Source organism: Aythya fuligula, chromosome 8 (assembly GCF_009819795.1).
Source record: "Aythya fuligula isolate bAytFul2 chromosome 8, bAytFul2.pri, whole genome shotgun sequence".
In the NCBI taxonomy this organism is placed as follows: domain Eukaryota; kingdom Metazoa; phylum Chordata; class Aves; order Anseriformes; family Anatidae; genus Aythya; species Aythya fuligula.
The window spans coordinates 30,443,842-30,515,323 of record NC_045566.1 but is presented as its reverse complement, the minus strand read 5'-3'; the positions used below and the strand labels follow the sequence as shown (position 1 = coordinate 30,515,323).

The following is a 71,482-nucleotide window of genomic DNA, read 5'->3' as shown; positions in this document are numbered from 1 at the left end:
GTCATTTGGAGGGTAGTGTTCAGTTGCAACGTGTATCGGTGTAAAAGTACCATGCTCTTATCTGGATACCGGCATAAAAAAAAAAAAAAAAGACATGCTATTGCATATCTTGGAGGATATGGCAGGGGCTACAACAGAAACAGTGGAATAGGTTTTCTCTGAGGTGGGGGGAGAAGAATTAAGAGCTTTGTGTGCCCTTTCTGCTGCGAAATAAGAGCCAGCAATTCATCTTCATGTTGGCAAATCGCAGTTCTAAAACAATGCAGGGATGTTCTTCTTCCATGTAGTGTTTCTGTTTGGGTTTGTTTAAACATGAGAAATCCAAAATATTTATAATCCTCTTGGGCAGTGCCATTATAGTTATACATATATATAGTTATGACAATTTGTGCCAGTCTTCTCTAGGTAGCCTTCTCTAGATTTCCTTTACCATTTACCTGTAAATCTTTTAAAGAATTATTTAAAATAAAAAACTACTCGTTAAGATACCTGAAGGACAGTTGCATCTTCTGTAGAAAACTTAATTTTGAAATTTTAAGGAAGTTTGCCACAGCTATCAAACTTGATTACTGTCAGTTTTAATAAAAACAGTTGAGACATTTTATCACTGTGTATACTTGGAGGCTTTAATCAAGGTTTATCTGCTAGATTGTTGATTTTTCTATGTCTGTTCTGTCTTTGTCTAACTAGAGCAAAGGTCTGTTGGCCTATTTTGGAAACTTCCGTCTGCTTGCAGAGTTCTCCACTCCTTTTGTCAATCAGCGGTAAGCAGTTGTGGATTTTTTTACACTGTTCTTAAAATTTTGTTCAGTATGGTGATTCCTCTCACTTAGATTTTTGTCATTGAACATCTGCTAAAAGGGAACTTGCACAACTAAGGACTACTACCTGGAAGACTGGTTTGCTATGAAAACTTTTAGCTGCTATAGCTGCAAACAGCATAACTGGTGTATTTGCTCTTGAGCTCCCTTTTGGAGTAGACCATCCTTCATATCAAATGCTAAATTTTTGTGAAACTACAGAATGACAAAAATTCATAAATTGTTTATTAGCATGGGTGTTTAGTCAGTTATTATAGTAGAAGCCAGTGATTTCAGTAGGGATTTCTTCAATATTGTGGATCGGGAAAAGAAGAGACATAGCTTCTTTTAAGCTTATTTTAGTGATACAATGAAGAGGAGAGTAAGAAAATGGGGGTAGTGGGAAGGTGGCCTTGTAATCTGAAGGTGGTATTATCCTATAGATTTCTATATTGACAGTCGCGTCCCAGTCAGTGTTCTCTCAACTGTCTTATTAAGATAGATTTAATCTTGGAAATGTTGAAGTGGTACCTATACAGCTGCTAACCTTTCAGATTAATTAAAAGCAATATGTTATAAAATGCCTGTGGTGAGACTGTGTCCTTGAAAACCCACATTTCCTGCTTTCTGAGAAAAATGGAAATCTCTGTAGAAGATGATAAAGTCCATTGCGCTAAGGGATGTCATCTCATTAGTGCATGATTTTTTTTTTTCCTTGAATTTGAAGAGAACCAGATCCATAAGACAGCAAGCTGTGGATAATGATTTACATTATGTTTTTTGTTTGCATTCTTAGTGTTACCAAAAAAAGACCCAATATCAACATATCAAATGATATTCTGATCCCAGAACTGAAGTATTCTCCTTGTATTTCCTGTCTGTGTTGTTAGGGTTATCTAATTGGAGGTTGTTTCCATGCCAAACATTCAGATCTCTTTATGTTAGTGTCAGCATTTATGTAATTAATTGTCAACAGTGATGGGTAAAATGTTCATGATCAATGTAATTTACTGACTTCTATCTTTTTGAATGTGCTGGGAGGAGGAAATCACTAAGCAGATGTCCAGTTACCCTTTTCTCCTACAGTTACCTATATTGGCACATCACTGTAGATTTTAAAAACCTTTAAAAATATCACTAGTTGCCTATTGGTGCAATTTATAGTAACAAGTAATACGTTTTTATTTATCATTTTAAAAATAAATTTGAATTACAGTGTAATAACATGGTAGTTGTTGAAATGCAGACTGCTTGTGAACTGGTTTGAATCAGGATTTTGTACGTGTTATTGCTGTAATGTTCTCAGTATCATGCAGCTCTCAACTAGGTGATTTTTTCAGCCAAGCAGAAGAATTTCATAGAGTCATTCATGTTGGAAGAGGCCTCTAAGGTCATCTAGTCTAACCTTTAACCTAGTACTGACAAGTCCACCACTAAACCATGCTTCTAAATTTTGCACTTACACGTTTCTTGAAGACGAGGGATGGCAACTCAACCACTTCCCTGGGCAGCCTGTCCTAATGCCACACAACCATTTCAGTAAAAAAATTTCTCCTAATATCCAATCTAAGCCTCCCCTGGCACAACTTCAGGCCATTTCCCCTCATCTTATCATTAGGTGCGTGGGAGAAGAGCCTGATCCCCACATTGCTACAGGTGCAATTTGCAAACAATAACTTAGAAATACAAGCTAGAAGCAATTAAAAATACACGATTAATTAAATAAATAAAAATCAATCTTACTGAAATGGCTTTAAGTCTGCCTGGCATCTGTGTGTACGCTTCTTTTGCAGGTGGTTTTTTGAAGTACTGGGATATCCCAAATCTTCAAAGGCCAACATCATCAATGGTGTGCTGATGACAGTTGTGTTCTTCGTGGTGAGGATTGGCGTCATACCGATGTATTACAGCCGGGTAATTTCTTCGTTTGGAACTGAGGGTTTCCAGAGATTAGGGTTTGCAGCCCAGAGCGCCTGGATTATCTCAAGTGTTGTCTTGGATATTATGAACTTGATGTGGATGGTCAAAATTACAAAAGGATGCTACAAAGTTATTTGTCTTGTTGGACAGGAGGAAGCTAAAACTCACAAAAATGGAAAATCTGACTAGAGATCATATGCATAAAATGAAATTCCTGCTATGAAAATAATCTGGGTTCACTGAACCAGTGCACATTTCTGCCATGAAAAGCTCCTGTTAAGGAAACAAGGTATTACCTCTGTACTGATCTTATCTTTCCCTAGCCACACTGCCTGTGCACCCAAGGCCACGCTTTAAGGATCTTATCCAGTGAGGAATATAAGCAGAAGTTCACAGAAATGAATGCTACGTGTGTGTTCTGAGCACTTAACAAACTACTGACATGAGGAAGGAGCAAACTGGTTACTTGGTTGTTGTCCACCAGTGTGTTTGAAGTGTTCCACTCAGGTTTCTCAGATCAATGTTTTATAAAACTAGTGAATATTGACGTCTCTCTTTTTTTTTTTTTTAAAAAAAAAAAAAAAAAAAAAAAACACTGATATGGTGCAATTTTCCTGGCACGTTTCTATGTTTTCTTCTAGGAATAACAATCAAGATTTCATTCTTGAAAACTTTTTAATTTTTGCAAGGAAAACAAAATCTAGCTTTGATTCTGTGAAGTCTTTTACTGCTTTTTGTTCTGCCTTGTATGAATGCAAACCATTTTGGGAAATTTATGAAATAACTTTATCTAAAATGCTGTATTATAAGACTATACAAGATACCTTAACAATGGTTAAAATTCTCTGATTTTTATGGAAAGGATTCACTTTTGCTGTTCTAGACTACATCTACTAAATCAGTCAAGGAAATTATTTCGTAAGTTAATATAGAAAACGTTGTTTGGAAACAGCATACTTCTTACTGGGGTGCTTTTTCCTTTGCTGCTGCTGCCTTTGAGAAACACTGCAACTCTGCTGAGAGTATTTTTAACCATTGATTTTTGGGATGTGAAGTTTAATTGTGAAAAGGTAAAATTCTTCTGTGTATGTGCCATGTAATGTACAGTATGACTTATACCACAGAAGTGACCCATCTGATGTGATTGCTGATTTTTTTGGTCATACTTTCCTTGCTAATCACATCTGAGCTGTTAACTAAAAAATATTCTTGAATTAACTGTGCCAAACTTCTTTAAAGCTGTAACATATTTCTGTGCAATGGTAGTTCACATTTGTAGGCACGTTTTTCAGAACTATGTATTTGTCATAGGTACTCACGCTGTTCTCCTGCAAACCTAAAGGCTTGGAGGACATTGGAGAAAAATCTTACCATCTAGGAATGCTCCAGAATCTAAATTATAATATTAGAGGATTTAAAAAAAAAATGATTTAGAACTGTATTTATGTATAGTTTTGGTTTTGTTTTGCTTATTTGAATCATATCTGAATTGTGACTGATTAACTTAGGTTTTTACTTTTTTTTTTAATTATGATTACTGCTTTGGAACATCACTTTATTTGTTATATCATCTGGTAAGGTGTGCCAGAAGTATGCATTTTCACTCGGTACTTTAGTGCGCATACCAACTATTGTAGCAGACCGTGTAAGCAATTTATGTTTAAACAAAGATGGAAGGTATTTACCCTGCATAGGATATTTTGTTTTCCTTTGCTCCTGTTCCCTTTAACAAAGCTGTGTGAAATAGTTACCGCTCACCTCTGCTGACCAAGGTGTCAGTGTCCCAATGCTATGATGCTTTTTGGGTGAGAAGCAGAGTTGTGGTACCCGCCCCCCCCCAGGAATCTGTGGGATGTCGTGCCTTATAACCAAGGCAGCTGCGCCGAGTTTAGTTCCCAGTAACAATGATGTCAGGGAGTATTGTTTGGGGTAGCATAATACTTGCTTTTTTCTGCCTGTTTCCCCCCCACGCACTGGGCGTTTACCCATACTGTTTCCAATACTGTTGTCTTGAGGAAGATGTCAAGGATCGCCAATAACTCTATTTTGGGGGTTCTGTTTTTAATAATAATTCACAAACCCGTCAACAAAAATCTGCTTATGCCTTGGGAAAACTATCAATTAATTTATGAAGCTGCCTTTTTTTTTATTTTTATTTTTAAATGAATGAATGCAACCTTATCTGGGTACCAATAAATTCGTAGTCTTTGTGAACTGATTCTGTGACCCATTTCGCTGAAAGAAGTGGACTCCCTTTACGTTCATTTGCAGAACCTGGTATCTTTTAAAATAGTGGTTTTGGTGTACCTAATGCAAAGCCTAGGATATGTGCAAGCGTTCTGTTTGTATTACCTTTATGATTTAAAGGCATAAATGGAATACCTTTTTCATGTGCTGTTAGGGTCACTAGATCAGGGCATTGGTTTTAATAGTTTGTTCCTTTCTAAAATAAATTTCAAATTAATAAAGTTCAAACATCTTGGAGAATATGTTCAAAGGTAGAAGCATCTGTATTTTATTCTGGAGGTAGGATGAAAAACATTGATAATGAAGATGAGCTGAAGCAGCTCTTAAGATGATAGCTCATGAAAACTTCAAATTTGTCTTTTCTTTGCATTCATCTTTAATATTTCAGTATCTTATTTTTTTGTTTTTGGTGTAGAACATTCATTAAAATGTTCGGTTTTCTTCAATTCTAGTTAGATTTGTGTATCATAGGAAAAAGTCAAGCTATAAGAAGATTGTGCTAAAACTAGATTGGGAAACAAACAAACAACAAAAAGCAACAGCCCTGCATAATGCACATTAGGCAACAATACAGAATGGAAGGGCAGTGGGATAATTATTTTAGAACATGCAATGTTTTGAAATGCTGCACAAAATTAGTGTAATTAAAACAATATTCTGCAGTGCATTTGGTTTTGATTTTCTATTTTGATATTTTAATGAATTACGGTTACGTTCTGATGCATCTACTGTGTGTCAGAAGGCACCTTTCTAATGGCAAACAATATTAAATACTATTGTTTTTATTGTGGGGACTGTAGTAAACAGTTTGCAGAGTTGTGCTGTAATGAATACATTAGCATAGGGCACTGCTGCCTGCTGTTAAAAGCTTATAATACAGCAAATTAGATAGCCTTGGCACCCATTTTTCAATTGCACTTTCTTAGTTAAAAACTGTTAAAATATTGACAACGCTTAATGTTGCAAACTTGTCTCTTTTCTTTTTTATGCAAAAAAGTAAGTGCATGATTAGTAGCATTGTAATAAACACTATCTTTAGAATGTAATATTACTTTATTAGTGGCTTAAAACTTCTATTTTAACATTTACGTTGCAAAGCAGACCCTTAGTATGTCACCAGGGTTCTTTGCCATGGACATATTGAATGGAAGGAATTAATCTTGTAAAATATTCAAAAATCCTTTTTTTTTTTTTTTTTTAATCTTCTTCAATACCAGGTGACATTAAATGGGCGCAGTGACCATGGGAGAGTCTGTTTGTACCAGTAAGGCTACGTGCAGGAATACGTTCCCCCTTTTTATGGCTTTACTTTTCATCAGAAGATGAATAAATACCATTTTCAGAACTAGTACAGGGGAATGGTGGGTCAGGTTTTGCTTCTATAATTGATTTGTGGAAGCAGAACTTGCAGAGAGGAAATGTACTACAAGTACTCATCTTCGTGGTGAGTGTTCTAGTGGATTTCAATGAAGTTGAGAGCCTTACACTACAGGGATGCTTAATGGGTATCTGTATGCATACTTCAGTGATGCAAATTCCATCTCTGAAGCCTACTCTACCTCTATAAATACATGCTATTTTGGGTGAGCTCAATGCTTTCATAACCTAATTGCTTAAAAAATAGAATCTATTGAATAATGAAAAATATTCTATGAGCAGGAAAAATGAGAGGAGCTGACTTTTATATAAATTCTTAACAATTCCAAATTTTGTATTAAAATTTATTGAAAATCAAATTAATTAGTGTCTGGAAGACAATTACTTCCATCTTTACATTAAAAATTATGGCAGAGGATTAGTCATACTGTAAAATTAATGTGAACCTATAAGTAAAGCTCACACAAGTGAGCAAATATGCTCAAGCAAGTTCAGAGAGGAGAGGCAGAGGAGACTGAGAATGCACAGTGCAGGAGTCCAGATGTCTTCCTGCTGCTGTTGCTGGGACAATGGTAGGACGATAAGTAGCAGAAAGGGTTAGGTGTTTTTATATCTCTGTACGCAGAGCAAAATGAAACTTTAAAATTTATTTTTGAGCTGTATAAAATAGCTTATAAATTATTGATTGCTGTATGAAGAGGACTTCATGGACTCGTGTGTGTATATGTACATACAAGCTTTCTGTGAAAGAGCATTTAATAGAGAAGTTTGTTAAATTGTTTTGTAATGCTTCTGCTGAGCCATTCAGAGGAAAATAAAGGGCTGCTTGAATATTACTCCAGCTTAGGATCTGTTGCAGTGTTCGCTGCTGGGGAAAGCCATCAACAAAGCATGTAGAGAGTGACTAGAATTGTCAGATGATGAATGCAAATGTAGAAGACTTCAAAAAGTGTGTGCAGCCCTCTTTCTTATTTTTAATAGCCTCCTGTACAATTTCACTAACCGGTTACAAGGAACTTCACAAGGCAGAGTTTCTGTAAGGTGTCTCTATATACGGAATGTATCTGACATCTGGAGAAAAAACAGTTCTTCATTGCTGAGATCTGGCACCAGTCAAATGGAAATAACGATCAATATTTAGGAACCTTAACATTCATCCAAACCCAGGTGAAATCTCTGTTGGACAGGTGAAGGTTCTGCGATTTTCTGAAAGCAACTTGATGAAAGGTCTTTTTATGGGAGAGAAAAAGAAAGACGGAAAGACGTGCTGCTTGGGATGTTTAGAGCTCTGGGATTAAGCATCAAATCATACCTTTAGATGGTTAACACTTGATAAGTTTTCTTATCCATTACAAATCTCTACTAGCTACCTCCTTTGGCATTCTTACTCTATTTATAATAACCAAGCACTTTATAGCTCAGTAAAGAATGGAAGGTAGCTACAAAGAATGACTTGTATTGTTTTGGTATAAGAAATATTTTGTCAAAACTAGTTCTGAGATCAGTTTCATCGTGTAGTGTCCTGCACCGAGAGGGCATCTGATGATAACAATGTACATAAATTTTTAATCTAGTTGTAAGGTAAAGGAAATGTCTTTAAGGGAGTGATTTATGAAGAGTTCAGCATGCCTTGGCATCAACCATATAATGATTCAGTGTGCTATTTATAACTCCTTAGTCATTGAAAATATAAAAGCAAATAAAATATTCTGTAGTGTATCTTTATTTTTAATCTATGTGTGGGATGTCAAAAATTGTCTTGTGGACGGGACATGCTTTTATGAGCCTATAAATATTTAAGTATATGAGAATCTGCACCCAAGTGGAACATGTTGCATGTAAATTGTCTTCTAAGTTCTTAAATTTGGGTATTTAAAATTTTTTTGCTGGGTTGAAAGCAACACATTAATATTACGCTCTAATACAGAGCATAACATTTTGAATGCAATGTGAAATGTGTTGGTTTAGTTTATTGTAACGCTATTCCGAATTCACAGGAGAAATCCATCATATGGTAGGGGGAAGGAGGACAAGGGCTAATCATGAGCTCTGGTATATATTTTATACACATAATATGCATACATCCAAATATTCTGGGTTGGTTTCTAGCATGCTTGTACCAAACAGTGTTTTCTTTAATATCAATGGATACCTATATATGGAGAATAATTTAACATGTAAGCACAGTTAAACTGATACAAAAACAAATTACAATCTGTTGAGAACGAATGAGTTATGATTTAATCATGAGTAATAGAGTCTGTAATTCAAAAAACGTATATATAATCTTGTGTCTAAAAAGAAATTTGATAAACATGGTATAGCTAAGTTATACACAGCAAGGATGAAGAGTGAAAATTCTGCTGGACTCATTTCTGGAAGGTCATGACAATCTGGTTTGCAGTAAAGACTAATACTGTCACAAAATATTAGGATCACATTATTAAATTAAAATAGTAATGTGGCCTGATTGTAGTAGCAATCCTTATCACTGCACAAAAACTTAAAAAATGCAATATAATAATTCTGAAGGTTGATTATAAATGTAATCAGTTGTAGTAAAGTGAATGATGAAATATTAAGGGTTTAAATTTACTTCTTACTATAAAAGTTCTGAATTTTTGTTTGCATTTCAGTGATATTGTAGAGCACTTCTTTATTTTGTTTGAACAATTTAGGAGCTCGCATGAGGTTAAATTGGCTGTTTTTTTTTTTTTTTCCTTTGATATATGCAATAATGTCAATGAGCAATAAATTGCATGTTGTATGCAAGGTATTGGTACTTCATAATAAATGAAAGAAACAGTTTCTTATTTTGTGATTTTTTTCTTTCTTAATATGGTAGTAGCTTATGTACCTATAATAATAAACGCATTATAAAAGGACAATTTACGTTGGGTTCAGAAGCAGCTGGCTCATCAGAGTATCATGAAACTGTGTGCTGCATCTTCATTTCTCTAGAAGAATGTGGGGAGTGAGTATGAGCTCTGAGCCAGGCTGGCTGGACTTCTGAAGGGTGAAATTCTGTGTAGGACCTCACTGGGGCCAGGAACGTAACTTGAAATTATGTTGTGTATTGAGGAAAAAGTTATGTTTATATCAGGTAGTATAGTTGTATTGTACTGTACTGTAGTACCACGTTTCAGGATGTAAACCACTTTTCTGCAGGCTGTTGGAATAAAGAGCTACCGTCATGTGCGTATTATAGATGCGATGCATTGCACAGTCCTTTCCTGAATACTAATACAGGCACTTAAGCTCCTTAGTATGGCAGTTCTAGATTCTGTACGTGTGCCTACGAACCATTAATTGCATAGTAAAGCTTGGAGCTTTCTCTTAGCATGTTCGGAGGAAGTTGCTGATTTATATCTTAGCCATTGACTTCCAAACACAAGAATTGCTTGTGTTTCTCTAAGCTTTCAGGTGTATTATGCAGCGGTTAAGTTACTAGAAGAAGATACAAAGCAGTGCAGTGATTTTTAATTATTTTTTTTTTCCCCTCTCGTATTCTAAGGGGGATTTTGTGCCATTTGTAAATTATATTTTTCAGAGTACTAATCTTGCACTGTTACTGTAGAAAATTACTCATTAACCAGTCGATCTGTCTGGAAGTGACTCAGGCTGGGAATATCTGGAAACCTTATTTGGGGTCAGATGCTATATAGGTCAGATTTCCAACTGCTTGAGAACAGACAATGGGGGCTTGGTGGGAGGCCTGAGTTTGGCACCGGATGGCTTTTACCACTGAATGGTAGAAAGGAAGGACTAAACGTGGCTGGGAACAAGGAATGCCTTTTTCTGAGCCATTCTTAACTTGAAAAATTCAACAAATCTAGCTTGAAGTCTGAGAAACCTCTCCTAAGATACAGAAAGTGTATTGTGTATCCACTTCTGTGTAATGTTTTGGGGCATAGTTGCTCTTCATTTTCTCCCTCATGTTTTCTTTTCTTTTCTTTCTTTTTTTTTTTTTTTTTTTTCAGTCTTTTGTGTTCTTGCTGAAAGCTTTCTTTTGTTTTCAGTACTTGTATTGGTGTGATACTTCTGAATTAGTTTATTATTATTTTATTTTCTTAAATCTTCACTGTGGATATCTAATTTTGTAGATGGTGGACTTCTGTTGTATTTTCTGGTTTTGCTCTGCTTTTCTGAAGTTGAGTCTGCAGTGTAATATACTTAAAGAGAGTGTGTGCCTCATGGAGGTTGTGATCCTGGTTGAGTGATGCTGGAAACTGGGGAGACAGCGACCTACTGCTGTCAACGGCACACTGTACTTCGAGAGAAGTGGAAGTCTGTAGAGAAACGTGCTCTATGGCAGAGTCCTTCTGCCCCTAACCTGCAATGTTTGGGATCAAAGATGTCACTTAGCCTACAAGAGGCTCTTATTCAGCTGCCTCGTGAAGTGCAGCACGGGAAGACCGAAATCTAGTTCAGTGCTGTTTGCACAGCTGTTACGGAGAGGCTTCAGCAAAGCCAAAACTCATAGAGAATAATGTTTTTGAAGCCATGTAGCAACTCCGTGCCAGACACGGTGCCAGGCTCTCGCTATGCTGTGGTAGTGAATTCCGGGGTGCAGAAAGGCAGCCTGGAAACAGCTTCCTCTGACAGAGTAGACCACAAAAGCGCAAGAAGGAGTGAAAGGGCGGGTATCTGACAGAGCTTTACACCCGCGCGGTGTGGCCACGACCCGTTTCTGTGCTAATTGCGGCTCTTGGAACACCGGGCGCGGCCGTAGCAACGGCTCGCGAAGCCCTCAGGCGCGGGGTGCCCTCGGCTCCGCCTGTCGGGGCTCCGGCGGCGCTGCGGGTGCGAGGCGCCTCCCGCCCCGTGCCGCTGCCCGCCGCCGGCCGCCGGGGTGTGCGTGGGGCCGGGGAGCGGCGCGGGCAGGGAGCGGCCCCGCTCAGGCGGCCCGGCCCGGCCCGCGGGGCCTCGCGGCGGGCGGGCGGCGGCGGCGGCCCTCAGCTGGGCGCAGGCGCGGAGCGGGCCCGCGGCAGGCCCCGGTGTCGGGGCCGTGAGGGGAGCGCTGCGGCGGGGCCGGGCCGGGCTGGGCTGAGGCAAGGCGGCGGCGGCGGCGGCGCTCGGGGCCGTGAGGCGGCGGCGGGAGCGGAGCGGAGCGGAGGGGGGCAGCGGGGGCTGGGGCTGGGGCTGGGCCGGGCCGGGCCTGACCTTGCTCGCGGGCACGGCGGGGCGCGGGGCTTTGTGGCCGCGCTGTGTTCGCTGTACGGGTGTTTGGTTCTTGTCTGCCTCAGGAGCTCGCCGCAGGGGCCATGGGTCTGTCCGCCTCCTCCCCGGCTGCTGCAGGCCAGCCGCCCGCTGAGCCGGCCAAGCTGCACCAGGCGGCGTCGCCACCTGCGGAGTGCCCCATGCACCAGGAGACAAAGAGCGGTAATTGCGCTTGGAGCTGAAACAAAACTAACTTCTCACACTGAGCGCTGACAAATGTTTCTCTCAATATTTCTTCTACGACAAAAACTTGAGTTGTTCCCTTCCGTTGCAAGTAGTTTGCAAGTAGCCATTCATAAAAAGAAGCCAGGTGACCATAGAAAGAAGTCAGAGAACCTGTGGGTTGCGCCTGTTTGCCGTGCTGCAGACCCCCAGGACAATGTGCAGGTCACTGGATGGTTGCTGGGAGCAGGTGGTTGTCGCTGGAGAACATGCATCTGGGAAAGGGCAGCAGGAGGGTGAGATAAGATAAATGTCAGTATAAGGAGAAATCAGCGCTTTGTTGACAAAATGAACACACTAATTAATGTTGCTGTGGAAATTCTGGCCACAGACAGCTCAGTGTAGGGTCCAGGATGGAGCAGGATATAAGCATTCAAGGGCTGTGTAAGGAGCTTGGATCTTAACATGGTGTTGGGTTCTAAAATAGAAAAAGTTGGAAACTGTAATAAAGTTCAAAAAGAAAAAGTGAAATACCAGCTTAATATTTACATTAGCATTCAATGAACTGTTTCCCGTGTCCTGTCACATCTTGGAGGCTTCATTTTGTAGCAAAACACAAACTGTTTTTTTCCTGTCTTTCAGGTTGTCCAATGCACATGAAGACTCCTGAGCATAGGACTGAGAGCACAGATAATGTTCCTGCACATCAAGAAAGAGCGTATGAATACGTAGCATGCCCGGTGAAGTCTGGTGCATCTCAAGGGAATGATGACATAGATCCTAGCAATATGGTAACTTTCACTTAGTTCACATGTTTTCTTCAGTCTTGTTTCTCCTGAAATATTATCCCCAAAATGCAAAAAGTGTTGCTGTGAAGATGGAAACTGGTAATTAATGTTATTTTTTCATTTTTAATTTGCTTTTTCTGACTGTATATCCAAATATTTGTATAAAAACATGTTAGATTTTATTTGACATTCTCTTCTTCAAAGTTACGTTGGTTTGATAAAAGGTGTTTTTCCAGTTTGTAGGTATTTCGTGTCGCATATTTCTATCTGTTAGTTGGATGCATGGTTTTTATGTTACATTAGTGGTTTCCAGGTTCTGTGTAACAGCGGTATGCATAAGTTCTGATGTAGGTCTCTCCGAGATTTCCTCTGATTTACAAAAAAGCACTGCTGATTTGAAAGGTGAAGTTTAGACAAATGGTGTCCTTTAGTCTTCAGTTGACAAAATTGTGGAAAGAGTTTTACAAAAAAAAAAAGAGAGGTAACTTTAGTGGACTTACAAAGGCTGAACTTCTTGATCTTTGTAGCAGCTGATTAATTATGCTTAAATTTTTTTCAAACACTAAAATAAACACCCTTTTTCTAGTTCATTGTTCATGTTCATATGATTTTCCTTGTTTTCTAGATGCCTCCTCCTAATCAGCTGCCATCCCCAGGTCAGCCATTTCCATTGTCAACTGTTAGAGAAGAATCTTCCATTCCTAGAGCACATTCTGACAAGAAATGGGTCTATCCTTCAGAGCAAATGTTTTGGAATGCCATGCTAAGAAAAGGGTAAATACACAGAATTACCAAATGAAATCTGCGTGAGCCTGTAATGTGAGATTTATGAAACAGTATCATTAGTTGTTATTCATCAGTAATATTTAAGAGTTTGTGGCAGCATACTCCAAGCAGCAAACAATTAACTTGAGTTTCTAAAAATAACCATTTTTATAAACAGCTTTAAAATAAAGGGTGAGCGGGTCTCAAAGGCCACAATCTCTTTGGTGATCTGCAAGATGGTAGAGAATGTCAGGCAACTGCCACTAGCTCAGAAATTGTTCTTAAAAGTCATGCATAGGTTTGGAAAAACTTTGTATGACCGCCTGCTTTCAAATGCATTTGGTTTCAGGCTAATCCTATAAACTGTCATTTCTATGAATCCAAGAACTTTTATTTTTACTATGTAAAATTGCTAAAAAAATTGAAAATAAAAATTGACTACTAGATATTTTCTGTCTATACAAAACTTAAGTGTAGGCAAGATCTAACTGGTCATTGCATTGTTTGTACATTCTGATAACTTTCTGATCCAGAAGAGCTGTTGACTTTGACTTTTTGTTAATCTATTGACTACAATTCGTGTATCTCTGTGATGATAACGTTGACAACTATGCATTTACACAGAAAATGAACTGGTTCTCAAGATGCTTCAGCGATGAGCCAGCAGTTAGCGTTCTAGCTCTGTCTTTGCATAAACCCTTAAATCTCTTGGTTTAAAAGCCCATCAGATAAAATGAGGAAAGTGGAGGAATTACTCAGTTGTAAATTGTTTTCAAATTCTTATTTTTAGGTGGAGGTGGAAAGATGATGACATAACAAGTGAAGACATGACTAACATCATTAAGATTCACAATCAAAATAACGAGCAAGCTTGGAAAGAGATTTTGAAGTGGGAAGCTCTTCATGCAGTGTACGTACATATGAAATTAAAAGCGAGTCCTTTGGTTTAGCTTTTGCTTTTGTACTCCTTGGAATTAGGATGCCTTTCTAGTTTTTGTGAATATATTCTGGTGCTGATAAATCTTAAAAATCATGATCTTGTAGGATCCCCCATTTTTATTGCCGGGTAGGAAGGTTATTCAGAAGAGCTTGACTAGAACTAAATAATTATGGTGACAAAACTGATCAGCCTTTCGGTGGTGTGTATGTAATGTGGATTTGGAGAAGTAAAGCTTCTTACTGCATATGGTTATTTGGGGACTACTTAATTTCCCTCTTTGTTATGAAAAAGGTGAGGGATGTAAATGTTTTATACTGGTGATTCTTAAACTGCATCAGTTTCTAGGTCAGTATAGTCCCTGTTCCTAGAAGATGCAGACTAGTTAAACATGATGTATATATAAATTGTTTTCTGAAATTCTATGACCTTCGTTGCAGAGTGGTTTGGATTATGTTTTTTTCTTTTGTTCTTTAATCGTTTTCTATTCTCTAATCCATTAAATTTGTGGATTAGATTTGTGGATAACTACTCTGTTGATGAGTTAGAACAGTGATGTGGAGCATGTCAAAAGTACTTTATCACTAAATGCTGTCAAAAACTGGGGACTTTTCAAACCATAAAAAATAACTGGCTTAGATCACTGTAACCAATTTTTTACTGTTGCTATTTCTCCTATCCCATTTTTCTTTTACTAAAATAAATTATTGTCATGGTTTAAACACTTAAAATAAGACCTTGTTTTTTAAAGGTAAAAACCATTTTCTCTGTTCTAATTGGGTTTGTAGGGAATGTCCATGTGGACCATCACTGATGCGGTTCGGAGGCAAAGCAAAGGAGTACTCACCAAGAGCCAGAATACGTTCGTGGATGGGGTATGTGGGCATGAAAGTAGGACTTCTGGTGAGGTGGGAGAGTAGGGAGACATGTCTGAAAACATAGTGTAGAAGTAATTTAAAGATATTATGTGAATGAAATTGCAAGTTATAATTACCAGAAGATTAATGTAGTAGTGAGGGATCTTATACCAGGATCTGGATAAATAAATTCTCTTTAAATACAACTTCCACTCCCTCTCCCAGTTTCATACCATCTACACATTAAACTGTCTGCACTGTCTATTATCTGTCTTCCAGATATGAACTTCCCTTCGACAGACATGATTGGATTGTTGACCGATGTGGAAAAGAAGTGCGATATGTTATTGATTACTATGATGGCGGAGCAGTAGATAAAAACTACCAGTTCACTATCCTGGATGTTCGGCCTGCATTTGATTCTCTCTCAGCTGTATGGGACAGAATGAAGGTAGCTTGGTGGCGGTGGACGTCATAACTACTACGCTGCTCCTGCTGTGTGTAATCAGAAAGGAAACCACTGTCTTCTGAGAATGCGGATAAGTGGACAGTAGGACTTGAAATAGAAGTTGACTCCAACTGTGATTTTCATCATCACCACTGTTCTTTGGGGGGGATGTTATGGGTGACGGGGGTATGGGGAAATGCCTTGTAAAGCACACCAGTACTCTATGATATATTTTCAATTAAATAATAAAGTTACAGTAGTAAAAAGATGTATCTTAATTTTCTTAAGAGTTGGGATTTTTTTTTTGTCACAGATACTGTGTAAGCTTTCTTTAATTTCATGCCTCCAGTGCTGTGCCAAACACATGAGGTTTCTGGTTCTTCTGACTGGAGTTTTGAGTATTACTTGAAAAATAGTGAAAACTGGAAATTTCATGAATGGTTTCACGTAGTTACACTACTTATGTACTCAGATGATAAAGCATAAAAGATTTGGTGTTACAAACTGCATAGTTTAACTATAGAAGACTACATAATGGTTTTTACATGAGCGCTTTGCCTGTTCAAACACGTTTTCTTAGAAAATTTCAGTCAGATCTAGTCTGTTAAAAGAAATACAGTATGAGTATTTTTAAAGGTGTGTTGAAAACGTGGAGAATATACTCATGCTTTAATTTGCAATTTATCTTGAACAGGTGATTTAGAGGCAGGAAAGTAGTGTATCAGTTGGTTTTTCAACAATCTGAAAGGGGATAAGGTTGATCTTTACTGGATATTTATTTGAGTATTTAAAGGGTTTGTTTTATGATGTAAGAAAATTTTAGTGTGCTTAAGTATTTTTGTCTTTATTATGTCAAGACAAGCTATATTTAAAGAATGTTTCATGTATTGCATCTGGATTTTGTATCTTAGTTTCATCAACTATAGAGTAGTGGTTTTTATATAAATAATGCAGAGTCGCACAACCGTGTATGACTGTGTAGTCATGTTTCTGCATGGTGATTATAGTGAGGCATATTACAGATGTATAGATAATTTGGCTAAAAGGATATCTGAAGTGCGAGAAAATAAGAATGATTTGAGTGTTTTCTAAGACTTATGCATGTTAATGCTGTGAAGCTTAAATATGATTGATGTTTGTGCTTAATAAGGGAAACTAACTTTTTTTTTTTTTTTAAGTCTTCCAGTGTAATAGCTTTATTCCTCCCTTTCATCATACGCTACTGTTGAGAATGAGACCTCCCTGCAAAACACTTGGGAATAGAAGGAATAACCAAGTATTATGTTGTAGCTTCTCAAGTCAGAGTTTCTTCATGAAACTTCAAAACTTTTAATTGGGAGGAACCAGCTGTACAATAATTTTCTGAAAGTAGCTATTTTTAACTGAAAATAGAAGCCTTTTTATTTTATTTTATTTTATTTTATTTTATTTTATTTTATTTTATTTTATTTTATTTTATTTTATTTTTAGTATTTCAGTAAAGTAGCTCTTCCCATTTAGGAAAACTATTCAGGGAAGCCACCATACTTTGTAGTACCAACAAAGACAAATGGCTCCTACTTCAGAGGCCACAGTCCTTCAAGGTAGAAATAAATCTTAACCAGAAGTCAAAAATGCTAAAAAAACTTAACCCTCATTCTTACCCATTTCCACTTTTCCACATTCCTTTTCCCTCTTTTTCAGTGAACCATATATATATAAATCAAAAATAGCTTGGAGAAAAAAAGTAACCTTTAATCTGAGGAAGCAATATATATACTAGATACGAGGAGTGCGTGAGCTTGTATGAAGCATTGTATCTGATAAAAGAGATGTTCCTCTCAGTTCTAACAGCAAAGACTGAGGGCCACAGCTTTTTGATTTTTTTTTTGATTATTTGTTGTTTCTATGTATGCATTTGGTAACGATATATGTGGAATTCTGATTCTGTATTTCTCACAAATAAATATGGAAAAGGTACAACAATGGAGGGAGTGCTTTAGAAGCTTCAAACTAACTAGCCTGTACTGTTGATTTCGGAAGCTTGACATTAAGTGTGTTACGAAGACTTTAATTGCTAAATCTGATAAAACATGTCTTATGCCACTTCATGAGTTTATCTTTGGTTATGTTCCCAGTTTCCTAGATTCAAAATTGTTCTGTTTTAATTCATTCTACTGTTCTGGAAGTCATTCAACTATTAATAAAATGCAGTTCTTTGTCATTCAAACAAAAAGGAGAATCAAATAAATATACTTTTCTTAACGTTGGTATTTGGTATATATTTCTAGCTTTAAGAATTATTAATATAAGCTCTTGTATGTATTACATAAGAATTCTTATAGTCTGTTACATCTTTGAATATGTACTGCTCATACACTTAGAAGACAGAAAAAAAGAAAAAAGGACTAATTCAAGTAATACCCAACCAAACCAGCAGATTTCAGAATAAGAGCATATGACAATTATTTTCATCCTGAGTCTAGCTAACTTCAGAAGAGAGGAATTCAATTTTTTTTTTTTTTTTTTAGTAATCATTGGAATATAAATTAAATACTTTCTACGAGACTTTTCTAAGACTTAATGAAATAAACATGCAATTTTTCCTTTTTAGGTTTGGGTTACCTTCTGCATGATGTTGGCAATTCACTATTTCTAAGATAGGTGTCAGTGTGATTAGAATTCAAATATAAAACTTAGAAAACAGTGATTTAAATTGTAAGTTTTACCCTTTGGGGGATGGTTTCACTGTAAAACTATTATCTAGGGTTGCTAAAAGGTAATTGTGTGTGTGCAAGTAAAAATACATATCTATATCCCTCCTATGTAAGTATAGAAAGGTATGTAGCATTGATAAGAAAAAAATATATGAAAAATGATGAAAAAAAGTGAAGTGTCCTGATCAGGCCCTCACATGGCATATTTGAGCACTGTCAAGCTCCCAATCACAGTTAGGCTGAAAGAAGTTCAGAACCTGACTACTTTTAAACAAACTTAGTAGGCAACTTCAGCATGCATTTTTACTCTCAGTGAAAGAAAACGCATTCCATTTATTACACTGTCTTTGTTCAAGGTAAATTGCAGGCAAAGATCTATATGCAGTGAGTCAAGTAAGCATTGATTCTTTTGGCATTGTTAGTAAGAATCTATGGTCACACTAGATACGTCATTTTGTAAAAAGCATCCTTTCCTATTTGTGTTAGATGATGAATCACTTTTATGTGCATCTTCAAGAAAAAATGGCTTGTCAAGCTCCTAGAGAAAGAATCTGAAATTCTTTCATGAATGTGACAGATGCTTCTATTTAGTCTTAATACTTGTATGTCAAACTGTGCAGAAACTTGTGGGTAGAGTACTAGTCCTGACTCCAAATCTAGTTGTGTGGCCTTGAACACATACATGTATGAAAGGATATGACATTTACCCTCCTGAACAGTCCCACTCATGCTGTTGAGGGCTACTCACAAGACATGACTGCATCTTTGCAGCATGCATGCATGTTTATGACTGGACTCTGAATTAATTCAATTTTCAAAGGATAATATCTAAGTATTGGAAGCATTGGTACTGTTTTTAGGCCTCATTGAAAAAAATAAAATAATACACTGTTTCCTCTGTTGACATTGCAGCTTGGACCATAATCTGTCTTAGAAAATAGAAACCATCACATTTCTTTTCAGTGTAGTTAGTAAAAAGAAAGTCAAGGACTAAGTCATGATTTTTGTTTTCTAATATTTTGCCAATTCTGTGGTAACTACAACAAATTTTAGCAGTTTTTCTAACATGCTGCTGCTCTTGCCTTCAGCTTCTGAAGACCACAACCCCATAAACCTTCTGTCTATAGAGATAGCTAAAGCTTTAATTGATCATTAGTAGACTTTCAAAATGAGTTTCTATCTGCCAGAAGACTAAGTGTCTTAGGGAATTGACTTGAAGCGGTGTGATTAATAGAGGATAAATGCAAGGGCCTTCAAAAACACTGCTAGACCACAAATCCTTGAAAAATTTCCTTCTAAAATATTAAATGGAAAAGCAATATATATATATTTGTCTCTCAAATTGGAGAAGCCTTTTTAAAGATATCAATGAGAATTTATTAACTCTAATTTTCAAAAAGTAAAGAGCAAAATGTCATGAAAATGCTGAATTTTACTTCAGAAGAAATGATTCATTTTTTGGCAGTTTTATTTGCAAAGTAAATTTTAAGTTAAATGAATTTATTTCAACAACGACAATAAAACACAAAACAAAACAAAACAAAACTGCTTTGGGCCAAAAAACAAACAAAAACTTTTCTACTCATCATAATTGAGAATACTGAGGAACAACATCACTTCATGTTTTATCACAACTAGAGGGGTTGCTTCTCCTTCTGCCTTCTTTCAGCTTTCACCTTTTAGGTCATTTTGAGTGATTTTTGCAAGTTTTTATGTTGCTTTCTATTGGCAATTTTTGTACAAGCCACTTTTGGGAAAACTGACACCACTGAGATAACACTTACTGATGTTACTAGAGAAATAATGGCTTGGTTTCTTAGGTATCTGAAATATTAGTGCTATTTAACTTAGTTAAGAACATGGTAAAGGTAGCATTGTCTGCATTAGAACTGTTAACATCGGTGTAGCAGAGGACAGTAGCTGCAGCTGTCCTACAGCAACACTGAAAGATGGATGTGATTTGTATTGCACTTAGAGATGAATTAATACATACAGAAATTGTGAAGGAGAAATTCAATGTTCCCTTAAAAAGTTTGAGAATTAAATTTTGCGGCTAAATGATTTTCCCTAATCAAAATGTTCACATCACCTAATATCTCTGAGATAGGTATTAAGTGGTGTTTAAATTGAAATAGTATTTTCATTACACTCTGTAATAAACATTTTCATTTAGGTATCATTGTTGTAGTGCTTTTTGTTACGATGCTTACTTTCAAACTGTTAAATAGAATCTTCCAAACTGCTAATTTCTGAGCATAAATTGTAAATGATATATTAGTAGGCTGGGTGAATTAAGGTAATTTGTGATTTCTCTTTTTATCCAAAGGTTCTTACCTTTGGATAAAAGGTTTGGATTATAGCATATGTTAAGCATATATTATTTGACTCTGTCCTGATAACCACCACAAACCGTTATCATAGAGTAATCGAAAGATGATGTTAGTCACTTGAGTATTATTCTTGAATTCTTGAAATTTCATTTGATAGGGCTATAGAATGCTGTCATATAGAAGAGGAAACTCTCCAAATTAGTTATGTTTCTAATTTAGAAAAATGCCTATGTATCTGTGTACCTGTGGAGGCAGGTTAGCCCTGAGCTTATTCATTAGATGTTCTCACCTGTGTAAGCATATTCAGGTAAAATCTTTGCAAGTTCCTGGACCCAGCACCAAATCCTGGAGGTACATCAGTTTCCAAAGTATCCGTGTCTTGGAAGCAGCAGCATCTATTCTAGGTGAAACTACTGGCTGTTCTGTAAAGAATCAGCACAAAACTTAGGGGTAAGCAGGCAAATTTGACCTTAATGGATGGATTTTTAATGAGCTTTGCAGAAACGCTGTCCCCCAGCTCTCCCTTTCCCAGCAGTATCATCAGCTTAGCCATCACACTCATGCCGTGGTTATGGGCTCCTCAATACTGTTTGCTCTCTGACCCTTGAATAGGCAACTGAAGTGATTTTAGACTCTTTTTAGTGGTCCTTTAATGCCTTCTATAGTACATACTTTTAGGACCGCATATAGTTGTGGTAGCTGGGACAGGAGGTTGGCTGGCATGGAAATGATGGCAAAAGTATATATAGATGGATGGTCCAAATCAATATTTTTTTTCAAATGTCTGTCTACTCTGTTATTCACCACTCAGTTTAGGGGAGAACAGGTCTAAATGCACACTTTTATATCTAATCACTTCTGGCTGTCGATGCAACATGTGATTGATTGGGGGGTCATAATTATTGTAATCGGAAAGGAAAAGATACCACTTCTGCAAATAACACTGGGGAGAATAATCTTATTGATCTATGAAAGGTTGCATTCTGTTTGCTTTGTCAGACAAAGTGGAAAATACTGGTATCAGCGGTATTTATGTCAGGATGCTGGAGGTATTTTAATATAGGTTAACTCTAAAAAGTGAGATTTTTTTGAACTTTATTTGCCATGTGTTGATGGGAAAGCAGCCATTTAGAAACATGAATATAGCTGATGTTTTTCTATCAAACACTACAATATTTCAATGTTTGAAGAAAAAAAAAAAAAAGTGAGAAAATAGATCTTGACTTCCAATTTAATAATAATGGAATATGAAGGCCAGATTGTAACTGTAGAAGTTCATTTCAAATTTAAATATTTAGCATTTTCACTAGTCTGCGAATACAAGAAAATTTATTACATTAAGATGGAATTTAGATCTTTGACATGAAGCTGATATTTTCATAGTGTGAAAAATATCAAGCTGACATTATACTGTCTCATTTGATGACTTCCAAATGTCAGAGTGCAGTAACTTATTCATAGGGACCTCTATGTCTTGTGATAGTGTCAATTTAAAAGACATTTACACTGACTTTTTTTTTATTTAAACATGTAAAATGGAATATGCAAAGTGAATGAGGAGAAGGGGGAAAGACCAGGGGCAAGAAAGTTCTCAATAATAGAATAAGGCACTTTTAAGGCTAATTTCCACGAAGCCTTCTGACAGCTGCATGGACTGCTGCCTCACAGGACTTCTGACAGCTCCGGTCTTATTCCTGTTCGCATTATTTCACTTGTTCCCAGCTCAGCACTCCGGTATTTCTTGGTATTTCAACAGAACATATGGCATTAAAAATAGAATGATATACTTTCCTGAAAAATAAGCCCCTCCTCATCCCTTGATTTTAAAAGTGATTTGTAATAAATAAACTTCAGTGATGTATGCCCACTGCTGTCTAATCTTTCAGCCTCCTGTTGCTTTTCCAGTTGGGGAGTCTTACAATATGGAAAACGTTGAATAATACCTCTTTGAGGTGATTAGACCTGTGCATTATAAAATTGCCTGTAGAAGACCTCAGTCAAGAGACCACTGGAAGGACCATAAAGCCACCATAGTTGACTCCAAGAAGCACAAATTTAACATTCTTAGTATACAGACAGAGCTGATGTGCTCATATTTGTACATGCATGTCAGTATCCATCAGTTTGGTTTGCGCAGCTACGTGTGGCTGCAGCACGGTTCTGAGGATGTTAATTGTATCACAACTGTGTGCTGCGTTGAAGAAATGTGGCTGTGGAGGCCAGCTCCATGCTGCTGCATGGCCTCAGCAGAAGGGTCGGGCCGCTGCTCTGCCGCACGGCTTGCGACTTGACCATCGCCTCTGTTACAAGCACGGTGCGTTCACGCAGCACGGCTCCATTTAACGCATCCAGCACGGGCCAGGAATCGTCGTGCCCATTTCTACACCTAGGCACCGTGCTTTTAACAAAACACCGCTGAGAATCGCGCTGGGGCGTTTCGTGCTCCGCGCAGGTCCCGTTTCACACCGCGCTGGGCTGCGCTTGCCGCCAGCTGCAGCCCGTCCTCGCTACCCCCGAGGCAGCCCCGGGCGGCCATTTTGTGGCGCCGCTGCCCGCCGGGCGCCCCTTCCTCCTTCCCCTCGGCCCCCGCCTCGCCCCGGAGCCGAGGGCACCGGCCCGGCCCCGCTCCCCCCGCCCCGCGGGGCAACCGCAGGCCAGGCCGGGCCGCGGCGCTGCCCCCTGCCGGCGGCGGGGCCGCCTCCCTGCGGGCGGGCGCGGCCATGTCGGGGCAGGCGCTGGAGGAGCTCTCGGCGCTCGCCGCCATCTACTGCGAGCCGGACGCCTGCGAGGTGCTGGCGGTCTCAGGTGACGGCGGCGGCGCCGGCTGCGGTCCCGCTCGGGGCGCTTCCCCCGGCCCGGCCCCGGGAGGAGGCGCTGCGGGGCCGCTGCCCACCCCCTGCCCACCCCCGGCGTGCCTGCAGGGGCGATGCCCGCCGCGCAGCGCCCCGGCGCTCTGGGTGCGGGCTGTGCAGGGGCGCTGCGGGTGTGCCCTGGGTGGGAAGGAGAGAGCGGCGCCCTGCTTGCTGCCGCCCGCTCCTGGCTGCGGGGCGGGGCGGGGCGCTGGGAGCGCAGCGGCTGCAGGGTCCGTGGCTCCGCGTTGTCTGCGCCAGCCTTGGCTTGGCGGCCATTGCGCAGAGCACGGATTGTAGAGGTGAATTGTGGCAGTCGGTGCTGCTGCAGTGCCGAGGTGCCCCGTCAGCAAGGGGCAGGACAGCTCAGTCGGTCCGATGTGCTCCCACAGCTACTGCCGGGGTCAGGCAGGCTGTGCCAGGCAGGATGTGCGGGCAGTGCGTGTCTGTGCAGACCCAGAGCGCGGGTAGGTTTTGCTCAGTTCCTACCAGAGATGTGACACCTCTCCCGTACACTTTTGGTGATTCTGTATAATATGCAGCTTCCCTGGTGTCACGGGTGCTGCTGTAGCATGCTGCCCAGCTCCACAACCCGGCAGGGGCTCCCTGCCAGGTGCACTGCAAAGAGGTTACCAGGGGAAGGCTGGTAAAACCTGATTGAATGTCCTGCCTTGACATCTTGTCTGCCTATGTACTCAGCCCCAAAGTACTGAGATTGACAAAGACACACTTTTTGTTTCTTCTTCTGTGAGAATGGCTGAGCACTGGCAGGGGTTGTGGCATTTCCCTCTTGGAGCTCTGCCTGTGGCCCCTGGCCCTGCCTGAGCAGGCACTCGGGCAAGGTGACCTCCAGAGGGCCCTGCCACCTCGGCCCGTCTGTAAAAACTGCTTTGGGGTGAGATTGCACGTGGCTCTCTTTAAGTGACTCACCTGAAATGGTTACTAAGAAATTCATTGAATAAACCCCAAACTTTCCTTTTAAAATAGTTGTAGAAATAGATTCTCAGAAAACAACAGGTAGCTATTTGAAAAGAGAACATGTAGACAGCCTCAGAGGGCTGAAGACATCAGTGTCTGCATGGAGAACAATTAACTGGGGTAATCTAAAAGTAGAATTGTTTTGTGTCTAGATCTGCGACACACCTCTTGCTCTAGCGTAGGCAGGTAGTTCTGATATTTTTTCAAGTGGTATTTAAAATATGATTGATGAAATGTTTCAATTGAGTTTTATTTTCTTAAAAGTCATAAAGTTCAGCAATGTTTTTTTCAGGCATCATTTGAAAATACAGTATCCAGGCTTAACAGATGTTCATTAAAAAAAAAAAAGTAATCATATCTCAGCATTGCATATGCATGTCTGTTTCTCTGAGGCTGTTACAAAAATATATGCACATCTTTCTCTGTGCTTCATATATAGCAAAATGTTTTTTTGTTAAGTTACCAGGACATAAAAGGCTTAGAAGCCTTCCTGGGACATGATGTGATGTGCTATGAGTGCACATGGGAACAGGTTGTATTTATATCGGCCATATTCTCATGATGTTTTAGAATCATGTATATCTGGCTTATTGCCATTGTTTTCTGCTGGAATTGAGAGTATCATTTACAGTATTGATTGTTGGTAATTTTCTTACTTTGGGAATTTACTTCTCTTTTAATTTGCTACAAAATCCCTAAGTTAGTATAAAATAAAGTTTTGCTATATTCACTAGCTTGTTTGCTTTGTCTCTTCAAACTGTGTAAATTGTCATTGACAAACAGTGCACAGAGGTAACTTCCAGTAAGACTGTTATGTTCTGCTAACCCTAATATATAAAGAATAATTTGCATGTAGATCCACAGGATCAAAAAGGAGGCCACTGGGGATTTATGGTTTTGAGGAATGTAAGAAAATGCTTTTGCAGATCTCTGGGTATGCTAAAAACTTCAGCTTCCCAGAATTTAATGGTGAACTATTCAGAATGTAAAATATGTTTTTATCCAAACCAATGTGTTGATGAATTTAAGTAAACTAATTACAGAGTATCTTTCTTACCTTACGTATCTATTTAGAAAGATTAGTGTTACAGATAGAAATTCATAATTTATTTGTTAATCCGTTCTCTTCTGGTTTGCTCACCCAGTTTGCTATAAAAATATATTTATATATTCTAAGCTTGTACTTTAATAGGTGCCATTTTCTGAATTTAAAAATAGACCGCATGTGTTGCATAAAATGCCTTTGGGCAGGAGAGGAGGGGGATATCTGTCTGGTTGACATGGAACATAAGAAAAAATCTGAAGTATGCTAGAGCTAAATATACTGATAAGTGTGCCGCTATGGGGGAAAATAGGTTAAAATGTATTGAGTTTAGTCTTATTAGCACATTAAATGCCAACAGAATGGTCATACCCAACCCTTTATTTTAGGAATAATCACCATTTTGTTGTGAAGGCAACTCAGACCTTGTAGCATGTGCAAACAAAGGAAATATTTCTTTAGAGCCTAGCTACGAAGGACGGCGAGCACTCGCTCTTTGTTCTGCCAGCAGTCTGCAGTGCTGGCGCAGAACATGGATGCTGCGATGCTGAAATAAACTTTACACATTGTAGCCCCACGAACTTTTTGAACCAGTTCTCCTTTTTAAAAGTAAGTCTGCAGCAGATGTAAATGAGAGTGGCTGGGATTTTCACGACGGCTCAGAGTGATACACCTTGGGATGTGAGGCTGTATGGCTGCCTTCAGATTAGTTCATCATCACCGGGAAAGGTGTGAGATTGTTGCAGGCTTACAAATGCGATCAGGGCGGCAGGAGGCCCTTGCCGAAGGGGCAGGTTGGCCTGTCTGGCTATCCCTCAGTTAATTTGAGCTGGTGAGACCTGTTGTGACAAGTCAGTGAAAAAATCCTAGCAGGATTGTCAGAAAGGTAACTTGGTTTTCTGTCGCTGTAATTAAGCTGGCACTAGCGTATTGTTCTTCAGCTCGTCTATGGGCTGTGCATTTCAAAATTTATTGGCAACCCAGCTTAAAACAAGGCGTCTCTTGGGCAGGAACCTGAGGATGTCGGTGGTGTTCAGCCAAACACTGCTTGCTGTCAGCCAGCAGCGTGCGGCCGGACGGAGCGCTCTGCTCTGTCAGGCATGGCGCTCGGCCTGGGGACTGCCCTGGCTCCTGGGCTGCACGGCAGGCTCCTCTTCTTGGGTGTGTGCTTAGGATAACGGCAGAGCAGCTATAATTGCTGGTGCCCAGCAAGGAGCGTTTGCCAGGGCTGTTTCAGCTGAAGGTGGAGGCTGGAGCGGGAAAGCTCGAGGTCCCGGCCTAGCTGCTGCCTGTCAGCAAGGGCTGTGAGCGGTGCCTGCTGCCAGGCCGGTGCCCCAGAGACTTGAATCTTTTCCAGGGCTGGTGTGCTTCTCTGGAATAAACTTGCCTTAAAAGCAGCCTGGAATCTTTAGCAGGGTCTTAGAAGGCTGGAGAGCAGCTTCTGCTGGCAAGGAATGAGGCTTTGACCCTTAGTGCCTGGAGGTATGGGCACGGGTGGGCGTAATCTCATTTAATTTGCTGGATTTGCATCTTCTACTTTCAGCACCAGATCTGACTCCACTTACGTAGTGAGGGTCTGTAGTTGTTTGAGGCTTCGCTATTGTAATACTAGAGTTTACTTTTTGTTTTTGATGGGTTTGCTTATTTTGTGATGGCTCTGACCTAGAGTGTTCTTCATGTGAACCAAGAAGGAATTTTGGAGACGGACCCTTGGCTAAGCAATCTAAAATACTTTTGTCTGTCCAAGTCACTTTTAGTTTCTTTCACTTATTTAATATGGTTTAAATATAAAATCACAGAGAGTACTGAGGTTGGCTAGCAGTGTCAGCAATGCTAATCAAACATAATTCAACTGACTGTCGTGCAAAGGAAGATAAGGTAGGGGGAGAGGAAGGCAAGTCACTTCAAAAGAGCTCCTCGGAAACTCAGCTCTGCTCTAATCTGCTTTTCAAATCTGGCTTCTCCTGCCCTCATAGAATGAATCAACCTGACATTAGCAACCTGACATTAGCCTTTTTCTTTTTTTTTTTTTTTTTTTTTTTTTTTTTTTTTTTAAATAAGAAATGGGGTGGAGTGTTTGGGATGCATCAAAAGGGTGAAGCAAGAACATCTGAAGAAGTTCACCTTTTGTCTATTACCCCCCCCCCCCTTTTTTTTTCTTTGTTGTAGGTCTTTGTCCCCTCTTTTCACGTTATGAAGTTTTGTATTGTTTTTCTGTGAAACATGTTTTAGTCAAGAAGGACTTTATTGCAGGAATTACTGTACAGAACTTTCATATTGTGTCTTGGAGTATGTGATTTGTCAGGAGAGTGTGGTCTTTTGTCCTTCATGCTACATGCCGTATGTATATTTTTCACACTGAAAATGATTGTATTCTGAAATACACCAAGAACATATTTTCAGTATGTATCTGTATATATATACACATTTTATATATGAATATGCGTATACGTGTATGTGGATGTTTCTAGTATTTCATAGAATCATAGAATATCCCAAGTTGGAAGGGACCCATAATTTAAGGTCATTTAAGGACCCATATTTAAGATCAAATGTACAATAGCAAAGTTTTAATTTTCTCAATCCAAAAGTTGTAGATGCAGAGAAGTTGACAGAAAAGAAATAAATAGAGTTTATCTGAAAGTTGTAAGGGACAAAGAATCTATGACTTTTTTCTTTCTATGTCTGTTTTCAGTGTTGAACTGCTTTTGAGTGGTCATGTCTTCAAAAATACTCAGTATAAGTCTGTTTGCCTTGTGCTGGTGTTGGTGGTAAAAGCCCTACAGATTTTTCTGGGAGCAAAGTTAGGGCACTGCTGAGTCCCTCTATTTTCAGTTGTCCTTGCTACTGCTATTGACCTGCAGAAGCTGACTTAAGTGTTTCTAGGACGATTCTTTATTACTGGCTTGTCTAGACTTTAAAAGAGCCAAGAGGTGTGAATGCTTTATAGAATGTGTTAAATAACTTTCCCTCTAATATGATATGGAAGTGTTTCATTTCAGGATTCCCTGCAAGTACAGCTTGAGGCATTGTTTGCAACCCATGCCCTGTTGTGTCCCCCTTCCCCCCCGAAAACACAATTTTTAATATAGAATGGCAGTCATTGGAGTTGAACTGATAAAGAAAATAGTTGAAAAACGTATATTATTAAGTTCAATTTTAAGCAAACTATTAATATTTATTTTTTATACTTTCCAGAAACGCATGGAATCACATTTAGAATTCAAATCAACGTGAAAGAACTACTGGATACAGATATACTTTTAAAGCTGTTATTTCATTTGCCAGTTAATTATCCATCAACTCTACCAGAAATTTCTGTTAACTCAGACCAGCTTACAAGGGCCCAGTGTACAGATGTGAAAGATAAATTACTTGAACAAGCAAAGAAACATCTTTCTGAACCCATGGTGCATGAGCTGGTTCTTTGGATACAGGAGAATCTTAAATATGTCATTAAGCAACCAGCAACAGTTTACAATGAAAAAACTACTTTGTCAAAAGCAGAAAGTACAGAAGACGCTGTCTGGATGCTCCTTTTGCATTTAGATCACATGAGAGCAAAGGCAAAATACGTCAAAACTGTGGAAAAATGGGCTTCAGATCTAAGGCTGACTGGAAGACTGATGTTCATGGGCAAGATAATATTGATTCTTCTTCAGGGTGACAGGAGCAACATTAAGGTGCAGGAACAATGAATGTTGACTAGTTCTATCGATTTAGTACTGAAACCTGTGTCTGAATATTTTGTGTGTGTTTTTCTAAGATTAACAATTTTGGAAGCAGATTGATCATTAGGAGAGTAGGAAGGCCCTACAACTTTATTCTGTATATAAGAAACAGAAGTTATGTGAGAAAGAAACCAGTGAAGCATGTGGCTTGTATTCCTTTGCTTCCCACTGGAATTATACTCCTCTATTCCCTGTGTTTCCTGAGTGTAACATGCCCAGATTCATTCTCCTCTATTTCTGAAGCACTCCAGAAAATATTCCAGAAAACAGAAAAGTTGTAATGAGAAATTATTAATAGACTATTTGTAGCTCATTCCTAACTGTCTACTTCCGTGATATTTAAGCCACCAGGTGTTCCTACTGCACATTAGAACTTGTCTGTCCTTACATTTTCTTGCTGCATCAGGCAGGCCTTTGTGGTGATACTGGAGTAGAATGTTCTTATTTTTCAGACTCAAGTTCTCTGGGTCATTTAAGAATGTGCTCAGCTTCAAGCTGATGAATTGAAACAGGCATACACTTTTTGGAGTTGGCACTTTCAAAATTTGATTTCTGTGTTCTGAAGAAAGATCTTTGTTTCATATAGATTTTTGAATTTTACTAAACTTCAAAGGTACTAGGTGACATTTAATATTTTGTTCTTTTTGTCACTTAGGAGTACTTGATTCTTCAGAAAACTTCTAAGGTAGATGTGGACTCAAGCGGAAAGAAATGCAAAGAGAAAATGATTAGTGTACTGTGTGAGACAAAAGTACAACCACAGCATAAAAGGTATAATTTAATACTGTTGTGGACAGAAAAGTAACTGAATCGATAATTACATTCTGACAAATCAAGGCATATTCATGAATTTCTCTTGTACAATGTAGGTTTCAGATGTTTGAAGTCAAAGAATATTCAACGCTGGATGAGCTACAAAAGGAATTTGAAGCTGCAGGACTTGCGACTCTCTTCTCTGAGTTTGTGCCTCCTCTCTTAAAGTAAAAATAAAACACTGGACTCTGACCAAAGCAGCAGTCGATTGCAGATGCTGCTGTAAGATGCAAAGACTATTTCGACAAACAAGATTTTCTGGAGAAAAAAAAGAAAGTCTGAAGTATGTATCCTTTTGCAGTAAGGAGAAAGCAACTCATACATTATGAATTGATGATCTTTTGACTTCTATGCATTATAACTTTTTCAAAGGAATGTGGAGTTAATTGTGATATTTGCATGGCAAACATGAAAGACAAGGAGGAAGTCATGTTAAAATAAGTCTTTCAATTAAACTGTTTTTCAGTCCCTGTTTTCAGTGTTTTTTTTTTTTTTTTTCTTTTGTGATAGTGGTCTTTCATAATGGCCTGCTAGAAAGTATGACTAATTTCACTATGAAAGCTTATATTTTTTTTAAAAGCATAGCAAAACAGATTTGAAGACAAGAGGACAGCATATACTTAATAACCATCAGATGTTCATCTGCGAACTTTTCCTTCTCTATGTACTTGAATCTATAAATATTGGAGTGTTGATTTCAAGAAAAAGTTCGTGTGATTTTGGGATCTAAACAAAAACTGGAAGTGTCTTTCTGAATGTTACTCTAAAATGTATAAAGAAACTCAAGTGGAGAACTTAAATTGATTAAAATTATGTATATCATCTGAGGTAAAGCCAATTGTATTTTCTTTCATAGTTTACAGATTTCTTTTTGCACTTTGGTTTTACTGACTGCTTATTTAGATATCTTGACTCAATTAAACTGTTAGAGCAGTATATATAGAGAGTTCAGCCTTCTATCTCAAGACTTACGTTAAGTCTTCTGTCATTTAAAAGCTGGTAGGATATAAGTCCCTGTTGAAACTTACCCACCTGTAGCATTTTTTTTTGAGGTCAGTAGCCTCGGCCAGCTTATAAATTTTTTTGTCACTAGTCTATATTTTACTTCAATGCAGTGTTAAAAATTACATACAGCATTTTTACAAAACATTTTGTGCAAGTTCTGTTTGCTTACGGAGAGTTGACTGCTGATTTGTTATAATTATTAGTGTCCTCTGGTTTCTGTTTTACCTTATGTCATCCTCTAGCAAGGCTAAATAGATTGTCCAGGAGTAAAAAGTTTGAAGTCATGAGTTTTTCAATAACTAGCAATGGCATTTAATTGGTTTTAGCATATAGCTATACATGTGTTTTACTGCTTTCAAAAACTCACTCCCAGCAGCCAAATGCCTCACATGTTCTGTGTTTACAGAACAGATCCGATCAATTCAGTGTAAATTATGTTCTCTCCATTGTACTAGGGGAAGACCAGTCCTATTTGGTTAGTTCCCAAAGCGTGGTGTGTTATGTACATAATGTAAGATGTTTTTACTTCCAGTTTCATACTCAGACCAAGAGATCATGCCTCTTTCTTTGTGTATACTAGCAAACCAACTAAAGAAAACAAATACGATTTTTTGTTTGTTTTTATTCTTTGAGATATCACATACATAAAGGGGTGTGGCTAGACTGTTTCAAAATTTAAGTTTTTAGAGCTGGGTAATTTTCCCAATATGGAGTGTGTCAAACATGTATGTTGCATGTTTATGCACTGAGGCTTATTTAATGAGACAGTAGCAAAATCTCTTCTTAATGAGCCTTTCATGTGTAGTACATACAACATTTCAGGCACAGCAGAAAACAGCGTGGGTTAAAGAGGTTTTGCAAATCTGTTCTGTATTATTTTGAGATAGTTCCCTGAGAGAAAGGAAGCACAACTTGTATCATTTTAAGAGTATGTGGAAATGAGTTTTTACATTTATAAAGCTGAATAAAACACAAGTATCTTTAAAATATTAAAATAACAAAGATTTTAAATTACAGTTCCCGGAATTCTGTTACTCTGAGTTAAAAGATCTGTGTCGAAAAATTGTGTACTAGTGGAGTAGAAGGCCATGGTAAGATGCAGAGGCTCTCTCCTTACACTATGTGATACATCTGGCAAGGATCAAAACAACAAAAGGCTTAAGCATATACATAAGAAGAAAAAGTAGTTGGTACCTCTCTGCATATCTATATGTTTTAAGCTTTTGCCAGCTGGATTATATGTCCTCAGCCAGATCTTTAAAATCCTCTGGTGTTCTGGAAAGAGAACTGCAAGGTACTTTGGCACAACCTGTATCAACATCTTGGCTGTATAAGTCTAGCTGGGGCTTTATCCAACTTGCATTTAAATCAGTTGAATATTTTTTTCTGTTAATTTTGGGAATTGGATGGAATAGTGAACCTAGTCATGTGATCTCAAGTTGTCTTTGCAAAAGTGACTGAGGCATGCAGTTGTTGTGTAGTCCCAAGGTCTGCAGAGTTAGATAATTAATTATTTAATTAAAGACCTTTGTGTGGAGTCTGACTCTGTGTGCTTATTGGCTGGGTGCACTGGGCACAAACCTACGGATACGTTTCAGCCGTCTTTCTTGCAAGTTTAGGCTCACTCTCCAACTTTTTCCTCATTATTGTGAATGCTCCTATAATTAGCTGCCTTAGAAAAGCTGTTTGCAGGGTAAGTGGCTGCCAGTCACACTTGGTTATAAGCTCATATATTTTCTTGAATGTTGTTACCTGATACCTTCTTGGTTAACTGTTTGGACAGAGCTAGCGTTCTGCAACAGCCAATTTGAAACAAAACAAAAATACAAGTGTAAAATGGGTAAGTTGTAGCTCTCTTCTGATCCATGCACCTCATCTTGCCAAATGGAGTTGTTCTAAGGAGCCAGATGATTTCTCTATTTCAGGAGCCATAAAAAGCAATACACACAATGGAATCATAGTTTCATTATCACAGTTGACTTTGTTACTCACTAACTTTCTTTGGACAAACCAACAAGTCCAGTGCGGGAGAGGCATGCAGTTTTTATGCTTGGTTTGATGTGCTTCAGAAGAATTACAAATCTGATCAGTGTGATACTGTTCAGACAGCAAAGGAGAACATGAAAACTGATGTCAGTCTGATTCTGTCAAAGCAAATGCTTTTGCCTACCCGTCAATCAGTCACTTATTTTGAAGGGTAGGAGATATCTTGTGTTCAGACAAGTAAACAATATTTTTGAAGGTTGTTCTTTTGGAAGGATGTTGCAGCTGTCTGTTAACAGATGGTTTGTTTGCATTTACTGTTAAAAGAGATGGGCAAGCCTGTGAGCCCCTGGGGCACAAAAGTCATCGAAATGCATACGGTAGTGCATGTTCCTCCCTCCAAAGGAAGTGAAGCAGACACAGAAGTACAAAATGCAGGGAAACGAAGTCGAAGCTCCTGAGAATTGTTAGGAGGGCATGTATCAGTGTCTGAAAAGTAAGTGGAGTGTATACAGCTATTGGAGTCAGACAAGGAAAAAGAAAACCACAAACAAACAAAAAATGGTTTAACAAATAAGAAGCTAGCCTTCTTGTGGATATTATATTATAAACAATTCCTTGAACAACATTTTTAGTGAAGCCTTGTCTCCTGTGGACTTGCTTGTGTCTAAACAATAGCACTCGTGAAGCCTTTCTCATTGGCAAGTCTGTCAGGATGGTGCTTTCCCAGGTGGGTTTCCCAGTGTCTGATGTTGGTAGCGATCTCTGCATAAATGATTGAAGTATCAGTTGCTTTTTGTTTGCCTGCTCCCTGTTTCCATCAAAGCTGTTGGAACTTCGTTTCATTTGGGTTGTTAACTTCATTTTAGTTGGCATGAGTTGAATTGAAAACTTAAAAAAAATGTAGTATAAATATTCCTGCTTCCTTATGGGCAGCACAGCCACGTAACCATACTTCACTTTGAAAATCAGGCCCCAGTGAAAGCTATTGCAGTAGGACTAACTACTTGAAGATAACTACATTTGTGCAGCGCTTGTAAACTAAGAAACCAAAAGGGCAGCATGAAACCCAGGTGACTTTTACTATTGCATGTAATATATCAGGTTACATGTAGTACATACATGTATATAAGCTAGTAATGTGGCAGAGTAGTGATGTCTGTGGAAACAAGGACATCTGAGTGCTAGCAGCTTAAATTACTCAGTTCTACCTGAAGTCAGTCTTTCCACAGGCTTTCTAGCCTGTTTTTTTTTGTAAGAGTCATTACTGACAGCCATTTCTCCCTTGTGACTGAGATCTGGAGATAAAAACCTTTATGTCTTTGTAGAGGGAGGAGGAGGAATAAAACTCTGTATTAATTTCTGTATTAATCATTGATATTAATCATTATTTATAGTATTAATACATGCTATTTATAGTTAAAGGTTTTTATTATCTTGAAAAGAAACCCGCATGAGCAGCATGTGCTGTGCAGTAGCCTACCGTTCAGGAGAACTGCGTGACTTCAGTGGAAGTCATGCAAAGTTCCAGATGGGGGAAACACAAACACTTTTAATGGGGGGCATCATCAGTATAGGGAATTTGACAGCTTTTTTTTTTTTTTTTTTAATTTTCTTAACCTATTTAGTCTCATTTAAGGTTACGATTCCCTCTCCCTGCCCTGCTCCCCATTTGTTTTTTTATTGTTATGGGGAAGATGGGACATTGTTGAAACTCTTAGGTGAAAATCTTTGAAATAATTGATTAAAAAAACTAGTCAGAAGTAAGTTTAATTATTTTGTAAATAAGGCTAGTTTTTCTGTTTCTGCAGCTTTATCTCATTTTACAATAGTAAGACTGATTGTCTCTTCTTTCTGTGAATGACCCACAAAACCCACCACAATTAGAATAAATTATGCACAGAAGAGCCGTAATAAGCATCAAATAAAATATTTTTCACAATGAAATTTCTTTGTTTGCATTGTTTCTTTTAGAAATAGTTTAATAAAACCTGCATATGGATGATTTAAAACTTAGTGTCCCTTGATTTGTTCAGCATGTCTGTGAAAATAGAAACATAATAATGTTATAGTTCGTTGAAGTGAGATGATGAAACGTTGCACATACTGTATTTCTGCCATAGTTTGAAACTGAAATGGCTTATATTATGAAATAGTGCAATTGTTGGGATCAACTTCCATATATCTTATAGTATTATTAAGCATTATTGTCCTGTTTCTTTGTCCATAACACATACAATGCTGCCTGTACTCTGTTCTGTTTTTATATTTTGTAGATATACTTAATGTTATGTTATCTTATGCAAGAATTATAGTTCTTTATATCCTTAATTATAGACATAAAGGCAGCTCAAAATGTAAATATGCTAATAGCATTTTGCAGTTATTGTTCCAAGCTATTTTCACATATTGGCTTTTATATCAAGATTAGTTCACATTTTCTAGCCCCACAATGTTAACCTGCAGCAAAGAGAACTCTTCAGAGTGACAGAAAATATTGCCTAAAAGACAGATTTTTCACATTAATTTAAGGATTTTTTTTTTACTCTAAAAATGAATACCTTAATATTTTCAATCAATTATGTATTCAGGTGCTTTAATTTTGTCCTAGTAAGGTAACAGCCATTACACTTTTGATTTTCTTTGCGTTCCTTAAGCCATTGAATGCAAGTAATCAGTTTCTATCCTGCATTAGAAAATGGCTGATCATGGAGTTGAGGTAAGCGTTTTATCAGTATTTCCCATTATATATATATTATTCATTATATATACACATTATTTATCACAACTTGAATGCAAAGAGCCATTTTAGGATGAAACCAGAGACAAGAGATCTCTGCATGAGAACGGTGGCTTCTTATCATCAACTTCTTTGTTTCTGAGGATAAGAAAAGAGGACTGATTTATAAGGGAAATAGTGAAATGATCACAATTTTCTTGAGTGGAATTTTGCAGCCTGACTCACTGTGTTGTTGTAGACCTGGGTAACTGCTGCCTGGGGGTGGGATGCCCTCTAGGCCTTTATGGGGCCACTCCTGGCAACATCTGCGTCCTCTACTAATGCTGCTATCAGAGATCTCTTGAACTTTGTGTGGAAAATTGAGGGAACTAATTTTAGTTATGCAAAAAACATAGGCTGGTTGACTGCTGAGCTTTACATCAGGAGAGCAGTGTGGTACTCCTCTTGTGCTAGTGTTGTGGCAGCTCATGGCCTACACCCACGCTAGTCACAATGCTGCAGTGCAAAGTCAGGGCCGTGATGTTAAGTCTGAAGGTGCTAAAATCATTGTACGTTTAATATCCTTGGGATGCACTTAAAAAACAAAACAAAAAAAAAAACACAAAACAAAACTCAAAATAATTTTGTTGGTCTCTGCTTGATCACTAAATGGGAGGAGGAGGAGGATACATTTTTATGGGAGTCTGTGCTATGTGTACCTTTCAGTCACAATAATATAAAAAGCAGTTCTTTTTTAAAGTAAACTGAGTTAGTTGTGAGAACACTGTCCTTGTGAGATGCTGAACAGAAGCTGAGCTGTATGGATAGAGCTGTGCCAGAGGCTGATTTTTGTTTGGTAGAAGTGGAGGTGTTAGAAAGGAACAGACGGCAATAAAAGCGCTGGTGATGTGGCTCTCAGAGAATTTTTGGATTGATTGCTCCCTGGAAAGAGGTTTGGGAATATAAGGAAAGACATTGCTACTGTATTTAAGCTTCAAGTGGAAGTGCCTGAAATAAATGTGTAGCTTCATTGTCATTTTCTCTTTTTAGCAGAAACGACGTGTACAACTGAGAACAAATAATGGAAGGCTTCATGAGTATAGAGATGACTAACCTAGCTCAAGAGCTGTAGGCTGTGCAAAGGAATTGGAGCAGTTCTTAGAAATTTTCCTCAAGTGACTGAGGGATAATAGAGGCTTTGTTGAGGCAACAACCCGAAAAAGTCTTACAAGACTGGGAAACCAGGCTTTCTGGTTGGTTGGAAAGATGGCAGAGGTGACCAGCAGCTTTCAGGAGCAGATTCCCTGCAAACCATGGGCGTTCTGGAAAGAAAAGACTAAGAGGGTTGGCAAATCACTTCCAGAAAAAAAAATTGCCTGCTTGTGTGTGGGATCAGAGAACATAGGTAAGTGTTTAATTTTTATGAGGCTTTTTCTGCATTGATATTATAGAAACCTGGAGTGGGAATGTTGGATTGTTCTTGCTAAAGCAGTGTGCAATGTCTCAGGAGGCTCAGGTGTTTCAGTTCCACATCCATTGCAATGGCAGTCTTGGATGAAAACAGGGTGGTCACTGGTGTTACAAGGTTTATCTGCTGCAAACATATTATGGGTCAGGAATTTTCTATGGGGGTAAAAGCCACCCTCTTAGGCACAGCACGTTTAATAAGAGCAAAAATGGGAGGGAAATAAAAGATTCCACTGGAATGGGCACAAGAGTTCTAGAAAATGGTATTTCTGAGGTATCAGTATAGTAAAGAAAGACTTGAAGGTTGCATTTGCATTGACAAGATGCCAAGTGCTAGAAACTCAGCTGGGTGTGAGCATGTCAATCCAAATTTCTAGGCTGCGTGGTACCTGGGGAGTGAGGAGCTTGGCACAGAGTGGGCATCTGCCTGGCAGCTGTGCACCACATTTCTCTCTTTCTCTCTTTCTTTTCTTGTTAAGGCAGCTGCAGAGAGGAAGTTGGGAGCGGCTTGCTATCAACTCTGTCATTTGCTTCCTGTGCTGGCAATTATTAAGATGATACAGGTTTTATTCAGACCAATTGTGAGGGATCAGACGAAAGCTTTTCAAAGCAAAGAAAGCAACAGTGATAACAGTGACAAAACCTTGAGAAAAGCTGTTCATCTACATATTGGTGATGAGAAAAAAAATTGCTATTGCAGGAAAAGTCATAAAGCAGAGTAGGTATGAAGATCAGTTCCCAGCCAGTCTAGACTGCCATCTCTCTGAGCTCCTGGCCAAAGCTGATGCCGTCGCTGGGCAGTGAGGACAGGTGCCTGTGGCTGGCACTGCTTCCCTGTGTCCTGTCCCCTGCAGCTTTGCAGGGGGAATCGTGTCACCTGTGTCTGCCGAGGAGCTCTCTGTAAGGTGGCTGGGGACAGCTGGAGGCAGAGGCAAAGCTTGGAAGTACCTGCAGTGTGCTGGTGGTTTTAAGGTCTCAGCTTTTAAACAGTAATGGAAGTTAGGTTACTTGATGTGTAACAGGGTTTGTAATACCCATGGGAGCATGGATACTGGCCCAGGAATATTTATTAAACAGCCCAAATATATTGGGAAACCCAAATAAACAAGAACCATGTCATCAGCTCCAAGCAGAGAGTCACTGTAAAAGGAAACCTGCTCAGTGATGCAGAAGGCTGCTTTGCAAGTTGGATGTTGGGAGTTCTCTCAGTCATTGGGACAATGACAAATCTAATAATCGAGATTTTTGCATAGCTATTAGTAATAGCTTTGTAAAAAAGGGAAATACATTTCTTACTCATGTAGTTTATAGAATTTTCCTATAAATTCATTGTTGAACTCAAATGAGTTGTGGATAATTGTTTAGTGGCAAAAAAGTTTTCTTGCCTTTAGGCAGAAAGTGAGATTTAAAGTCCTAAGAGGAAAGTAGCTGTTATGTTTCTTGTGGATCTGAAGTAGGAATGTGTTACAGCTCACAGAAAATTTCTTGCTAACAGCAAATCATTAAAAGTGGAACAACAAATGTTACTAAATTTCAGCTGCTGTGCTATAAACTACCACAGAGTATGCAAGTGTACCTAATTCCTGTTGCTCAGAATTTTGCAGGGACTTTTTAGGAGTAGTAACAAGGGGGGGGGGGGTTCATGTTTTTTTCTGGATAGAAATGAGGATTGCTTTTTTCTTGAGCCAGCAGCAAGAGATTACATATATGCCACTTAATTGCCACTTCATCATTTTCTAACAGTAAAACAAAACAAAAAGGTTTGGGATGGACTCTTGGAAGCACATCATGAGGGTGTAACACAATTTTTAACAAATCTGTAGGTCTCAATCATAAATTAAAAACAAAACAAACAAACAAAAAAGTCGTTTCTGAAGGATTCTGATTCTTTATCCTGAAGGGAAGGTTTGTTATTTCTTGTGTAACAGAGTTGGCTTTTTGCTGTCCAGCTGCAAGCAGAAGAGGAACCAGAGGCCTGGGAAAAGCTTAATTTCATGGCAAAACATAGCTTGTGGCAATCTCAAGTGCCAACTCTTAGGTTGTGCAAGGCTGTATTTGAAAGACTACTTCAAGGGTAAGGTTTTTTGTTTGTTTGTTTGTTTGTTTGTTTTGCCTATTAAAGCTAGGGAGATGCTGGGAACATGCTAAACCTTTGAACAAGAGCTAGTATGTGAACAAATAACCTGCAGTAAAGCTCAGGTTGTTGCTCAAGGTCGAACATGATGTGAGTCATTCCAAAATGCAGTAATTTACCTTTGGGTACAAAGTAAAAAGGTGAGCTTTCCACTGCAAAACTGAAACCTGTGGCTCCTTAGAAATAGGAAGCTTTAGCAGTACTGGAAACTTGTTGCACAGTGTGGTAAAACCCAGCCATGTGTGCTGTAACAGTGGTTAGCAGACCCAGCTGTAGCATTTTCATGCCTTTTGTGTCTGTTCTTTATGTGATACAATTTGTTTTGTGGTCTCCTTGGTATCGCATGTAGACAGGAGGGCAATGAGCAAGGCTTGCGTGGTGATTGCCTTGCAGCAGCAAAATCCTGTGGTGAAGTATCTTTTCCCTGGAGAACAATAGCTGGCAGTGGTGAAAGCAGTCCGTGGCACCTTCTGCCCGGAGAGTTTCCGAAGAAGAGGGAGGAGATTTGCACACAGACTGAAGGATGGAGAAGCCTTGTGATCTGAACTGAAGTCAGGGGGAAAAAAAAATGTGGCTAGCTCCTGAGAGTGAGAACAGCCTACGACAGCCTGTTGGGATGTAAAAGAGCCTGAACTCTGCTGGGACTGAACCCCAGCTGCTCCACAGATGCTGTCTGAAGGAGCACCAGACAGACGTGGTTTCAGCCTGGCTGCTCCAGGGATGGAGAAAGCTGCTCTGGCAGCCAGGGGCTGGAAGAGATGGGGTACTGAAATGCTTTCCATCTGTACAGAGGGGGCACAAGCTGTCCCCGGCAGTGGCTGTCCCTGGCCACCCAACAGGAACAGGGGTTAGGTGTGCATCAGAGCTGTCTTTAGGCTACATGAAAAGTGATTTTGGCAGTGTCTCTGGGAGCACCTGACCAACACCCACATAAGTGGGTCACCCACAGGTGATCTTACCCCATTAACTGTCCTGCCTATTGCAGGGGTCGTTTCTGAATGAGGGCAGTTCCAGCACTGACAGTAAGAGCCACCTTGCTGCTGCAAGGCCAGGAAGGCCTTCTGAGCTCCATGCTACGCAATGCAACCCTTCTGCATTTTTACCCCAAAATAGCTGTTTCCCTAGTATAAGAAAATGATCAAACATTAGGAGTGAACTACACAGCCAAATACAAACGGTATGGGACACCGACTGTCAATATGTGAGAAACCATATGCTGTCACTTATATAAACGGAACAATAATTGTTTGCTCCCCTTCAGAATGCAGTTTATGCAGTCTATGTAAAGGCAAATTATTTAGTACGGTGCAAGGAAAATTCTTTTTTTTTTTTTTTTTCCTATCTAAATGCAATTTAACATTATCTGATGAAACCATTAGAAGATACTGAGCCCAATATGAATCCCTTTGGTGGAATACATGATGTGGAGGAGTGGCTTATCTCACAAAAGCCTGCCTCCATTTTAGTGGTAATGGGTTTTTTATTATTTATTTATTTATTTATTTTGCTTTCTTAATAATAGAGAAAGAGAGAGGGGCAGATCTGCTGGAATACTCTCCTTATCATCTTTCTAGCCTATGCTCTTATGAAGAGGAGTAGCTGAGAGTTGAAAGGGGAAAAATCCTGACTATTGTGCTTTCCCTGAGATAAGGGATATTTTAGAGTCCCTTGTCTCATGCATGAAACCTGGTAAAAGGGAGTTATATTAACATATGGAAGAGTTTTGGGGAAAAACAGATCTTAGCCTCAGGAGTCCTCTTTTGACTCTTGGTTTGTCTGTGCGCTTTATGTGTCTTTGAAAATGGATACTGAAAGGGGGACTATGAGCCACACAGGCTCACGTTGCTGCAGTGACCTGAAGAGGTGAAAGCAGAAGTGAAAAGGTCTACTTTAAATGTTTAAAGAATTAATAATTGCTGAAAAGTGCAGGTTACTATAAGAACAAGCATCTTCTGTGCTGTGTTACAGACAGATCCAGCACTCACGGGAGACATTTGTGACAACAGTCTTTCAGTGGGTGACATTTATGTACATGATAAAGAGACAAGACCTCTTTATGTAAAATTTACAATGAGCTTTCTAATGTCATCGGTTTTCTTAGGCTTAAAAAATTCCTTGTCTAATAAAGTTAACTCCTTGCATGCAGTGATCAGCTTTGGGGGCCGAGGAGGGAAGCCCAGAGGTGCGTACAAGGCAGGGTGCTGCTGCCCTGGCTGCAGGCAGCCGCTGCCCTGGGCAGGTGGGAGCCGAAGTGGCGTTTGCAATGACTGCACCGTGTCCCTCCTGCTCCAGGGCAGCAGCCCCCCGGGCTGGCCAGTCCCCATGGCCGTGTGGTGCTGCCCTTAACCGAGCAGGCACAGAGCTGAAGTGTGAGCGTGGGGTTTGTTGCTGCGTCTCGTGTTTCCAGACAGTCATCTTCTGCGCAGGGAGCGTTCCTTGGTGCTGCACATGTCCTTATCCTGGCCTCTGCTGGGAGTGATGTTGGGTTGCCTGAGCTTGCCACTTGGTCTCCCAGCCTCTATAAACCCAGCTGTGGCCACGAACATCTCTGATCCCTCCTGTGAGCAGGTGGCTTCTACCTGATGGAGATCAAGAGGAAGCAGTGTGTACTGGCTGTAATTCAGCCAGGAATTTCCACTTGTGGGGAGCACCCTCATGAGAGATTTGTGGCATCAGTCACACACAATACTTTTAGGCTTTCAGGTTTACAATGTAGGAGTTGATAAGAACTTTTAGTAGAAGGCCATAAACATTGTGTCACTTGAAAGCAGCAAGTTTTTTTTTTTTTTTTTTTTTTTCTTGTCACTGGAAGCCTTTTATTAAACTAAATCCAGCAAGAACTAGAGATGACTAATCTGAATTAAATCTAGTAAGAGAAACTATATACTAGTGTTTTTGCTGTATAATGAATGGGCAAGACTTTGGATTCAGCCATCATCTTACATTATTTACGTCAAGAATAAATACTTGGTTTTAGGATACTGTAAGTGGCACCTGTGTGGGTGTTTGAAGGACAGATCCTGGAACGCTGTCTTTATAGGATGCACATTTTTATCCCACATTCTGCATGGAGAAGATGGCACATACGAGGAGGCTGCATTTTGCCCCATTTGCCCCACATAACCCTGCAGTGGTAAGCCCAGGGGAAGCTTTGTGGTGGGCAGTTATGCTCCCCCTGTTCTCCCAAAACATTGTCTTCTCACTGAGCTTACAACATCCCTGATTTAATCCAGAATAAACTGCACGTTGCTAAGAAGTGCACCATCCCATTCAGATACTGTCTTAGATCTGGCAGGCTGCAGCGCATCAGAGTATTTTGATAAGCATCGTGTCTCCTTGGAAACTACTACTTAGCCGTAACTTGACGCTCCGTTTGGAGTGTTATGATTAATTTAAGTCTTGCTTCTGCCAAGACACATGGTATGGGCCACCTCCCACAGAAATGAGTAGTCTTGTCGAGTTTATCAGGACAGCTCGCTTGTTTGAAAATGTCCCTGTGGGGTTTAGGAGTTCTTTGCCAGATCTCTTCAGGCTGTATTCTAAGCTCATTGGTTATAAATCTCCTCTGTTATCTTTAGGTGTACTTTTAGGAATCTGTTGTCTAATTTGATATTTTTAAAACATTTCCACAAAGTCTACCTCTACAGTTATGAATAAATATAAAGCTCCTTCTGAGGCCATTAAATAGTATTTTAATTAGGCTGGCAAAATTGCGTTCGGCTTGTCTTTAAAGTATTTAGCATCTTATTTCTATTAACAAAATGGTAATCAACATTAAATTCTAAAATGTAACCAAAGTAGGTCATATTTTTATTAACTGGAGATAGATAATGAATGTGCCCTATGTAAAGATTTGGATTAAATCTTTCGAGATGCTGAGGATAGTATTTTAATTAAAGTAATCCTTATTTGCATCTAACAAACACTATTGCTACTTAGGAATTTAAGACCTTAGTGATGCATATTAGTGCATTACCTCAACGAATCTAACAGAGATTTAATACTCATATTTGAAGTAGCAATCTGTCATAAATTAAGAGCATTTGCATAATAAATTTAAAGCATGCTATTCTTTGCAGAGTTTATGTAATTAAGGAACACATACAACATGGAATTTGAAAAATTTCGTGATGCTAGGAAAGTGTACTTTTTTGTTCAGTTAGTCCTCATAATATGATATGCATATCTATATAATGCATACAATAAATATTTTACGGTATCTTACAAAATAAAAACTGCTTGTACTATAGAAAAGTCCAGCTATTATCACAGTGTTAAGTCTGTGTACTAAGTTTCTCCCCTAACCCCCAGGTGTTTCAGGACATTTGGCAAAAAGACCAGGAGCAGGAGTCACTGTACTAGGCCTTCATACCTGTGGAGAAGTGGGACTGTGCAGTGTATCTCACTGAGCTCTAGAGAGAGGTTTCCAAATAATGTTGTAAGAACTTGATGGAAGAGTTACTAAATTGCATCATCAGATATCACAAGTCCTACGTCTGAAGTCTTGGGATACCGGCAAAAGGACTGTGCTTGATATGGTATATAGCCTAGTGACATGGACGTGTACACAGGGTGGTGCTCAGAGGATTTTAATGAGAATTACCTTAGAAATGTAAGTCATTTTCATGTATTAAATAACATAACCAGAGGCTCTTAAATTAAATAAATACCACACATACTTTACCCCTAAAGACCTCATCTTTCCTTTGGTTTCTAGGTTGCCTTGCCCAATTTTTGAGCCCACAGGAGTGACAACTGCAAAGAGAAGATGACAGACACCTTCCTGCCCACTGCTTTGCTCTCACTGCTTGCTGTGGCTCAGATGTGCTGTGACACCAGAGCTAGCTGGAGTTTGAACAAGAGTTTTTGTAGTACCCTTCACTGAGTTGTGAGAAATGCTAAGTTTTGAACTTGGCAAAAGCTTAGCCTGAGAAATACCAGGGGCCACTGGGATCCTGCCTGCCTTAGCACTTGTTCCCTGAGAGCAGCTGACTAGACGCAGCTGACAAGATGCTGCTATGAGGAGCGGGCAATGTCTGCAGTGAGGCCCTTCCCTGCTGCCTCCTTTTGGTGTGCACTTGCACTGTCTTCTCCTGAGGACACCGCATACATCGCTTGGGTGACATACAGGGACTTTCTGGTCGGGCTAGCTGAACGTCATCAGCAGTGCCCCACAGGGAGGGAAGGATCTGACTTCTTCCATGAAAAGCACTCACTGTGCCAGTGTTACTCTTATTGTACTAGATCTTCTTCCTTCCATTTCACATCGTGGGATGTACAGAAGACACTCATAGTAGCTTTGGGTGTGCTTTGTTGGGTTCGTGTATGGGTAGGGGTTTCCGTATCTCTTTTAATTCTGCTCTTTCCCTTGGGAAAAACTGTACCAATACTTAAACTTTAGTTTTTGTTTGCATGGGTTAACCCTGCTGCTCTACTGGGAACCGTGCTGCACAATTCTTTTCTCGTGGATATTTATGACCATCAGAAGCAGTATCTTTCTTGCTCACAAACAAAAAGCGAATCAATGGAAAGATCATAAAGACTTTCTTTATTTACTTCTTCCCAGAATAACTCCCAAACCATAAAACAACAGCGTCCTATAAATTATCATAAAAGAATGCTTCTATTAGGAGTTTCTTGTTATATGTAAAATAAAATTTAATATTTTATTTATGTCAAAGTGACTGAATATAACATTCTTGTAAGTAGATGATGATGAGAGTAGTCACAGATGAATCTCTCTTTAGGGATGAATGACATTGCTATACCATCTCAGTTTGATATCCCATTTGGTGAAATAAAAAGGGAAACCAGGTAACCAACAGGACAGTCTTATTCAGGCTGTTTACTAATTATTTATTACAAATGTCCTTTACATTGATAATTGAGATATAAAATTTATACTTATTTACACTGTTTACATTTGGTAGCATTAGTTGTCAAATTACAATCTTTCCTGTATTTGTTATACTGTGGATGCTGGCTGCAGCAATTCTGCCTTTCTGTTTATTTTAACATTCCTTGGACTGATGCTGAAAATTACATGTTATTTTTTCTTCCTTCATAAACCTGTGTCGCAGATGTAGAAAGACCTCAACTATTGAGATCAAAGGTTGGTAAACTTTGCTAGATAGCATAGCATAGAGTTCAGCTGTGATGAATAGTGCTGGGACTTGAAATAAGACTAGCAAGTCTAAGAGCATGAGTCACTGTACTAGGTCTTCGTGTCTGCAGAAAATTTGTGCGAACTGCTGGCTGAAAGCATTGACAATTTTCCATTAGTAATGAATTACAGTAGTAATTTCATTAATTTCTTCACCTCAGTCAGGATATGTTAGTGTAAGTTGCTTAACCAAGCATCAGAGGAGCCATTGCAGTTAACCTTTAGTCCTTCGCTGTGTAACCAGGACCAGTTAAGAAGTAAATTAGCGTAACATCCCTTTTAAAAAAATTGCTTTAGATAAGCAGCGGACATAATTTTTGCCTGTTTTTAATTTAATAGCAGGTTTATGGTTTTATGCAAAACCATTCACATTACATCTGACCCTCTGGGAGCTGGTTTTTTTCGTCTGTGTAATTTGGTGTCTTTAATAATCTGCTGTCTGTTAAATCCAACACAGGCTTGATTAATGAATTGTGATGAACCAATGCATTAATTTGCAGGTTCAGTCTAATACCCTAAAAGGCTACATCAGTGCTTCTATAGTTATTAATGCTAATAAACTTGAGAGAAAAAGCAAAGTGAGGAGGGGTAAGGGAAGGTAATATGTGACAAGTCTTGTCTTTATTCAAGCATGTGTCTGCAGCTACTTTTCTTTCAAGAGGACTGCAAAAGCCCTTTGCAACACAAAATATCAAATCAAGAACTGCTTAGTAGTGTTTAAAAATATTATAAAATTTCTGAAGCTATGTCTGTTCCATAGCCAAATCTTTTATTGACTACTTAAAGTCTTTATTCAATAGCTTTTCATGCTGTATTTTTAAACATTGTGTAACAGTTTTGAACTCATTTGTTGTTAAATCCATAGCTGAAACACAATCACGAATATAATTTTTTTCTAAAAAGTCACAGCAGAACCCTGCTAGATCATAGGTACATATGCACAAAGGTAGGCATATATATAAGAATGGTGGGTACTTGACATTGATAAATAAAATTTACTATGACAAGTAACTCATTCCTAAGACTTTCAAGGCTTTTGAGATGATCCTTTTTGAACTGGAAACTTTAAATAAATCTATGAGCAAAATTGTATATATAATACACATATTTCAAAACCTTAATGTGTCTGTTGCATGTAAGGATTCAAAAGAGTAGAGTGTATTTTGCAAAGTGGGTTTCAAAAGGTCTGGTACGTTGAGGAAAAGGAACTGTAATTGATTTATTTATTTTTTATTGAGAAAGTAGGGTTTAGGACTAGGATAGTAATATGGTATAAAGATTTTAGGTTGGTGTAAAAATGTATGAAATTTTGTCTTTGATGTTGAGCCTTTAGATCCTGAAAACATCTTAAAACAGCATAGAAGTTCAAAGAAAGGGTTTTGTGTCTTCTCTCCTTGGGTATTAGCTCACAATACTGGAGCTTTGGCTCCTTCAAATTACAATTCCAGCCTTGCCTTGTTCTGATAAATATAATCTAAGAATTATTATTTTAGACATTGATGTATCCATCTTTCTGTCTATTAAAATATAGCATGACGTTTAAAGCCCATTTTAGCAATCATGCCTCGGGCATTTTCTTTCTAGTGGGGCGCAGGAATTTTCACTTGTCCTTGAGATAAATGACACTGGTATGGAATTGGCATTTCTAAGTCTTGCTTCAGCATCTATGGCACCAAAGTATTGCTGGAAATCTTGGAACGATACAGAGAAATTGACACTGTTTAGGCTGAGCCAAATCTTTTCTCCCTATTGCTATTGCTTCTTACACTTCCTCACTGTTAGGGAGAGAATAATCTCTGCTACATCTCAGCTATTTTAATAGGATTCAGAACACATGATCACATTAGATACTGTACCTGAGGCAATCTGTGTTTAGACTGGTGATAATTACATGCAAAAGTCATTCAACAATGAGGCAATTAATGCTGATGAACTTTAATAAAGTCAGCTGTCAGCAATAGATATTGCTGGCAAGTTTCCTAATCCTATATTTATAATGCTTTGAAATTCCCTTATGTTCTACTCTATAATACATTTCTGTTTAATAGGATAAAAAAACAAGTAGTTTGCCACCAGAAAATATTGCCAGCAACATATTTATATATGACACAAATATGAACAAAGAGGTCAGAAGTCATTCTAGTTATCAGATTTAGTCCAGTGATTGGTGTTTACCAAAGAAGATGATAGACAGAACAAGACAAATCCTCTAACTCTCTCAGCAGAGGAGAGAAAAAGCATTAGATAAAGAAAGCAGGGCTTACACTTTGTTTCATTGTTGATTAACAAGCATTAAATTACGCTTAATGTCAGATGTAGACAGGTCATTGTAATGTGATGTCAGTGTAAATTAGAGGATCAAGAGAGTTATTGTCTGGGATTTACAAAATTCCTGAATCTGCACACTTTGCTACAGATACATACTTTTGTGAATTTCTTAATTATCTTTTTTATTTTATTATTATTTTATGGATTTCTTAATTATCGTAATTGGCTTTATAGCCACATTTCCTGGCATTATAAATGCAGCAAAATGCATTATAAAGCCATTATTCTTTAGAATAGAAAATGGATGTTGACTCCCAAGGTTCTTTGACTTTCCATAGGAAACTATGAAGTCTCAGTATTTGGCAAGGGGTGATGTGATGGGGAGGAATAAAGTATCCTCCTTTTTTAAACTTTGTTGAACATTACAAAGGCTGCGCAGATCTGTGGACATTTCCTTTAGATCAATTGCTGTCACTCTGTGGACTGCAGCTTAGGAACCACTGCTCTAACACAAGGAATCTGAAAAATACAAAACAAAATTAATACAGGACATAAAGTGATAGCTCAGGAAAGAGTACATATAATTATGTGAAATGATATATCAACACTGTTCAATGTGGGAATAGTTTTAAAGTGGCAGAAATAACATTTGTCTTATTGCTAATCAATTATAATACATACAAATTATGTATCTTTATAGAGGTGTTACATGTTAGCTTTAGGGCAGAAGCTTGCCCTGGATCCCCTGGAAGAGCTGTGCCAGCAGGAGCACCAGACACTGCCAGTTTGGAGAAGGACTCCTCTCATCAGATGCTTTTCCGTTTATTTAAGAATGCAATGAGAAGCACCAGTGAAGTATTTTTTCTGCTGTGTGTGTTTTCTTATTTAATACAAAGGCTTTATCTTTAAGGCCAGAGATGTCCAGAGGGAATATCCCAGTAAATTTATATTTTCTTCTTTTCCCTGTTGGCTGTGGTTAGATCCCTTTCCTGGGTGCATTGGTTGTCAAAGACTACGTGACTTCTGATGATTTTCTTTTACCTATCTGTGACAAAAGCAATGCTGGCAGTCTTGCAAGGAGGTGAGTAGCCACTAAACGCATGTTCAGTAGCTGAAACTACATGGTATTTTCTTTTTAAGCTGTTGGACTATGTTAATCGCTAAAAAACATGCATAACCGAGGAAAATCTGGTTATGTTTGTTGCAATCGTGTTGTGGTAAATGTTAAGGTTACAAATTATGGTTCATGTGTACAAAGCTTTGGTTTCAGATAGAAAAACTCAGGTATTCAGAATGAGGTTAAGTTTCTAGGGTGAAGTTGGAGATGAATCACAGCTGGATTTTGGCTTTTGGCTTTAACGTCTACTAATCTTTTTCTAGCAGCTGACAGAAAGATCATATTGAACTAGATAAGCTGTACAAAATTCCTGCTGTTTTAACCTGAAATCATATGATAGAAAGGTTGAGAGTTGGAAATGAAAAATGTAATGGAAAATGTTCCTCATGAAGTGTTGGAGGCAACCTGCAGCAGAAGCCCAGCAGGACACAGGTGAGAGTCAGGCCAGGCTCACCTGGAGCTCTCTGACTGTGGAAAAAAACTGTTTCGGCTTGTCTGGGTTTGGCTGCTTGTGTCCTTTAGAACTGAAAAGAGGGGGAAGAAGGGAAATGGAAATAGGAACTGGGGAGATGGGGCCCTTGACTTGGCAAGACAGAGAGCTGACAGCAGTGGGGACTCAGGAAATCATCAGAGATGGGGTTAGAAAGGCCGCAGAAGACAAAGGTCTGTGTGGGAGATGGCTGTTCCTGTGCTGAGGAAAGCAGGGATAGCCCGTAGGCCAGCAGCGTGGGCTCAGATCTGTGCTATGATTTCAAATGACAGTCCCTCACCAAATGGGAAGGGCTGCCAGGGAATCTGCACAGGTCTGCTCCGCACAGTCAGAGCCATTCTACTCCCCAGGAAAGAAGGAAATAAATATTGTGAGAGAAAAATGCATATGTGTGGTGGGCTCACCTATATCCCTGTCTTTATTGAAGCAGGTGATTGAAATGAGGTATGGCTTTCATTTGCTAGTGAGATCTGTAAAGTATTTAAACATCTGGTACACAGTATAATAACTCCTTAAATTGCTGAGACACTCATGGTATAAGGCAATGCTGCAAACTATGTAAACAGGCTTGTCACTAAAGTCAAATGTAGGACATTTGTGTGGTTTTCTTACTTCTCTACTCTTTCCTGTGAGAAAAAGTATTCTACTTAAGATCGGTGATTGGGGGTGTTTATTCTGCATTTTAAGCAGGTTCTTACATTGGCATTATTTTCTATGTGACATCAGTACAGGAGAAAAAGGTTTGAAAAAGATGGAGGGTATCAAGTATCCAAGGTAGTACATTAAGTTCTGGATGGGTGGATGATTTGATAGATACAAACCTGGTTGGGTGATGGGTCTTGAAGGGTTGTGCTTGATGGGTTGCACTCTGCCTGCCACATGTGAGAAGCAGGGGTCTGTCCTAGGACCTGGCCCATTTGACGTCCCTATCAGTGGATGGACCTGGTGGAGTGCATGCTTATCAAGTTAACAGGTGTCACAAATCTAGGGGAGGGAGGCCAATTGATGTGCTTGAATGCTGGGCTGCTCTTCAGAGAGATGTAGCCAGGATAGAGAAGGGTACTGCCAGAGACCTCATGAAATTTGGTAAGGACAAATGCTAAGCCCTGCCCTGAGGAAGGGGGAATCCCTGGGGTTCTCCTGGACTGGCTGTAAGAAGCTCTGTGAAAAATTGCCTCGGGTCTGTCAAACAGCATGCTGAATGTGAGACAGCAATGTGCCCCAGCAGTAGCTAAGGTATCATTAAAGATGTCCTTAGGTGGAGGGAGATCAGTGGAGGGCCACCCAGATGATCAGGGGCTGGACAGATTGGGCTCCCATGGTTCCTTCTAAACTGAATTATCCAAGGAGCTAATGAAATATGTGTGTGTGGGGGGAAAGAAGAGTTGATCAAACCGTATTGCTGAAAAATTCAGAGATGAATACCCTCCCTAATGCTGAGACTGTAACATTTAGCTTTCAGATTTTCTATGAACTCCCTAGACCAGGAAGCTGTTTGCCCAGTGCAATCTTTTTAGATTATATTTAACCATTTGTATTTGTTCTGGTGAGCTAATTCCTCAAAATAACACTGTGGGATTTTTTAGGAGGTTTTATTTGGGAGAACCCAGTTCTACTTACTTCTAGTACTGGAGAGATTTGTAGCTTCAGATGGGGATTTCAAAGGTTAGTCCCTTTCTCATTGTTTGTTTTCTAGGGTTTACGTATATATATATATATAGTTTTTAAATGAAAGATTGATTTTGCCCATTTATTTTTGAAAAATGGTTTATCTAAGCTGGGATTCATCTTAAACACGATGCAGCTGTACTGAAATATTGGACTTCCAAGAATACTCTGTGAAATGCCAGGGCATGCTTTTTGTATGGGAAGAACAAACAAAACTGAGAAGATGGCTGTAAAATTCAGTTGCATCTGAGTTCCATGAATGAGCAAAAGCAAGTCTTTTCTGAGGTGTGGGTATTAGTTGTACTGGAGTTTGTGATTTGGGCTGACGTGTTTGCCTCATGTTTCTAGCCGGTAAAGCAGCTCACACAGCTGGTTACCATGTCCCTGATGTCCTGACCCAGGGATGTGTCTAATTAGCAACTGCATCTGTCTCTGCCAGCAGAGAAGAGGCAGGTCAGGAGAGGACAGTGTTGGTTCTCCCTTGTCAGGAGGCTGCTATAGGATAGGAGGTCCAGGGGGCCACAACAGCTGCCCTGAGGTGGCCCAAGCTACTGAGTGAGGCTGGGGTCACAGTTGGGGCCACAGCCCCATGTTTTGGGATTATGAGGATGTAGGAGGGTGTGTGTGGAGACACCAGGTGCTGGGGCTTAGCAGCAGCCCCCCGCCCCCCTATTGCTGCTTGGCAGTGCCATGCCTGTGAAGACTGTCCCTGCACCTTGGAATGGTTTTGTTCAAATAAAGTAGCATCTAGTAGGAACTTCCAGAGGAGCTTTTCATCCCTGTTCTAGTGGTTTGCTTGATTTTGCTCTCTCTCTAAATCATAATCAAACTGACTTTTGTAACCAGATAGTGTGCCACTGGTCAACGGGTGCAGGAGTCAGGCTGCCTGGGCCCCACAGCGGCTTTGCCCTCGCGCCCCTGTGATTCCCCGGAACCTGGCAAGCTGCAGCTCTGGTGGTGCCTTTGTTAGGGAAGGGGGTCACTGCCTGCGAAATGCCCCACTGCACCCCAAAGGGGACAGATGCCTTTGTGACCAGGATTCAAGGAAATTTTTGTTAGGATTTCCATTCATGTGCACCACAGTTATCTTAAAACGTTCTATTTAGATGAACTGGCATTTTTGAGCACGACTGGCTTATTATTTTCTCTCAGAATGCCCAAAGTGGAATTAAAATCGGGTAGGCGTCGTCGGGGAGGGCAGCCCCACCACGGGCAGCGGGCGTGGAGCCGGGCCGCTACCACCACCCCCCTGGCGGGGCCGTTGCCGCCGGGCTGCCCGCCGGCCCGAAGCGGGGACTCGGCAAAACCTTCCCCGGGCTCCGCTAGGGGCTGCTCGTGGACCGTGCCGGGCCCTGCCCGGGCCGGGCGGCGGCAGCTGCTCCCCGCACCGAGCCTGCGGCCTGGGCCCTGCGGCCGCGCCGTGCCCCATTGCCGGGCTCGGCCCGCGGGGCTCCGCTGGGCCCCCACCAGCGAGTGCCATGCGGGCGTCACGGCACTCCCTCCCCCTCACCCCGGGGCATTTTATTTATTTATTTATTAAATTTTTATTTTCTCGAATGCGTTAATGCGATGGTTTAAACTTGCAGTCCAAACCTGCTTATTGGAAGGGCTTGACTGTAACTCAGCCATAATCTAATGTTAACGTGTTTACAGCGGATAACTCGGGTGCATCCCCTTCCTAAGGCAGTGTTGGTGAGGTTTTTATCGTGAATATACATTAAAGGAAGTGTTGTAATTGCTGGCTTCTTTCTGCTTGTTTCCTGTGAAATATGGACTTGAAAAGTTATTTCTTCAACCATGAAAATCTTCTAAAATGCCCTAAAAATATCTTTAGCAATGCGACCGTTCAAATCGCTGATCCATGACAGACAGTAGGCTTTGATTCAGACATTTGTGAGATAATATGTCATTGAGTGATGCCATCTCTGTTTTCACAAGGTTAACATCCCACTGCTGATAGTTAATGAGTTAACACCAGAGAGATAGAGAAGATCAGAAAAAGCAAAAGGCAAGGCTATACAGATTTTAGTGTAATATTATAAAGAAAATCGGGTGTCACGCAGAAGTGCCATTTTGTATTTCTTGAAGGCGAAGTCATGGTAATTACAATGTTTTGATCAAATGTTTCATCAACATATTTGGTGTCACTGTAGGTTTCTTCTGTTTCTCCTCAGGTCTTTCTTTTCCACAAACTTTTATAATAGTTGCAGTGGGAAGAGCACACTCCAAGATTTTTATTTATTTATTTATTTTTGGGGAGGGGAAAATGAATTAGTTTACTTGTCCTAGTTTTGTTTTAATTCTGAGTAGGCTTACGGAATGCTAGTAACCGGGCTGGAAGCATGTTGGTAACTGTGCAATAATTGTGCACTCTGTTATCAAAAAGCCTTAACAAACCCTTAAGTGAGCCTAATTAAAACAGGCTTTGATAATAGCAATAATAAAGGATTACTTTAATTTATACTGTAATGAAAGGATCTTGCCATTAAATAATACAGGAAACAGAGGAACAACTTTTTTTCAGAGCAGACAGAAATTGCATGCGGTGTTTTTACGATCTTAGTGAAGTCCAAGTGATTACCTTCCATGCAAATGGCAAGAACATAAGAAATGAAGTAGTTCCTCCTTCTTGTGAGGAAGAAAAGGTGGTGGTCCAATTATCTTTAATTGTTTCTAGTGTGTGTTTCTTCTGTAAACCTTGCATGTGTGCACCAAAACCAACCATTTTAATGCAGATTGCGCCTGACAGGTTTTGTGTTGTCTGAACACCAAGCTTTGGGCTGGAAACATTTCTTCTTTTCTCTTCTCTTCTCTTCTCTCTCTCTCTCTCTCTCTCTTTTTTTTTTTTTTTTTTTTTTTTTTTTTTCCCCCTTGGAATTTCTTTTGCTGTACTTTGTTTCTTGGCATCTTGTACATTAAGTCAGGATTGTTTCAGAGACATGAAATGACAGCTTCTTTTTCAGACCATGATGCTAGATACCAATAGGATTGCCCTTCTCAAGTAAACAGGTTGCCAGCCTGTGAAGGATCGCGTGGTACGATAGACATGTCAGCAGGACATATGGCTTTAAACTGCAGGTTAATCACTAGGGAGCCTCATGTCAGTTCTCCACTTTTCTGCTGCAGATTCTATTTTTATTTTTATAATTTACTGAATTTTGTATTTCTTTTCAAGGGACACTGGATAAGGTTTGAGTTGTATATTTCTGAGAGGGGAAACCGGGGAAAAAAAAACACCCTAAGCAGTGTACCCATTTTATTTCATAAGGTAAATTAGAGCCTTGAAGTCAAGTTTCATTTCATTTTCTGATCTTCTAGTGTTCCAATGAATGAACATATGAGGTGACTGGAATATGACGTTCACACATGGTAATAATCTGTTTAAATGATAGCTGGTAGAAGGGCTAAAAAACTATATGTTTAAATATTGAGAAGCAAGAATAATAAAGAATCAGCAACCTCAGAACAGAATATAACAGGCTGCTACTTCTGGGCCTTATGTTGCTTCTGTGTATTATAAAAAAACAAAAAACAAAAAAAAAACACCAATAATAATAAAAAAGGATAAGCAACTAAATTGTGGATTCAGGGTTCACTTTTCAGTTCTACCTAACTCTTTGTAACTTTACAATGAAAGATTCAGAAATTGGAGCCAATTACCATAATATGTGGTGGTTTGGTGGGAGCATGTTCTACATCAGACAGTTAAAAGGTTTTATTGCTATTAGAAGCTTGTTAATGCCCTTGATAATGTCTCTAGTTGCTTTGTAATGTCTCTTGTTGAAGTATAGAATTCTTTTATCTTCTTATTACATTATGCAGAAACTTGAATTGAAACGATATTTGCAGGAACATTTAAAGTAGTGCATCAATCAGTTTCAAAGAAGAGAAAATGTTCTCAGAATAGCTTATAAAAAGATAACTGTCAGTTTTATTTTGGATGAACAAAGAAACCAACGTAAAAAGCACTTTATTGTAAAAGCACACTGTGCAATTCAATAAATATTCCATATAAATATAAAGGAAAAGAAAGTTCATAATTATCTGATGACTTAAATGTAATTTAAGTAATACTTTCAGAATATAGCAAGCAGTGAAGCACCTTCATTCCTGTGTATTTCTTTTCCCAGATCAAGTCCTCAATAGGAGATAACTTAAATCATCTTGTTAATGAGTTCAATGGATAAAGTATGGTTATAATTTAACATTATCTTCCAGGAATGTAAAAATCTTCACAAACCACCTCACTGCATTAGGAAAACAGCAGCAGCAGCATCTCTCACTCTTTTTTTTTTTTTTTTTTTTCCCCACCCAAACACAATTTCTTGTTTATTTTCTTTCTAGCTTTTCTTACCTGCTTTAGCACAAGGTTACTTGAGTATTTATACATTTGGATTATAAACCTTCTATATGACTTGGTTATAAAAGACTTTCACATGGTGTTATTATCCAGGAAAACAGTTGCAAATAGTATGCTCCCTGAACCTGTAGTATCTTGCTAGACCACACAAAATATGGCATGTTTCAAATTCTGTCTTGTAGCCTGTAAACCAGAAGCAGCTCTCCCCCCCACTTTATTTTCTAAAAAAAGGAAAAAGCAGGGAAAAAAAAAAAAATGCTGAAGATGACATATACAGAGTTGTAAACACTCTGCTTGTACAGCAAACACTTTCCAGAGAAATTTGTGTTTTCTCCCTCGGATCTGTAGTCTTCTCAGAATCCACTGTGCACCCCTGCACTTCAACACAGCATGAGATTTCTAGTGTAATAATCCAGTGGTTATTTCTGGAGGGTTTAGTAAAGCAAAGAAGTAATTGATTGTAAACACACTGATTAATTTTTTTAGTAACTACATTTTGTGCACCTATGATTTGTAACTTCTTTTTATTACTATTATGAAAGGGTATACAGCTTACACCTGCATTATTAAAGTGTTTATTTTTCAGTTCTAAAACTTTGTAAAGAGCATTTATTTTTATTTGTTTATCATTATCACTTTGTTCATTCTCTGTTCTCACTTCACAGCTTCAAACTAGGAACATTTTACATGTAGAACTTGCAGGTGTTTTTAAAAATTACACTCTATTGAGAAAGCTTATGGCTTTTAAGCACTTACACTAGTGGCTCCAGTGAAACCTGCTGTAATTGATCGATCAGTTGCACATTCACAGCTTGTTTAAGCTCAAATTCTATTTCCACAATACATTTTTCTGCACTGGGCTTTCTGCAAAATCCCTTCTGGAGTTGGTTTCCTTTATTCCTGTGGGACATGCTGCAGTGCCAGAGGAAGGAGTGCCTTGCCTATCCCTGCACGATCCCCACCTCTTCCCTTTCGTTCTCCGATGCTGCCTTCCAAGCCTTTCTTGGCCTGGCTGTCATTACAGCACCCCAAAAAGAGCGTGTGTTTAATAACACTTCCAACAACTTCTGGAAAGGAGCCTCCACGAGTTATTGAACCCGTGAGAAGGCAATAATCGGCAATGAACAAGTTGGCGGGCTGTACACATCTGTGTACTCTGCCTTGGAAAATGAAGGCTGTTGCCGTAGCAACTGCCACAAGCTGGGCCCGTGCATTAGTTATGGCGAGACTGGGGCGTCGAGCGCAGGCCCCGGCCCGCGCTGTGCCCAGGGGCCAGGCCTGAGCACTGGTGCTGTGCGGCCACAGAGGCCTTGTCTCGCCTGGGGAGCAAATAAAAAAAAAGCGTGAGAGTACCCCCGTCAAAGAGCAGCCCAGCTGCAAAACGGGCTGAGCAGAATTTGCAACCGAACTGATGATGATCTTGGGATCTTCTTACCAGAAGGCGCTGTTCTTCCAGACTGTAATCACTTTCCTTGTTTAGGAAAGTGTGTTTGTTTGTCCCAGATTTACTTATCTTTTTTTTTTCCACCTTAGTCATTAATGAGCAGGTCACATTGGTCTGAGAGGCGATGCTGGTGGGGGAGCGTGAGGAACTGCAGGGCTCTTTCCAGGGGCACACACCAAAACCCCTACTAGAGGAACAGAAGAATACATTAAAATCACACAGTACAGGCAGCTTATACTTTAGCATGACCCTCTCAAACACGCAGGCTGCTGTGATGCACGCTGTGAGCAGCTCTCGTTTGGCAGGGGTGGCAGTGGGGCTGGCTGGGTGCTGCCCCGGAGCTGGGATTTGGGGTGCTGTGCTGCCAGCAGCCGTGTGGAGCAGCCCTTTCGGGAGCTGCAGGAGGGGCGAACGCATCGGTACGTGGGAAGGTGGTGGCCAGGGGTTTCTAATCCACTGTGGTTTGAACAGAAGAGACCTGCAGCTTGTAAGGAATTATACAAACACAGAGCGGCATAAAATTGTTACTGGCTGAGCTTGAATGTGTCTTGTAATACGTAAGGCTTTAAATATCTCGGTAAATAAGAAAGGAGCAGGTATTTGACTTTCCTAGTTAGCAGCATTTCAGATATATGCTGGGAGGAGTAAAGGAAGTTATGCATGAATGTGGCAAATGCAATAACAAAATCATAGAATGGTTTGGGTTAGAAGGGACATTAAAGATGATCTAATTCCTCCCCCTACTCCACCTTGGGTAGGGATGCCTCCCACTAGATAGATATTGCATGCTGCAAAGAGTGAGCAGATCAATAGGAGGAAACGCCATGGCTTGGGTACCTACCCTGTGAGCCATGCAGAACCTCAAAATGGAGGGCCATTTCTTCCATTATTATAACAAGAAAAATGTTATGTATATAGCAGTAGCACCTGCAACACCAAGCTGAGAAAAATAGAGACATGAGAGTCTCTTACCCAAATAGCAACTGTTAAATCAAAATGAAGGGAAGCCTTAGGAAGGGAAACAGACTGAGTGGTCCCGTACTGCTTATGTGGGCTGCTGGCAATTCTCCTGCAGGTGTGACCTGGCCTCAGCTACAAACCCTCCGGCACAGGTGCTGAGCATTGCACCACTGTGACAGAACTGGGCTCACTTAAATTGCAGGAGAGGAGAAGTGATGTTTAGCAGAAGAATTGAGTGGGAAGAGACAGATCTTGCTGTAAAGAAAGTGGAGAGTGTATGAGTTAAAATAGATTCCTCTCTGAAATGCCCATGTAGCTTCAATAGCTCCACGGGAGTTTTAGGATTACAAATGACAGCAAAATTTGTGCCATTCTGCATAATTGTATTCTCTACAAAGAAAGTTTCCTACATCTTTTAGCAAGGATATTACTTTCCTTAGAATGAAAATAATTTCCAGGCGACATCTTTTTGTGCCAAAGATTAAAAAGGTCTAACAAGGAGTTCTAAAAAATAATGAAGTGTTTACTTTGAATCCGTTAGTTTTACAGGTAGAATAATGGCACAAAAATAAGAGAAACGTTTGGTTGGTGAAGGGAAGGCGAAACGTCTTGGTTCCTGACTTGTTGCTATGTTCATCCTCTCTCTTAGCTCCCACTATTTTCACTGGCAATATACAGGGCTATATTTGTCTTTACTGAGGTTCAGTTCTATTAAAAAAAAGTCTAGTTTTATCTCTCTGCTAGTGTTTGATTTCAAGCCTTGCTTAAGGTGGATCTCTGACAGATGAGGACAAACTTGGAATATCTTGTTTTGGCAACGGTTCAATCCCTAGTAATTTTATTAATTTAAATTTAGTTGCAGTTGACACACTCAGGAAATGCTGTCTCTTTTGCCCCATTGCAGCCCAGAAACTCTCAGTGATTGCTTGGTTGTCATAGCTGGCGAGCACGAACCCTCCGTGCTGAGCATACAGTTCTGCCTGCCATCTATGGACATTCCTAATTACTTTGGAGGCACTCCATTTTGTAGTGCATGCATAATTAGTTAGTTATTTACATTTTATTTTAGCATCTTTTCTAGCCGGTACACTAATGAAATCCCGTCGTGACATCAGACCCTTCCTGTTGAAGTGGGCCTTCCCTTTGGGGATCCACCACCCTTTTAAATTAATGAGCCGCTTTACAGAGACTGCTTCATAATCTTATGTGCAATGTCTGTGAGGAAATTTATAAATTGCCTGACTTTTCTTAGGGTCTGATCCAAAATCTGTTAAAATTAAAGGAAAATCCCCTGTTAGTATTGCATGCTTTGGGTCAGGTCTTGTGTGAATTTTTGATTTCACATATTTACACTAACTCAGTAAGGGAGAAGGGCCCTTAAACCATCACACACACACGAGAAGAAGTCTATGTGGGAAGGATGCTGATTAGCACTGGAGGCTCAGGGTATAGGATGGACTGTAGGTAAGAGTTAGTAATAATCTATTAATAACAAACTTGGTTTTAGTGTGAAGACTGAGAAGAATATAGGAAATAAAATTGTACAGATTAGTCTCCTACAGACTTGGGTTTCTTTTAGGCATTATTTTGGTAAAACTTGAAAATTCTGAACCCTAACTTTTTTGTTACAGACTGTGGTAGCATTAGCAAAACTTTAAGCAACATTTTCTCTCTATGTTCACATCCAGCACATCCTGGATTTTTTAAGTATAATTGAACCCCCAAAAAAATAGAAGAAAGAGAGAGAGAGAGAATGAGAGAGAGGAAAGGTGTTGCTTAGCAACAGCCTCATTCAAATGATCTGAAATTGGTATACTTGCTGGAATTTGGGAGACATCTCGGAGCTTGCCAGGTACACAGGCAAAGGAGGGAAGGGAGTGAGTGTCCAAAATGGAGAAGTAAAGCTCTGCTGCGGTCTGTTTAAGCGTGTGTACTTGATCTGACTATGCATGAAATTCAGGTGTAGGTGCATTTGTGAAGCACATTTGGTCTTCCTTGTATGCTGATCATCATTTCAGTAAAGGGAGACTTGTTTTGTGGCAGGTAAATGCGGATAACTTTGTAATATTTGTAAATATGTTTATTTTCCTTCAGTTTTAGGTATGCCAATCTTCTCTCTCTGCAGCATGGTTTGCTTGACAAGCACGCTTGTCCTGAAGACAGTGCTTTCCCTTTGGTGGTACTGAGAGGCCCGCAGGGTGATGTGTTTGCATCACCCAGCTCTGCCGTGTGTTTCCTTGCCTGAACTCCCCTTTCTGATTCCAACTTTGTGCAGAAAAAGAACGATACCTCAAAGCCTGGATATAGATCTGCCTCAGTGGAAAGGAGTAGAGGAGGGTTTGACAGTGATTACTCTGAAATAAAATTCTGTGTGTGCCATTTTTTCCTTCTCCTAGGAGAGGCAGCCCTGGGAAAGCATCCTTGCTGCTGTATAGGACATCTATGAGGCACAATAGAGGACTGTCTTGTGGGGTCTGGTCACAAGCTCCAGTCCTAGATTATTATTTTTTTTTTTTCCTCCATGCAATTCTATCAGTGCTTTGTGCACTGTCAGATTGACCACCTCAATTTTGAGCTGTTGTCTGGTAATTTTTTTTGTGACTTGGATTATTTTATTTTTGCCTTTTGAAGGTCCCTCCCTGGCTTTCCATGGTGTATGAGGAAGGAGAGAGAAGTGACTCAGAAATTTCTCTCTACGTACTCTTGATGTGCCATTCCACAGCTGGGTAGGGATTTCCAGCTTTCAGTATCTGTAGGTCAGGCAGGATGGGGAGAATATCTGGGATTGGAACTCCTGATACCTGGAGTTCAGGAGAAGCACCCATGAGGGTGTGCGTTATCCTGGTGTCATGGGCTAATTAATCATCTTCTAGTTTCCCCAGCATTACCAGGGGCTTCTTTTATATCACTGTAAACAGCATTTGTAAGACTGGTTGTCCTCCTGTCTGGAATTCAGTGGGTGGATTTCTGTGTGCAGCAAGACCAGAGCACTTTGCCTCTTTGTGGCAGCATAGCCTTAAGTATAGACACTTATATGGTACAAGGGAGAAACTGCAGGAGTCTGAATGAAACATCATGTCTATTTTCAAATGGACCATTGCCTTACTCCTGCCATTCTTATTGCTTTTTGGGAACAGCTGCCTCTCCCAGCTAATGCACACAGCTCCAAGTAAGAAGACAGGCAGGGGAAAAATTAGTATTTTTTTCCCTTGCATGTCACAAAGAGCTCTGAGAGAGAGGAAAAGTGACCAGGGCTCCCAGACGCTAAGAATGAGACTAGTTAAAATTCTGCAGCTCACGCTCCTCGCAGGGAGAGAATCACATTCCTGTGTGGTTTGACTTGCCAATTCACTTGTAGAAACAATTATAACATGCAAATATTTATGAATCACTGTATATGTTGTAATCTTATTTTCAAAACAAACATTGCCTTGTACTGTGGCTCCTAAGTGTTGTGAGTCAAGAGATTTTCTATCATTTATCCCATTTCAAGCAACAAACTGCAGGGAATAGCTGCTGCTGCTCAGACGGAGGGGTTATGCAGTGGCTACTAGAGCACCGTGAGCTTCTGGCTAGTAGTCTCCATTCAACAAGTCCTTTAAAAAATATTCATGTTAGAGTTAAAATTGTATTTTGTTGTTATTTAATTGCTATTTAGTCACAGGTCATAGCCAAGTAGATGGTAATATTCACATTGCATTTGGTTTGTAAGCCCTGGTCTGCACTGGCTGCTCTCAAGCCTCACAAGGCCGGAGCTTTTCTGCTGGTCACCACTTTTGCTGCTTTTCCCCTGCAGCCACGTACAGAAGGTGAGGCGTGAGAAAAGCAAAGCACCTCTGCATCGCTTTGCCAACAGAGCCCAAGACAGAATTAAATTAGGAGCTGCAGTGAGTTCCCAGTGCTGGGCCACGCCATGCTGGGGGTGAAGGGGTAGTGCTATGCGTTCTTGCTGGTTTTAGGGAAGGATGAAAGTGTGATCGGGTGCAAGATGAGGGGTACATAGAAGTTACCCTCCTGATCTGCAGGCATGACCTGGGAGCTGACTTTCCCCCTGTATCCTCCTGTGTAGCGTGTCCCTGACTGGGGACTTATCCAGGGCCCTGCCCGTCGCCCTGCGGAGCCTTTGGCTGCCCCAGTGCCTAGTTAATTACACATAAAAACGGAGCAGCTCCAAAAGAGGGACTGGGAGACCTAGGGCACATTACTCTAGAGAAGGTGACTGGAATCTACATTTCCAGCTGAAGACCAAAGATCCAGCTTGGTGGCACTGAGCTGAGGAGTGTCCCTGTTCTCGGTCATATCAGAAAAACCTTGTGAGGAAAAATCAGCTGGACTGATCTTGAGAGTAATCACCTTGTGACCGCTCTGCTGGGAACTGACAGGAAATAAAGCTGCTGCCATAAAGTTATACAATGAATATTACTTTGCAAGATGGATTCCAGTGCCTTGTCTTGATTATATTTCTCCCTATAAGAGAAAAGACAGAGGCTTTTTAAAAGGGTAACCTGGCTGCAAGAAGCTGCTTTATTTCTGCAGCAGCTGCTAATGTGCCTGTATACAAATACTAATGGCTTGTGTGAAGCCTGAGTATTTCAGGAGCTGGGTTTGTTACAAAGATTAAGACCAGGCCTGATAGACAGGTACAATGTCCTTTATCAAACTACAGCATAATAATAAGAGAGAGTAAATCAAAGTATATGGAAGAATTGGATTCTTTCATTGTGGGCAACATTTTACACATTAATCATCAACTTCTGTTTGCTGGATAGGTGTAAACATGACAGAGGTGGTTATTTCCTTCCAAATTATGGTACACAGCGATTTAAAAAAGATAATCCATCCCTGTCTGGAAAGCCACTGAAGTACATGTAGGTGCTGGCTGTTTGTGAAGGGAGCTGAAGATTATTATGCATTTATTAATTTGTCCGTGTTTATAATTAAGCTCCCTGCATAGAGTTTGAATAAATCAGGGAATAAATGCATTATTGTAATGTAGTTATATAATTAGCATGTGCCTCTAATATTGATATGTTATGTGTGTCTCTGTGTTAGGTCTAAAGCTGCATGACACAGTGTATTTATTAAAATCTAGCATTTGGATATTCCTATAATGGCAGATCTTTCCTCAACTGCTTGTGAGCCTGGGGGTATGCAACATCTGTTTGTCATTGTACTCTGAAGAAATACTGATAAAAGTGAAAATGCTGCTAAGAAATGTGGACCTGCAGTAATGTGGGAAGCTGCAATTTCATAAACTGACTTATTCTTTTGCTTATTTTCAAAGAGCTCCTCTATAAGGTAGCAAAGAACAGTCTCTGCACAGTAAGTTAGAAATAATGAAAATAGCACAAAAAAAAAAAAAAAAAAAAAAAAAAAAAAAAGAATGAAATATTATGTAGTTAAGACAGAAGAAAATAACCTGAAGATCTGAAGAAAAAGGGAAGAATATTGTTTGATAATATGCCTACTCAGCTTGTACCCTATACTTTGCAATATTCTCAACAAATGCTGTTTGCTTAATTATAAAATCATAGGAATGAAAGGCAGGGAAGTCTGGTAATGTCTTTGGCATAACAGACTTAGATCTCTTCGCTCTGACTGTAATCCTGAGGGTATTTTCTTCATCTGGAGTGCTTGAAGAGAGTAACAGAGACAGAAAACTTGCCACTTCCTTCAAAAGCTCAGAAAACGTGTGGCGTGGGTTGGGTGGGGGAGCGCTGAGCCATTTCCTGAACGTGGCAATTACTGCCTTAAATCAGTACGCAAATCATGTGTGACTAAAACTTTTCTGTCACGTGCTGCCTGCAGTTGCAGAAGGCTCTGCACACCTGCATACAAAGAGCTTTTGGGGCTGCTGACCCTGCCGGGTGCTGCGTGCCCTTATCTCATGTTGGTGCCCGTCCCTTGGTGTCTTGTAGCATTGCAGCTCGCGTTGGTCAGCGTTTTGTCGGGGGGAACTGTGGCAGACTGTCGGGCTTTGTAGGCTGGTTTTGGTGCTCTTATGTATTTCCCCAAGCAGTCAGCCTGCTTAAGGAATAAGCATAAGTTTGATTTACAAAATCCAGCCATTATGAGAAAAGGTGACGAGGGGAAATAAATTGTTGAAAGTCGGAGCTTTTCATACCTACTTTATTTATTTTTTATTTATTTCCTTTTGGTCTGTGTGGAAAGTGATAAATACTTCTTTTTATTTTTGGAAAAAATGGTTAAAATTTGCTTGACAAAAGAATTTTTTATTTTTTATTTTTTATTATTTTTATTTATTTATTTATTTATTTACTGAAAGAATGGGAAATTGACCACAAAGACATTATTTTAATGGAATATATTTCTTACAATTTAGCATTTGGGGGAAAAAACAAACAGACAAACAAACAAAACAACTAAACAGCAAAGCTATTGCTGTTGCTGTTTTAAACAGTTTTGTAGCAAAGACGTAAATAGAAGAAAGCAACTACCTTCCCACATTGCAATCATCAGTGTGTTTCTTGGAGTATAAAAAACTCAATAGGCAGAAGTTTGGTTATTAGTTATTGGAGGGAATAATCCACGTGCAAAACTGAACTAGTATGTGCCTTCTGGAACATGATGGCTGTTACTGCTCACTGAGGATGTGCGGTATTGTCAAATGCTGTAGTATCCCTTTGCTTTTTCAGGTCTGATGACTTCACAGGTGGGGCTACAAAGACAGACTCAAAAATGGTCAGTTATGTAATACCGAAAATAGAACAATCGCCTTGACATAGTCCAAAATCTTTTTCTTCAGCAATCATGTACGATCTTTTTTTTTCTCCTTAAGCCAGACTACTGAATGATGAGAGCTGGGTTTGTGCTTCATCATTGTCTCTCACAGGAGCAGGGAAGCACAATGCGTTTTATTTCATGTTATTAGCTGGGCTATTGCTGGGCTGCTTTGTGATTGCAGGTCTTTTCCTCCTTGCTTCATCATTTTCTGTCATAATGGAAAAAGCACAGTGGTGATGAAGGAAGCAACCGGCCATCAGGATAGGATGTAAAGGCAGTAAATTACTGTTGGGCAAGAAGATCTGTAAAGATCTCTTGCTCACCTTTGCAGATATCTCTATTACCCTGCTGCTCCTTCAAGGTGATGTGAGAAGGGAATAACATTTTAAATAGAAAGAACTATTCGCTCTTGCAGCATATCATTGCACATGTATGCACGAGTTTGAATAACTCCATCTTCTCACCAGTACTCAGTGCCATGTCTTGCAAGCTCTTATGTGCCTGTGCAGGAGTCCTGGAGCAGGCTGAGCCTGCTGTGAGGGACAGAGGCTTTCAAGAACTGCTGTGGTGGTCCACGTGCTGGCAAAGGGATGGCATGAAGTAGGCTTAGTTTGAAAATGCAAATTCCTAGCAAAAATATAGAAAGTCTTTAAATCAGTGGTGTAATAACAATAATAAGGCTAAAACTTAGAAAAGTTTCATGGTTAAAATAGCCAATGTTCATCTTTTCAGGAGTTAGGCTGCCTGAGTGTATCACTGTTAAAAAACGATTTTGACGTGACCTTGCAGAAGGGGAATAATAGACTTAAAATTATGGTGTTTTGTAGCTGCAATTAAATAACAGTCCCTGGCCTGTGCCGTTATTTTTTCAGAGGTGGGCATAATGAGTCAGTATGGAGGAGAAATCCCAATAGCAAAGAAATAATAAAAAAAAATCTGGTCCAAAGGTATGTGTCCTTAAAAAAAAAAATCCAAATGGAGTTGTTAAAACAATTGGTTCTGAACTGATGAAGGGTAAAATTGAGCCTTCATGCTTATTTTTCTTGGGAGTAATTGTCACGGTAGCTATAAAGTAAAATGAAGTATTGGTAACTACACAGTTTTGTAAAACTCCGCATGGGGATAAAACACCTTTTGTTTGCATGGGCGTGCAATTATGTTGTATGTACCTGGATACATTGACCTGTAGCACCATCAGTAAGGGTGGCATTCTGTTGACTTTTGGCAGCCTTCAGGGACAAAATGCAGGGATGGAAAAGTATGTAAAGAGGAAAGGCTCAGTGTAGACTTCAGTGACAAACCATTGACTCAAGACAAGAGAGAGGAAGGTCAGTCCCTCTGACAGGGCTTCAAAAAAATAATACTCAAGGGCAACACCACGGTGTAGTATTGTTGTGTGATGTGTAATGTGACAATTAAAAGATAAGCTGCTTAAAGATTGAGCAGGCAAGAAAAATCAAATCGAGAAAGAAATAAATGATCCGGAACAGCAAAATGTGATGAGCCATGATACAGAAGTGTTCATTGTTTCTTTGTCATCTTGAAAATGCCAATTCTGAAAAAGGAGCAAATTTTAAATGAACACCAAGAGCAAGAACTGCCAATCCAAAAGCATGTTATTAGAACTTTTTGCTGGCAGCACAAAATATAGCATTGTGTAAGCTTTTAAAGAAAATAGCACTACACTGGATCATAGGCTAAACTAATATTGTATTGTATCCTCTGGTGATAACCTCTTTTGTGCTTGAATTTTGAAACTCCTGCAAGTAGCTTCTCAAGGTAACATTTTGTCCTCTGAACTGCTGAAATAAATGGCCATCCCATTCAACCAAAATATTATTTAATCATTCCCTGTTTTTTGCATTAACACCCTGAAGAATGCCAGAAGAAACTTTCATATTATCTCCACGTTTCTCTGTTCTCAGTAGACATCTTTAAGAAAAAACTGGCTGTTGCAGCCAACCCCCAGCCTAATCACTCTGTGTGTATGGATGGGCAGCCTTTAGATAGATTTTTAATTTTTGGAGTTTATACCTTATTCCTGCACTGGCTAGAGCATCTGCTAGGGGAGGTTATGGATTTCCTCATTAAACTAGTCCATAAGCTCAGTATTTCTGCATATCCTAATTGTTATTAATATCTGATGGGTGACATTTTTGTAAAATGATATACTATGTATAATTTCCCTCCCTTCTTTTAAATAGCAACATTTCTATTTGTACATATTGTGGAAACTTGTACGCAATTATTTATGAGGTTGGGATTGGGTTGAAGAAGGTAGTAGGACACTCATGTTTTAGGAATGTTGAAAAGCCAAATTGTGATTTGGACCTTATAGTGAAAGTGCCTTCTCATCTGTAGGTAGACCATAACTTGTAGAGAGGATGGAGCGTTATCCATCAGATTTGCAACAACAGATTCATCGACTAGGGTGCCAGAAATTTAAAGAAGAAATATGTCTGAAAGAGAGGCTGAGCATGCGTTACACAAATGAATCACTTATACTTGAGAGGTATAAGCCCCGTTTGAATACGGCTTTCTTCTGAAAAGTGGGTGTTGTCTTCCAACAGCCTTCTAACAGATGACCAGAACGTGATTATCATTCAGTGCTATTTTATACAATGCTCAGCTCCTTTATTTTTTATTTTTATCTATAAGTCATTTGCCAGTGGACTATTCTGTTACTGACTTGGAGGAGGGATGCTTTCCATGCCTGTGCACCGCTTGTGCAACTTTCTTGTGACCATGCTTTAAGAAGTACCAGGATTTGAGGATTTGAGTGCCATAATTCTGTAGACAGCATTTCAGCCACATATGTGCTTTTCTTACTGTCATTCATGAGCTCTTTTGTGCTAGCTGTTAAGCCCTTCATACACGTGGTTACAGTTTACAGAATTTTGATGCTTAGCTTATATATAAATATACATATATATATATATATTTGTAAAAAGAAAATATATTCCTAGGTTAAGAAAGAGAGAAGAGAGGAAAGAGGCTAGGCCAGTGACAAGCTGGGAAAACAGGAAGCATAATGGTCTTGTAACTCTAAAGCCTTTCTTGGCTTCCAAATGGAAATACCCTTCCTAATGCATACAATGAGCCCTGCGGAGCTCCTGTTTTGGTGCAGCATGCCGTGCTGCTCGCTGAGGTCATGCCATGGCACAGGGGTGACGGCTGGCGCTGGCATGGGGTCTCTGCCACTGGTCCCAGTGGGGAGCCTGAGGCCAGCTCAGCTCGCCCCGCTTCTGACCTCTGTACCTGGCGCTTCTCCCCTGGCATCTCTGTGTAGATGTGCTCAATTGGGCAATAAAAAGGGTGGTGAGGGAGCACCTGGGAGGGATGCTGAGTGCCTGGCAGGTTTCCTTTTGGGATGTGCCTGTGTGCCTATGAGTGCAGCTCTTTGAGGAAGCAAAGAAAAGTCATACCGATGTTTCTCTCCTTAATATATAAAAAGCTGGGTTATAAACACAACTCAAAGTTGTAATGGCCTTTGCAAAGGTGGCCTGGCAAAGAAGCCTAATGGAGATAGAAACTACCCACACAGCTGTAATTTTTTTTTTTTTTCTTTTCTGATTGGCACTACCCAGGTACTGTAATGTCTGGCAGAGCTAATCTTTGTATAGCTGACCAATAGAAATATGTGTCACCATAAGCCATGTAGACCCAAATGAGAAAACAAAACAAAACACCACCCTTTTGAGTTAAAATCATTCTTCAAAGTAGAGCATTAAGAATTATGTATAGCCTGAAGCCAGTCTTGCTGCTTTCTCAGACTTGGAGAGCACAGGCTGGGGCAGTTTGCCTGGCACAGTAATGGAAAATGATGTTGTGAGTGTTTGGAGCGTCTGTTTCCAGCAGAAGGAAGACATAATTCTGATGGCATAGGGTTTTGCTACCTCCATAAATACTTATGTTTATTTTGAGGGTGAGAATTAAGTAAGTAAGCGATATTCTCCTCCTCTCTCCCCCTCCCGCAACTCTCCCCCCCCACCCAAAGGAAAAAAAAAAAAAAAGACGAGGAGGCTGTTTGAAGGAGCAGGGGCTTTAGGTGTGACAGTACAGTATGCTGGGAACACCAAGGATTGATTTGATGAATGTTAATTCTTCCTCTCAAAGCCTGAAGGTTGTACACAAGGGCATAAGAATATATTGACTGGCTGGGAATGAATGCAGGGTTTAGGGAGTTGGAGGTGCTTTGTGACACATGTCATTCCTGGAAAAATGAGCCATCCAAAGAAACGGTTCGCCTGCCCTGATGTGCCAAGGAACTTTATATGTTGGCAACAGTGATGGAGTGAGAGTACAGCAAAAGCTAAGCATTGCAAAAGACTTGCATTTTCATGAGACGTAAGCAAAAGATAGCCAGCACTTTAAGCAGAAATGCAGGCTGCAGAAACTGCTCATTTGGTGAGCCTAAGAAGAATGCTAGGGTATGTATGGTAACACGTGTACCACCAGACAAGTCAAGAATGGTTAAAACCCACTCAAACACTTAACAGACCAAAAAGGAAGCTAAGGATGATATCAAAGGTTGCTACCAGTAGTTTGCTGTCAAAAGCTGCTTGGATTATATTCTAAGGATGGGATCTTCTAATACCCATTGGAGGGGTTTAACTTTGCTCCTGTCCCAACTGGTTGTTGTTGTTATTATTATTACTATTATTTAAATCCCACCCTATCTACATTGGTTGAAGTCAGCACAAAAACTTTTGGAAACAATAATACTGGATGAATTTGTGTGTAGGAAGTGGTGTATTTGTGGAAAAAATGCAGGAATCTGAGGAACAGTGCAACTCTCTTTTTGGTACTAATGTGTGAACCAGTTGCTGGGTATAAGCTTTCCTGTACACAGAATTCTTTTAACCAGGTAGCCTGAGGAGTTTGGAGCAGAGGCTCTGTGCAGTGTTAAACAGAAAAGCATTGGCACAGCTTCTGATCTCTCAGGGAACTGTCATTACAGATCACAAGGACTGGTCTTCTGTGCACATCTCACCTTGCTTCCTTCACAAACATTTAACAGAGATGGTTTTCAAAAACAGAGCTTCTTATTATAACATGCTTATCATTTTCCTCTAGAAAGATTGGAATTTCATCTGCTGGGGCCCTTATGCTTTAGACAGGGGCTTTCAAAACTAAACTTTTAGTTCTGCTATCCACAGGTTTGAGAACCATTTCCACATGATGATGACTTGGGTTGCTGCCTCCTCGTGTTACAAATCTTTCCCATCTCTTCAGCACTTTAATCATTTAAGGGTAAAGACATTTTTGCTAGCCTCTACCTGCTATGCAATGAGTTATCCTTGATACGTTTAGATTGTCTTTGATCTCATTCCCTGGAACTAGTCTTTCTTTCCTGGTCAGGAGTAGATTAACATCTGCTTAAACTTAGCAAGAACTGAAAGGTGGCCAATGGCTCTCTGTTTGGGCAGCTTTTAAAATATCTGCTTGCGAAGGCAAATCTGCTGAAATATCTTATTCTGATGTACAGAAAGAAGATTGATATTCTTACATTGATCCTGGGCCAAGCCTATGTCTAACTCCAAGAATTAGCAGCTTGGTTTGTTATAGCACTAAATTAGCCCATGTAAAACTAAAGTCAACTCACCAGCATTTGAGCTTGTAAAGATTTTGAACATGGATGGGAAATAAGCTGTAAACTTGTGCATACCTGAGGAATGGATGAGTTCCCTTCTGTGGAGACTGCTCTTTTTGGGGATTGCTGCTGATGTTTGACAGTGCTGTCTGAGGAGGTGAGGGGTTCTTCCGAGGGTGGCAGATCCATTCCCTGAGCAACAGGCAAAGCAAGTCACCTGGGAGAGCAGCTTTTTTTCTCAAATAATGGATTCCTGTAGAAGCTGACAAGGTGAGAGCAGAAGTCAGAGCACCTGCAGGATCTGCATGAAGGGCAAGATGCAGGGATGGGGGTAGGTGTGTTAGCAATGGATGCAATTTTTGCAGTTGTCTGTTATTTTGTTGAGGGAATGGTATACGTTCATTGAAGCAGAGAAGAACAGCAAAAGAAAATACTGCAGGTGTTAAAGCATAGGAAAAGCATAAATGGAAAAAATATTTAAACAAACAAACCCTAACTGCTAGCATCAGAGAACCTACAAATTATGACTTCAGTTTTCAGCACCGTTTCATAGACCCTTTCTTAGTGCTGTGTCACTGTAAGCTATCCAATCTCTTAATTTCCTCATGGACTGGCTGAGTGCAGCAGTTACCATGATCAGTGTTCCTGATGCTTTTATTTGGACTCCCTTCCTTTGTGATGCTGATCCTGTAGGGTTTTTGCATCTGACTTAAACAACAGGGAGTCTGATCTCTGATTTGTTCCCTGTTGAGCAAAGGCTTCTATCTTTGAATCATGCTTCAACATAAAACTGATTAAAAGAAAAAGACCTGTGCAGTGCTGGGAGTTGGACTTGATGATCCTTATGGGTCCCTTCCAACTTGGGATATTCTATGATTCTATAAAAAAAAAAAAAGATGGGTACTACTGCACCTGGGACGGGGAAACCCTGGCTGCATGTACAGACTGGGCGATGAGACGCTGGAGAGCAGCCTAGAAGAGAGGGATCTGGGGGTCGTGGTAGACAGCAAGTTGAATATGAGCCAGCAGTGTGCCCTGGCAGCCAGGAGGGCCAATCGTATCCTGGGGTGCATCAAGCATGGCATCGCTAGTAGGTCAAGGGAGGTGATTGTCCCGCTCTACTCTGCGCTGGTGCGGCCTCACCTCGAGTACTGTGTGCAGTTCTGGGCACCACAGTATAAAAAGGACATGAAACTGTTGGAAAGTGTCCAGAGGAGGGCTACGAAGATGGTGAAAGGCCTGGAGGGGAAGACGTACGAGGAACGGCTGAGGTCACTGGGCCTGTTCAGCCTGGAGAAGAGGAGGCTGAGGGGAGACCTCATCACAGTCTACAACCTCCTCGTAAGGGGGTGTCGAGAGGCAGGAGACCTTTTCTCCATTAACACCAGTGACAGGACCCGCGGGAAC

The 71,482-nt window shown here is 39.8% G+C and overlaps 3 protein-coding genes across 5 annotated transcripts in view; all 3 read left to right on the top strand.

Annotated features, from left to right (window-relative positions):
- Positions 1-3,286, top strand: part of TLCD4 (TLC domain containing 4) — a 20,809-nt gene extending 17,523 nt beyond the window's left edge. For both annotated transcript variants that reach the window (XM_032192594.1, XM_032192595.1), the window contains exons 6-7: positions 691-764; positions 2,594-3,286. In XM_032192594.1, the coding sequence (XP_032048485.1) occupies positions 691-764; positions 2,594-2,909 (390 nt within the window). In that variant the 3' untranslated portion in view covers positions 2,910-3,286. The remainder of the gene's footprint in view (positions 1-690; positions 765-2,593) is intronic.
- An 8,055-nt stretch (positions 3,287-11,341) lies between these two features.
- Positions 11,342-16,781, top strand: LOC116492034 (cytochrome c-type heme lyase). The gene is made up of 7 exons (XM_032192452.1): positions 11,342-11,395; positions 11,591-11,726; positions 12,369-12,517; positions 13,140-13,288; positions 14,070-14,189; positions 15,005-15,091; positions 15,353-16,781. The coding sequence occupies exons 2-7, from the start codon at positions 11,609-11,611 to the stop codon at positions 15,549-15,551; spliced, it is 822 nt and encodes a 273-aa protein (XP_032048343.1). The 5' UTR covers positions 11,342-11,395; positions 11,591-11,608; the 3' UTR covers positions 15,552-16,781.
- A 6,469-nt stretch (positions 16,782-23,250) lies between these two features.
- On the top strand, positions 23,251-30,433 carry RWDD3 (RWD domain containing 3). 2 transcript variants are annotated; one of them, XM_032192827.1, is made up of 4 exons: positions 23,251-23,352; positions 28,615-29,099; positions 29,803-29,918; positions 30,017-30,433. In XM_032192827.1, exons 1-4 carry the CDS (start codon positions 23,268-23,270, stop codon positions 30,129-30,131), a joined length of 801 nt encoding a protein of 266 aa, XP_032048718.1. In that variant the 5' UTR covers positions 23,251-23,267; the 3' UTR covers positions 30,132-30,433. The 2 variants fall into 2 exon arrangements, with proteins under 2 accessions (XP_032048718.1, XP_032048719.1); XM_032192828.1 differs by lacking the exon at positions 23,251-23,352 and adding an exon at positions 23,788-23,863.
- Positions 30,434-71,482: the final 41,049 nt, after the last annotated feature.

Bases quoted from the DNA above. Each gene is read 5' to 3' on its own strand.
- LOC116492034 (XM_032192452.1), top strand. From the start codon at position 11,609: ATGGGTCTGTCCGCCTCCTCCCCGGCTGCTGCAGGCCAGCCGCCCGCT. The intron at 12,518-13,139 runs GTAACTTTCACT...CTTGTTTTCTAG, and splicing joins ACATAGATCCTAGCAATATG to ATGCCTCCTCCTAATCAGCT. The intron at 14,190-15,004 runs GTACGTACATAT...TTGGGTTTGTAG, and splicing joins TGGGAAGCTCTTCATGCAGT to GGAATGTCCATGTGGACCAT.
- RWDD3 (XM_032192827.1), top strand. From the start codon at position 23,268: ATGTCGGGGCAGGCGCTGGAGGAGCTCTCGGCGCTCGCCGCCATCTAC. The intron at 29,100-29,802 runs GTGCAGGAACAA...TTTGTCACTTAG, and splicing joins GTGACAGGAGCAACATTAAG to GAGTACTTGATTCTTCAGAA. The intron at 29,919-30,016 runs GTATAATTTAAT...TGTACAATGTAG, and splicing joins GTACAACCACAGCATAAAAG to GTTTCAGATGTTTGAAGTCA.